This window comes from Pelmatolapia mariae, linkage group LG6, assembly GCF_036321145.2.
Source record: "Pelmatolapia mariae isolate MD_Pm_ZW linkage group LG6, Pm_UMD_F_2, whole genome shotgun sequence".
In the NCBI taxonomy this organism is placed as follows: domain Eukaryota; kingdom Metazoa; phylum Chordata; class Actinopteri; order Cichliformes; family Cichlidae; genus Pelmatolapia; species Pelmatolapia mariae.
Genome location: NC_086232.1, coordinates 25,754,550 through 25,824,843, shown reverse-complemented (window position 1 = coordinate 25,824,843; position 70,294 = coordinate 25,754,550). Strand labels below are relative to the sequence as shown.

Below are 70,294 nucleotides of genomic sequence, written 5' to 3'. Positions count from 1 at the left end.
GGACAAGTTAAAACATATCACACCAGTAATATTAGACAACGGAAATGACAGGACATTATTGAATGTTATTCCCAAGTCGCTCCAATATCTCTATCGAATAAAGACACAGGTGTCAATAAGATAACATATTCATTTTTAATTAGCAAGGAAAAATCTTTGACTTGATACATTGTGCTCACTTTCAGGAGATTAGGATATTACTATTATTTCAGTTTGCACACATAAGGGAAAATACCCTCATTGAAAAAATAATCCCAGATTCCACTGTAGGTCTTGCTGGAGATCTTGGGATTTAAGATGATGTAAATTCAACTTCAGCCTCCATAGTTTAAACCCATCTTCTTTTCCAACTCATTAAAAAAAAATCACACTTTTTTGCAGTTAGATCTATGAGTATTTGTGTGGTTACTTACGTGTTTTTTTTTTGTAATTTTGCCTCCGTATGCTACTACAGTTTATTTTAAATCAACTAGATCATCAATATTCAACTATAATTAAAGGCTTTTTACAAAAAAGGTATAGCATTATTAACTGTTTGGGAATTACTGCCATTTCTGTATATACCCTGTATGCTTGTTCAGAGTCTCTCCCATCTGCCATTAGGCAAGAGTCAGTGACAGATGGATGGACAGGCCACCAGTCCATCACAGGGCCACCTTTACACCTACAGACATTTTAGAATCACCATATCACTAAAATGCCTGTCTCTGGAGTGACGGATGGAGCTGGAATACCGAGTTAACCCACACTGTGACAACAGAGACACAGGAAGGCCCCAGCCAGCTTGCAGGTTTGAACTCATAACCTTTTTGCATCTGAGAAAACAGTGCTAACCAACCTTGTGCCACCATAATTAGTATGACTGCTTTGTTTCTCCAAACGCTTGCTTGGTGCTGTAACATTTTCTAGCATTCTTGCACTCTCAAGCACTGCTTACTAATTGGTGACAGGAAATTTAGCTATGGAAGCAATGTACTTACTGACCCTGGACTGCTGGATGTACTGGATGTGGAGATATGGAGTTATATTTACATTTTTTTTTAAATAAAGGATCCATCTGTTATCACTGACTAATTTGAGAGTAAGAGCTGATGATGATGAAAATGACTTTGACTGAGCATCTAAGAAGGAGGAGTGTTTGCAGTACATCTTTTGAATGTTCTCAAGACATGTTTGGTCATGCAGGGGATACACAGAAAAGACCACAGGCTTTCAGATGATTCAACTACAACTAAACTATACCTGGGTGCATGCACAAAGTTTGAAATATGTGTAGACATTCTTGTTGTTGCATTAACAAAGATATGGTCTATCAATCTCAATCATGGTAAATATGTAAATTTTTTGCCACATTTTCACTTTTTCATATCTTATCCACCTAGAAGTTGTAAATATTCCCTTAATTCAGAGTACTCCGAAGCTGTGTGTTTGGCTTTGTTGGCAACCCAATATTCAGTCTTCGTGAATAATACGTCTTGCCTGGCTTGGATGGTCGCTAACATTACTATGATCTCACCCTCAGAAAAACATCGCCTTTCTCTTTCGATTCACGGGGATCCCTGACTAAACCCTTATTTGTTCTCTTATATGAGGAGAAATCACAGGGAGGTACCAATTTAAGTAGATCATATGTGCTTAATTCTTTGACTTCTCAGCACCTTTTTTGAAGTCAGCGCTACTGGAAATTGCTTTAACTCCAAGTTCAAGTATATATTTTTTATCAATATTTTCATAAATGCAGTCCCTGGCTTTTGGACCTTGATTTGGAGATTACATGGGGGCAGGACTTTGAAGTAGGTTTAAGCGATCTCTGCAGTCTGAGGTCATGTCATGTTTTAAGTGTAACAGAATGACAGCCACTTAGCATAGCAGAGAATCTTCCCTTGTATCATTTTTCAGAAGTTCAGTGATTTTTGTGCTATTTTGACAGGACTTGACACAAAGAAAACCAGTTGCAGAAAGCCTGATATTTTACATGAAATCAGCTTTGGTTTTGAGCATACTGTGAGTTTAATAGTGTTAATGATTTGTAAACATTTGCTCAAAATAACAATGAACAATCAGACAAATCTCAGCAAGATGCCTATTGCCTCAGCTGCACTTATCTTGGTTGGTAACTCCTTAATGTGACATAAAGTATGGTTCTTGGATAAGGTTGCATATGATTTCACTGAAATCACTTACTACTTGACTATAATCCCTGTGACTTAATTATCGAGAACATGATCATTAGTATTATGTTCCTTCAGAGAACTCTTAAAAAATAAAGCACACCCGTTAAAAAGAAAATGTTTATTAATATTTACTGCATCTGTGAACTGAGTTTAATCAGAAGATGACTCTCATCATTCATCATGTCACATCATGTGCGTATACGGTATATATGCTTACGGTATATACAGTAAGCATATATACATAATACAATAAGCAGTAGCGGTGGAACAAATATCTGATCCTATGTCAAGTGGCTGGTAATAACTGTTGGAAAAGGAAAATAGCCAGCATGGTTTAGAAATGCAATTTAGAGACTGAAGTATTTCTACTTTTGACAGTGTTGTGACCATATGCTCATTAAATCACCACTAATATAAGTTATTGAAAAGAAATGAACAGAATTCACTGGAAGTAGGGAAATAAACAAACAACAAATATACAAAAAAAACATTTTATTTTTATTTTGCAGCCACAGGCAGCACCAAAATGTGGAAACAACACTGACTGCAGAATGAGGCATTTCATTTAACTACACCAATACAGAAACCTTGTAAACAATGTGACATTCCTCCTATTAAGATGCAGCACTCAATTATTCACCTTTGGTATGTGATGTACTTCCCCAAATGCTAAAACGAAACTTGATTTAGTTGGAAATAAGACAATGAATATGTCACAAAGTGATGCAAAATACACACAACATGCAAGCAGACATGATAAAAGCTCGACAGAATGATGCTCTTATTAGGCCGACAGTGTGTGCCTGTCTCAGCAGGATTCTTTTCAGTATCTCGGCACACTTCATGGAACTGAATCTCATTGTGGGAGATTCAAGGTATAGATCTTGATATATCCATCCATCCATCCATCCATCCGTCCACCTAACTGTTTTTGCAGTTCAGGACTGTGAGGGGCTGGAGCTTATCTGGTTGACTGGATAGGTCACCATTTATCACTGGGTGACCTTGATTGACCCAATCAAAAGGTACCTTACCTTAATGAACCGAGTATAGCAGGCATACAATAACAATATTAACTGCTGAAATCAACCACCCTTAACACTTATCCATACACATGTGCCCACAAAAGCACACGTTGTCCTCAAAACGCACACTGATAAATTGTCTATGGAGAAAGGAGGAGAGAGAAAATCCTATGTGTGTGTATTCATCCTCCTTACTCCCAACATCCCCGCACCTGACCTTCAGTGTTATTAGGGAGCCTTCTTTATTCCTGACACTCTCACAGATCTTCCCTGAAGAAAGCAATTCATCCATTTTCCAATAACTTACCACCCAAGGCAATTATGTCTGTTTTTCTGCCACCTCTCCGCTTCTCAATAAAGTGCTCATAAATGGGGAGGGCAAAGATGTGAATCAAGGAAGTGATTTTGAAAAGATTGCTCTGTGTGTGAGGAAATGAGACAGTGTGAGTGTGTGTGTGTGTGTGTGTGTGTGTGTGTGTGTGTGTGTGTGTGTGTGTGTGTGTGTGTGTGTGTGTGTGTGTGTAGGAGAGAGGGTGAGAGAGAGTGTTCTGTTAAGAGATGTGTGAGGATAGGAAAAGTGAAAGTGATATTAAAAAGCAGAAGTTAAAAGGAGAGAATGATTGAAGGGTTGGGTGGCAGAAGTTGTGAATTTGATATGTCTGAAGTACAGAGTTTGTGTTCAGCTCAGCTGGGTTCAGGCATCGCTTCAAGGCAATGCAGTCACATGAAAACAAAAACTTTGGGGAAAAGGGAAAAAAAGCTGCACAGAAATTTTATTGGTTTCCTATTAAGAGTAAAGTGTGTTTTTATTTAAGTAGTACTCAGAAACAAGTAAAGAATTTTCTTTAGACAAATATCCAATAACATACTGTTCAAGTTTCAGTTTAATTTCGATATAGATTTACTTGTCAGTGTCTTAAAATATAGAAGCATTTCGCATGCAGTGACTTCCACCACGCAATCCTGTGTGTTTTTAATGCCGTGCAGCATGAAAGCCTGATGATCATGGCTGTACAAAAGGGGTTTTCTGTCTTGTCTCTTGTGTACAGAGGTTATTCCAGATTCCCACAATCTTTAAATGATATTATGTAATACAGATGATGAAACTCCCAAATTCATTGCAACTTGAGGCTGAGAAGAGTTATTATTAAATTATTAAAGCATTTGCAGTTTCTCACACAGTGCTGAAAAACTCCCTGTTTTTACTTCTGAGAAACTCTGCCAGTCTATGATGCTCCTGTTATATCCTATTATGTTACTCCATACAGAAAATGTGTACATCTGTGTGTCCTTGAAATATTTTCAGTTACATCTATGCTTTAATGATTTACCTTTGTCTTACTTTTGTTTTGTATGGCTTATTTTATATTTGAAATATTGGGTTGTAGCTGTGTGCTGATAAGCGTGTTTACTGATCTAAAAACATTATTCAGTTAGGGTCAATAGCACAAACCAAATACTGGGTCTACATTAAAAGATAATAAAAATCCAAAAGAATAACTGTGTGTTATTCTAAACAGTTAAACAACAGTGTTAAACAACATAATGAAGAAATTAAATACATCTTATTCATCCGTGATTTCCCAAATTGTACTTTTGAAGCTGTTATGATGGCCTGTGGGTACATTTTAAAGTCACTATTGGTTGTCTAAACAGATAGGTAGAACTAGGCATCCCAAAATCCTTGCTGTAACTCAGCTGCGTTGCTACTTTAAACGCTGTGTGTAACCATGTGTGTATACACTATATGCACACACGAGAAACCCCATTTTCTCATTCTTTAAAGGTGAAAAAAAAAAAAAAACCCAAAATGCAACTTGTTTATTTCCAATATTTAGTTGAATGCAAGACAGCTTATCAAATCATTAAACTGATCATTTTATCCTTTTAAAAATAGAAACTCTGTTTAGATTTGATGCCAGCAAAACGTTCCAAAACGATGGTGCAGGGGCATGTTTACCAGAGCGTTACATCACTTGTGTAAGTGTTTGGGAACCAAGCAGATGAATTGCCACGGCTTTGAAAGTGAAATGTTTTCCCATTCTTGCTTGACATAGGATTTCAACTGACCACTAGTGTGGGGCCTTGTTTATGCTGTGTGTGCTTCAAAGAAGGACCAAATACAGAACATGAAGAAACAAAACAGCTAACTATAATACACAAGAATAAAGTAAAAAGCAAATTATCTGAAAAAGTCATCTGAAGGAAAGGTGCAAAGAGGAGATGAGAAGGAACTAACACAAGAATGCAGGTAAAAGAATAACAGGACAAAAGAATTTAGTAAAAGAAAGGGGAAAAACAGAGAGGCAAATACTCAAAAGTCATTAGGAAAGGTTCAAGGTTATTGTTAGTGTCCCACTTGGTGATAGTTGATCTGCAGCAAGAGTTTGCATAACAGAAGACTATAGACACAGGGGCAACATTATCAACAACAGCAACAATAAATCAGACAACTAATGCAAGAAAAGTAGATAAGAGCAAAAGTGCAAGTGTGAAACCATTAAGTGCAGCACTGAGACGTGCCCTGAAAACATGACCTGAGGGCAACAGCTCACACTCACTATAGGGTGGATGATTCAAGCACCCTCATATGTCAATAGTCATCCTAAGCACTGTCTGATATTAATGGACTTATAATTTCATAATTATCAAGCAAAATAATGATATGAAATCTTAAAACAGATATTCTGTGAAGCAGTAGAGACATTCATAATTATTACATAAAAAATGAACTGCTTGACTTCTCAAATGTAGCATCAGCATGGGACTGAACAATACCCAACGTTGCTCATTTTTATGTTGTCTTTATTATTTTAATGTCAATGTCAAAACCTTTGGTAACAGTTTGTAGCAGTCTTGGTAATTTTTAGATCTTTTTTGATACTTTTTTGATAGATGGAGGAAAGACTGCTTTCACCAAACCACTAAGCCATCTGTCATATATATGCATAGATCGAGATATGGTTAGATGCTTAAGCATACACAGCTGTGAGCGTATAAATGAATATTTACTGGATCATCTTCTGAATGATCTACAGCTGCATGTGCTCAGCCCCGCAGAGGCTTCAGCGGGGAGAGATGAAGGGGAGAGTGGGTGGAGTTAGGAACTCTGGACAGAGGCAATCATCATCTCACGATGACTCTTAAATCTAACCCAGAATCAAAGATAGCTTGATCCTTTGCATTCAGCCTCCGAGGCCAGAGCACCAACTTCTTTGAGGACCGCATTCATTATGCAACAGCATGAACTTTGTTTCTATAACTACCTATCAGATAAACTAAATCTCATTGCTTTGCTCAGGCTGCAATTTATATTTTTATAGTATGTAAATAACTTTAGGTACTACTCAGTCAGTATTTTTAGAAATGTTCCAGTAATGACTCTGACTACGAATGAGCAGAGAGTGTGTTGAATTATTTATTTGTCTATTTTGCAGTTGACCAAATGAATAGCCCCATTTGTAATGTGAGGCTGCCGCTCACAGTGACAACCTCACAGATACAGTAATTATCACCAGCTCAGTGTTTCACCTGCTCCTTTCACTGCTTCTTTTTTTAGCCTCCTTAAGCTAATTGTTTAGCCCACCAATGCTTATCAACCTTGTTTCAAGCAGCAGCAAGCACTTGTCTTCGCACACACACAAAAACACACACGCAGGCACACGCAAAGGTTTGATAAAGCCATGTATACTACTTGCGAGGAGACAAGATGTTAGCAACCACTTAGGAGAGCATCGAGGGTAATGACACGTATAGTATTTATTTTTTCTCAGTTGTGGGTGGAAACAGATAAAAGGAGAATGACTGTTGGACCCACATTTACCAGGTGGATGGAAAATATCTCCAAATGTCTTTAAATTGTACATTTAGTATATGTTATAGTCATTTTATGCTCTTAGCAAAAATTATTAACGAGCACACAGAAAGCTACTTTTGGCTGCTTTCTTATTCACAAGGGGTCACCACAGCAGGTAGCGCCGCATGTTTTGATATGGCAGTTTTTACACTGACACAACCCCAAAGGGACTGTGTCAGGAAGGGATCTAATGCTTGTAAAGCAAATGTGTAAACCACTAAACTAAAGAGCCACTCTTAAGCATAAAACAAATAGCGAGGTATTGTTTAGAAAATGAATCTGCCTATTCTACTCTTTTTATACTGTTTTCTTTAACCTTAATATCACAACTAAACAGTGTGTTAAGATGCTCTGTTTGCCTCATTTGCGAAGGGAAAATATGTGATGTATTGTATGAGATTATACTTCATTATTCAATTGGTTTTCCATTTTGGTCTGGGAAACACTTATAAAAAGGGAAGAGGATTATGAGAGAGGCTGGGAAAGTAATGTGTGCCAGCTGATATCCAGGGAATTCCTGAATAAATTAAGCACACAATCTCTCTTTCTCTCACAGACATACGGGCACAGAAACACATGCGAGCACACACACAATCACAAATACACAAATGGCTGACCCTTAGTGTTCCCACGACATCTGTTACAACAGAGTTCAGCTAGTTGTTGTAGAAAAGCCAAAGTGACCCACCCCAGAACATAAGAGGACTTCACAAAAATATTGTAGTGGTTTGGCACACAACAGAAATAGATGAGTGGATATGAGAGGCTTTAGTGGGACTGGGCCATTTTTGTCATTTTATTAGCAAGTGATTAGCAGTACTTTTAGTGTACTAATACCATGGATGACTCAGGCACTCTTAGCTTATAAAATACCAATTTCTCTCATTTAAAATATGAAAACAGGGTGGGTCTTCTCTATTCACATCAGTTCATCATAACATTAAAACAGCCTTTCCAATATTGTGGAGGTCACCTTCCACTAATACCTCTGGCCTGTCAGGGCATGAACATGGGACCTCTGACACAGGGAAATTGGCAACAGATCTTTGAGGTCTTGTGGATGTTTGACCTGTGATCTGGGGTGTTATGGAGGCCGGGTCACCTTAGGCTCATTGTCATGTTCTTCAAGCTGTTCCCGAGATGCACACGATCCTAATGGGGGAAGCCCTGATGTCTGAGCGTGCTGTTGCCACGTGAAGCATAAATGTGTATGTGTGTGGTCTCTAGCAATGTTTACATGGATGGTCCGTGTCAAAGTAACATCCAGATGAGTGCCAGGTCTTTCCCAGCAGAGCATTGCAGTGTAACACAACGATCAATGTCATTCACTTTAACTGTCAGTGGTTTTAATATTGCAGCTGCTTCGTGTCCTTTACTCTATAATCAATAAATCCAATAAAAACCAAAAGCCAACTTCACTACCCAGTTTTTGGCACTCAGCACCAAGCACATTAGTTGATGTAATGAAGATGTACAGTACATCTTTAAAACTGCACATCACAGATAGCAGCCAGCTTTTGTCAGGAAGCTTTTGGGGGGGGGCTTGGGTATTTTTTTTTTTTTTCACTTTAGTTGAATATTGGGTGAACAAGCACATTTTAGGTGCAGGTAAGGTTAACCTAAAAGTGACAACTGAATGATAACATCTGGACCAAGCCAGACATGCAGACACAAGTTGTCAATTAGGAAACGTTTTTATTGTAATTACACTCAAGTTAGATCCGAGGAAGATTAGATGGCTCTTTGGAGCGTGAATAAGCACAGCAGTAGGCTCAGCTGGCAGAGCTTGCAGGTGGACTGATTTGGTAGCTGATGGCAAGCAGGTAAATAGAGCTGTACACAAATGAAGAAGTTAAGACTAGGAAGCAGGCAGACAGATGAAGAGAAGTTGCAGCTTGGCTGGGCTGGGAGTCGAGGAGGTGGAGTAGTCCAAGTACAAGAAAATAAAATTACTTCTAAGCAGAAAACACAAAACAGACACACCTGAATAAGAGTGACTGGAGGCCTAGCAATAGATATACTGCTGGTTTGATCGGCAACAGTTGTGCATGTTAATTGGAGCAGAGCTGTGGGAAGGTGAAGGGTTTGCTACACCTATGACATTCAAACAGACAAGACAGACAAGTAAAGAAAACAAGAGTCATGAGGAAAGGGAAAGCAAATGGTGAGAGGAGAAGGTATGCAACCACAGCTGTGACACATGAATGGACCACCTATCCAGTGTATCTGTGTAGATAATGTTATCTCATAAAATTCAAAATGACACACCACCCAACCATAAAGAAACCCCAATGATCATCATCGCTAACGGGTTATATATATCATCGTGATAATTACAGTTCTATTTTTCATCATATCACTTGTAAAATGTAGCCCAACTTAAGTTTGACAAGCTTTAGTTGCTATAATAAAAGCACATGTCAAACTGGATCATCTCGTCAGCGGGAAGAGAAAATAGAGAAACTATGCTTGTCCACTTTGTATAAATTACACAAAACGACACAGTAAGAACACGCAGGGCAAACCGCTAAGATGTGATTTTTTGTAGTCCATCTTTGAAACATTATTTTTCCACAGCAGCCCCACGTAAACAACATCTGCTGTTGCATAATTAAGTAGTCTAGTGCAAGTGCAGTTGGATTTCTCTGTGCACCACAGGCTTTTTTTTCCATCAGTCCATCTGAATTCTCCTTCACATCTTTCTGTGACCTTATGGTGTTTTCCATGGAGGTTAAGAAAAAGTGTTTAGGAAAAGGTAGAAAGGTACTTTTAACTATTTGACCACAACCTCTCATTTCTGTTAGTGCCACAGTGTTGTCTCCCATAACTCTGTGACATCGAAGCAGCCTACAGAGTCTAACAGCCCTGAAACTGAAGCAGCTCAATACAATTAAGAAAGTCTTAGTGGGTGGTGCAGTGGTTAGCACTAAGATCACAAAGAAAAATGTTGTGGGTTTGAGCGACAAATAGTATAACAATGAACACAACTTCCAGATCAGTAAAATCAAACCAACCCAGAAGCTGTTAAACTTGAAATAAATCATCATTTTAAACATGTAATAATAAGAGTAATAATGTAGAATCAAGTCAATAAGGTCCCACTCCCACAGGCCTAGAGAGCAGTCTGCAACCATCTGGTAGCTGTTGGTTATGAGGGGAAAAAATGCATATTCTTAAACCAGATGTGAGTGGTTGTTGGAGTCCCAGTCCCACAGGCCAACCACTGGTGGCTAGGAAGAAGCATGCATTTCTCAACTGGTTGGCAAATACCTCCTTGGGATTGCTTTGATTGGTAACATATTGCTAAAAAAGAGTGACAAAGTTGATTGGTGTGTGATTTTGGACCAACTTGCTCAGGATTATGGTCAAGCTTAAAAACTGTCTGGAATGTTCCCTGATGGTTTACCTTCACTGACTGAATGCCAAAAAGTGAGGGAGAAGCAGTGGGAAAACACCAGGAAAAAGGGAAATCTATCAAAAAAACAAACCAAACAGCTTGCACATCAACATTTCTCCTCAGTCTGCATCTGAGATCCAAATGAGCGCTCCTCAAAACATGGATCACGTATAAGTCAATTCATTCAAAAGGGTAGATTCTACTGAGAGACGTTTGCATACAGAAACTACATCGCAGTTTGAATGGAAGTGAAGACCTTGTCAGAGAAAATGTCCAGCTATTCTCTGTAGAGTCGCAAAACAGTGAAAAGTCCAGTGCAGACAGGAAATGGAGACCATTTGCCTTCAAAGTAAAGTTGCGCCTTGTGAAACATGCTGGCTGCAGCTCTGAGGCACAACTTTTACTCGGAAGGCTAAACTTCTCTGTTTACAAATTGTGACATGCCTCTCTGAAGTTGTTCAACTGCTTGGCTAGTATTTGCTGAAAAACAACACGCAAGTGTGGCAATCTGCTACCAACCAAAGTAATCACTAGGAAGTTTTTTGGTGCTGCATGAGCCAGCAAATTCCAGGAACCCCTGCCAGCCAGTCAGAGAATACACATATTTCCCTAGCAACCAGTGATGGTATCATTTCAAGCAAACACTCTCTAAACATACAGGTTTTTTTTTTAAGCAAGATGGCAGTGACCCCACAACTCGGAAATGGATAAGTGGAAGATGATGGATGGATGGATGGATGTTGTTTTTTTTTTAAACCAAGCTGGCGATGGCCCTACAACCCTGAATTGGATAAGTAGAAGAGGATGGATGGATGGCAGTGGTGAAAACCAACGGATGATGTCGCAGTAGCAATGGCCATCTTTTACACCATCTATTTTCTGAACCTGCTAGATGGGTGGGGTCTTTCTGTGTTTTCAAAGCTTAATCTGAGTTCCTCCGACAGTCAAGCGTCATGCACGTTAGGTTAATTGGTGATTCTTAACTGGTGATTCCAAATTAGCCATAGATCTGACTGTCTCTCTGTGTTACCCCTGTAACTGAATGACAACCTCTCTAGGGTGTACCCTGCCACTTACATAAAGTCAGCTGGGATAGGTTCAGTCGATAGCTCAGCGACTCTGAACAGGATAAACAGTTAAGAAAATGGATGGAAGAAGGTTTTCTTTAATCACTTACATCTATTTACAGCTTTTCTGACTGTGACATGTAAAAATGACTCTGGCACAAAGGAAGAAGATATAGCACAAAAAAAGGTTTCAACTTTATATGTTTGCAAACGTTGCCGGGATCAGTTTGTTATAGTTTATTTTAAATTTGTTAATTTATTACAAATATAGATCATCACCAGCCTTATCCTTTAACAGTTCCACCATTGGAATATTACAAGTGAAACATAGTCCATTTGCTTTCCACCTGCACTTATAAACCATTAGTACCATATTAGGTTATGTAACATTATAACTCTGAAGGCATTTTACTCCCTTGGTAAAGCCTAAAAGTTTTAGCCTCTTTTATACTAATGCAGCAATTGCCTGAGGTGGAACTTTTGTTGCTGTAATAATTACAGTATTGTGTCGTTGTGGGAATTCAAAGGGTAAGGCAGCCCGTCGTGTTATGATTGTCATGGAAACAGTTTTATAAACTGCACTTTGGCTTTATTTGTGCAGCCCCCTACCATCAGTGCCACTGCCAGTCACAGTCTCACACAGAGTTTGACTCTAAAAGCTGTAAATATGAACCTTTTATCAGGATGTCCCATACATGGCATGTGCCGTAGAAGCATTAGAGACATTTGAATTGTTTTCTTTTTTATCTAATGTTTTCCAAATTGTACAAATTGTTTTGTTTTGCAAAAACCCACCTCAGGTCCTGCTCAGTTTGAGACGCTGACAATTTTGTGAAAGCTGTATTTTAGTGTGGTAGCTAATGGAAAAATCAATCTTGTATTATACCTGTAATTCTGGACAGCTTAATGATTGTAACGACTCTTTCTCTTTCTCTCTCTCGCACAGGCAAAAATAAGGGGAAGGAAAAAAAATGAAAAAAAGCAACGAAGAGCAAAGAAGGAACGTGTCAACCAGTATTTGCTTGCAGTTTTTCATTGTTTGTCTCTCAACACTCCCAGATGGCGAAATTGGTATGCTGCTGAGAAGTCCAAGTCAAACATTAGTATTGTAAAGCAAAGTTTGACACATACATTTTCTGTTTCTTATTGGCAGTGATGGTCAGCAATTCTCAAGAAAGCTCTGCAGCTCTGTTAATTATTATTTTTTTCTTTCTTTCCTTTTTTTAATGCAGCAAGAAATAAATGAGGACCAACTGGTGACAGACTGTAGGCGGACAATGCTAGCCCGGATCCACCAACATGAAGCGTTCATTTTTGTTTTTCACCCACATTAGTCACATGGGGAAGGCATACATCTTAATCAAAACATTAATGGGAATTCATGATGCTTTGCCAGGCTTGTGGATTGTTGAGTACCTGACGGTGTTTAATACTCCCCATGTATAAACTGAATTTTTCATAACAGCCTCACTTCTGCATCATAAAACATTGAAAAAAAAATCAGTTAGGGTGACACAGCACTGCAAGAAAAAGTCAATTCACTTGATAAAGTAAGTACTTGAAAGCCAGACAGAATATATTTTGACTTTTTTTTTTCTAACTTTAGGAGTGGCTCATGAATATAAATCAATGGTTAACTCTAAACCACCGGGGAAAGATATATGAAAATCTATTTGAAATGTTGTGGTAAGCAGATGTTGTTTTGAAGACTTTGTTTGTGAATTGCACTGTGCTGTGGACGATGGGTATTAAAGATGCAATAAGAGAATAGAGAATGGGCTGCAGAAGAAAGAGTTACACACAAGCGGAAAGCAAACATGTTCGCAGGCCTTTTTAGTCTGCAGACATGCGCAAACTTCAGTGGCAGTGATACGTTTGAAGGGCTTAATATTGGAGATTATCATGACACACACACACACAAACCCATAATGTGTGGGTACACATTATGGGTCCGCTCCTCAGGAGTTGGCCCTTCTGTGACATTTGGAAAGGGCAGGAAGAGCATTACTCACGCACACACACACACACACACACTGCTTTGACCTCCACGCCATCAGGTGTCAGCATGGCCCCCCCGTACAGAAGCTCAATACTCAGATTAACATCAGGAATCAGGATTAGCTTGCCCCTGCAGGGTTTGGACAGCACACACTCGTTTCACCTGGCTGTCCTATTGCTCTCAGGTGCCACCCACATAACCCCACATACACAAACACACACACACACACACACACACATACACATACACATGCACACGCATGGTAGTCGGACACGCAGATATATAGCATGTGCACATACACGGACAGATTAAGAGTTATTGTTTGACATTTGCCGATAAAGGTTAATATAAAAAACTGCTTTGGCAACATGGGAATAAATATAGTAATTTAGGGTCCTCACATTTATAGCAGTGGGCATGAGTTTCAACCTTTGATTCATATTCATCAAAATATAGCTTTTCCAGTTAATAAAAGCAGAAATAAATAATGCAATAACTCTTTTTATTTTCTGACATTCATAAGCCTATAAGACCCTTTGTGGAACATTATTTCTGCTACAGTGAACAGGCAGTTGAAAAACTGCCTCTAAAACACAACTCTGTCCCATCCTTGAATGTGCAGTCTTACATAACTATACCTCACCAGCCACCTCACAGCAAGTGAGCTTGTTCAAAATCGTTAAGGGGGCATCTCTTCCGCTTTTAAAATTGTCAGCTATAGCAAAGGATTGCCTAGCTTGACCAGTGCACTTCTCACAAGTCAGTCAAAATCAGATCATTGATTTCTTTGATGCAAGGTTTGAAGCAAGGGCAAGCTAAAAAGTGTCTGAACAAAGATATAGACCGCTGGCCTGGTTTAGAGCATGACAGCATGTCAGACCTCTACGTCTCCTCTATTAGAGATGCTTTGTCCCATGATCTCTTCTATTTATATTTAACAAGTAAATCTGGATGCCTCTGCAGCCACTGTGTGCTTTCCATTCTGAAAGGTTAGCAGATAAGATATTGCTCTGAGACTGGGGTCAATACAGCAGGTTTGGTTGTTTTTATCTCCTCTGTCTGTCGGAGAGGCTGCAGCTTCTCTCCTTCGATGAGTCACTCGCTCGACTGCAGAAGAAATGAATGCTGTTCTACTGCCACCTTGTGGTCACTCCAATCCCCCCCCCCCCCCCCCTCCACACACACACACACACACACACACACACACACACACACACACACACACACGTGTACACACAGTTCTGTCTGGTGCCACTTTAAAATAAATAAATAAATAAGTAAACACCAGTTAACATTACATGTAAACAAAATGTTGAATAGATAATTTATGCACAAAACGAACATTTAGTACCACACAGCAATAGCATTTACCTTTACCTAGAGAGAAATGTACTTTTACTGTTGTAATACAGTGTATGCTGTGTGGCTTTTTGTGCTTTTTTTGTCCCGTGCTGTTTTAAATGGTTTAAGCTTTAGGTCCTGTTGAGCTAAATCTTAATGCCACAGCATACAGTACTAAAAGCGGGGGACACAATCTGCTGCTTCAGCCATTTTTAACAGGATATGAGCATACATCCTGGTCCATAAAGAAATCATGTTCAGAGTTCAGAATGGAAGTCGCCCTTATCAGTTAAGGTAAGTAAGACCTCACTTAAGGGAAGCAAATCCCTTAAGTACATTTTACTACAGGTGGTAGCGAAGACGCTGACACTGAATGATTTTGGAAAGAGATTAGAAGAAGTTACTCATGGGTGGGGTTTGTATACATATTTATTCAGGTGTCAGAGTACTCTTGCCATTCTCAGTCAGGTCAGTATATAGTGCCTGCTCAGGTAGCTGCACACTTACTGAACCAGGACTGGAAATTAACTTAAGCTAGATGACACTGAGTATATTGACTGTGCCTATTAAAGTTCTTTTCTTATTCGCAAAGTAATATTTCTTTTTTCAATAGAGTCATTATTGGATAAACAAATAACTAAATCTGATATCATCCCTTGCTGTCACTGCTTCCTGAGTAAAGGCTGCAGGGTTCCATCTTGTTACATGCTGTATGTGTAGTTATAGTCACAGATGTTATACACCTACTTTACACATGTTTTGCAGTAGTACATGCCAGTTTGCACCTGCCTTTTCTTCTTTTGGTGTTTTAAGTGTCCAACAACAGTTCGACACAGACACCTGAGAATTCAGTGCAGACAAATGTGAGAAGGACACAGATAGATAGAAAAAGAAGATGAGAGAGAAACACAGTGTGTGTGTGTGTTCGTGTATGTGTGTGTGTGTGTGGGGGGGGGGGGGGGGGGGTGTACAAGAGCTACTTTCAATTCAGAAGCTGTGACATGGAACTGTCAGTGAAGCCTAGAAGTGCTGACAGGTAACACACACACACACACACACACACACACACACACACACACACACACACACACAAACTTTGTTCACACTGTTGTAATTGAAAGCTGTCACTTTGAGATTTTCTCCTCCACAGGGATTTGCACTTGGCTGCGGCTCTGGGACTTCACTCATCTCCTCTTTTTGCTATTACTCCTCACCTTTAGACCCACTCTCTCCCTCTTTCTGCCACTGTAGTACATAATACACAACCCCCTTTGCTGTTTCCTTCCCATATACACTCACTCAACCAAAATCTGCCAAAAACAAAAAACAAAAACAAAGAAGAAGCAAAAACAACTAACTACTGATCCTCTATAAAGAGAAAATATTGACTGACTGACTGCACATATTTGCCCAGGTTGTAGGCTGGAGAGCAACTGCAGTTGTTTGGTAATGGTGTGATTGAGTCATCTGAAGCAGAATAGTTTACACGTGTGACTTCACCATCCTTAATATTCCCAGACGTCTAAATCATATCCCTCGCATTTCCATTCTCTCTCTGCTACAACTACACGGCGTAATTCATTAATTATGGATTAGGGCCTAAATTAGGTTAGCGCATCTTTAATCATTTATGTGGACTCACTTCTTTGACTGGCCCACTAAATCATTAAGTAGGAGTTTCGGAGATGCTAATTTGTTCTATGATCGGCATTGGACAACTGAAAGTTTTGATGAGCTGATGTACGTGCAGATATTGTTTGTAAGGACCGAGAGGGGGGGGGGGGGGTAATGACACACCAAACCAAGGACTATGTTGAGATTTTGATATCAACAACTCAGGTTTTCAATATTATGCAGGAACAGATGGAGGATAAGATTTTTTTTACCCATAAATGTCCACCAACACAAAGTTCACATACACACATACAGTACACCTATTCATATTTCCCTATCTCCTTGTAGCTGCTAGTAATACACTTTTTATATCTTGTATTTTTTTCAGCATATTAAAGCATATTTTCTGTTAAAAGACATCAATCTGACAGAGCTGTTGATCCCTGCTTACTTTACGTGCATTCTGATAACAAACACATGAGATAACAATACAGCATGCAGTTTGCCAAGAGGAAGGCAAACCGAGTCTCAGTATTGTGCATTTTCTCTCACTCAGGGGTTAGAATACCAACAGTCAATAAGCTGTACAGTATGTCAGTGCAATACACAAATGAATAGGAATGGGTTCTTATTTTTTTAACCTTTTTAGTTGATTTTTATTTTTATTTTTCTCATATAGAAAATTCAGCATGACTTACAGGAAGACTTATGTATTAAATGGGCCTAAAGTCAGCGATTTATTGTAGATTGTAAATGTTAGAAAAAGGCTCAACAAGTATGGCTTGAAGTTGCAATGACCCAGCCAAAGTCCAGATATTAACCTGATGCAGGACCTCAAGGGAGCTTTGCATAAACAAAGTGCAAATGTCAATGAACTGAAACAATGATCCCAAGAAGAGTGGGCCAAAATCCTCCACAATGATGTGAGAGTTGTAAAGGAAACAATTACTTTAAGTTAGTGCTAATTCTACAAGCTACTGAATCATGGAGTGTACTTCCTTTTCCACAGGACTGCACAGAGTCTTATGAAAACGATACTTTTCCCCACAAGATCTCCTTTGAATGTAATCATCAGCTTTTAATCTAAGTGACTATATTTACTTCAGAATTGGTTAATTCACATGAGAGTTCGCTGCATTTCTTTCTTCTGGCTGTGTTTGTCTTTTAAAAGCATGTTTTAGTCGATTTAAACCAAACAACCCACACAGTCCCAATGCAGAGGATAAGCTGTGTTTTTTAACTTGATAAAATGTTGTAAGATCTGAAACCAGATCTTTATAGAGGCTTCAAGCTGACAGACAGTGTGAAACACAAGTGACACAGTAACGCTGTGGAACAAAGATCCCGATGCACTGTGCTGCACAAAGCAGCTGAACTTACAAAGAAAGCTCTCTGACACTATTTTCAAGCCAATCAAACTAAAAAAGAAAACTATGAAGTGCTTGATTTTAACATCCAAGGAACTTTTGGATTTAGACAAGCTCCTGCTTAACTCTTGAATAAAACAAGGAGGCAACCTTCTTTTGACATTGTGTCTATGTATAAAGCTAATGCATGTGAAGCAAATGAGCACAAACTCAGAAATACCATCTTTTATTCGATTGCTTCAGTTTGAGCTGAACACTGTGGCCCAGCTCTGTTTTATGGCTTCCACACTCTGCTGCTCCTGGGTGCTTAGCTCTCTCATTTTCTTTGGTGACTTGGTTGTACAGCATACTGCAGCCTTATCTCCCCTCTTCTCACAACTGATTACCCACTAGTGGAGTCCCCTTCCTTCCTCAGTCAGCAGTCTGGCTTCAGTCATATGAACTGATATACTGAGTTTTATTTAATAACAAAACCAACAAAAAAAGCAGGGGGGGACATGTGGCCTTTTTAAGTATGAACCGATTCAAATTTTCTCTCTAAATACAGTGAGTGGTGACAACTAAGGCCAAATCATATTTTATTCATCAGGGTGCAAGACAAATTATAGCTCAGTTGTGGCCACAGGCATAAAAAATAGTCAGCTTTGTTGCAATAACAATGGAGGTAAAGTGCTGCAAACAGTCATTTGTTTTTAACTCCTGGATTGTTTTTCTCTTTAAATTAATCCTTGGAAAACTAAAAGGCCACAGAATGTGTTTAAGCACAGCAGATGCCAGGATGTTTATCACTGCTGTTGGTCCACATGTGCACACTGGAGGTGTTACGATCATTCAATCTTTTATTGCATTCCAGTTTTTATGCACTTGGACATTTTGTCACTTGTCTTATGTTTTGGGTAACATTTTCTCCATACTGAATTAAAGAATTGTGATCAGAATATTTTATTTACACCAGGTGGAAACGGTTTTGTTACAGACATTCACTTAAAGTGTTATATTAAATTAAAGTTAAATACTCAGAAGTTAAAACAATGAATCATATAGTATATACAAGATAATGCAAGTGTAAATAATACAGGTGTCATAAGGAGGTGCCCTAAAGTTTGATGGTCACACGTAGGAATGACTTCCTGTGGTGTTCTGTGGTGCATTATGGTTGAACCTGTTCCTGTGATTCCCCAGCACAACAGAAGATGGTACAAAGTACGGTCTAATATTCACCATAACTCAGAAAGCATCTTCCTTTCTAAAACGTCTGTCACAGAGTCAGTTCTGGACCCACAATATCACTGGCCTTTTAAATCGGTTTATCGAGTCTGTTGTTATCTGTACCCCATCACACCACAGCACAGAGGATGGCCATGACGGGATCATAAAACATCCTCTGTAGCTTGTTTGTTTTAACATATAGGTAATGCCATTAAAAGGTAGGCAGCATTTTTATTTCGGTTTGATACTATTTTTCTTACTAATTACTTGAGTCATTCACACTGAATAAGTATAAAGGCAGTATCTTAAGTATGAGAAGCGGGAGTTTAAAACAACCTCTAAGTGGCGATGCTGAGCCAATAATCTCTTCCCAAAATAACAAGAAGTCCAATGATTTAAAAAATAAATAAATAAATAAATTACACAAAACACACTCAAAAATAAATTAAAGTAATAATATCCTGTTTTGCTGCTTTTTATTTTTTACTCAGAACTGAAGAACAGAAGAAGTAAAATGAAAGAAGACTTTAATTTGCCCATGTAAAACAAAAAAATTATTTGTGACACATACATTTAGATTTGGTGCATATTAGGCGATAGCGTATTGGTTATATGAACCCAATTCACGAATAGACTAGCAGCTTTATATGAAAGTTTATTTAACTCCCATTTTTATTGAACTATCAGGCAGTGGAATCTGTGAGCTAGAAATACTTTATGTTGATATATATTTTTATGGCTTGTCCTGTTTAGCGTTTCAGTAGTTGATAAGAATATGGATGTGACAATTAGTATAAATCCCGAGTAATACTACAGCAAAATAGCATGAAGGTGAGACCAAACTTTTGCATAAACAAAAATTACTGCGTGATCTTTTTTTCTTTTATATTTTTTCTTTTATAGTTTATTAAAAAACGTGTAAATTGATGTTATTTTGTGGTGGATTAAAAAAAACATTTAATCTGTCGAGAGGGACCCAAACAAATAGAAGTTGTATTTCGAAAATTTTTGTCATCAATATTTTCTAATCGTGCAGTTTTTTATTCATCGTAAATCATCGTTTTGGCGTACGTACGTAATGACGTCACACAGGCTTCGCTGTCAATACCGGAAAAATCGAACTAGAAACGGAAGTGCAGCATGAGTAAAATTGTGTATGAAGTTTACTTGTGTTGTCTCCGAAGGAACGACAAAAAACAGTGATTCGGTGGAGGACGCATTCTGTTTTACATCTACAGCATATAGTTAGTCCTCTTGGACTAACCCTCTTCTTTCTCTGAGTGAGAACAGGAACAAAGTGTCAGGTAATGTTGAATTAATCGGGATGCTAACGCTAGGTTAACTACTAAGCTTCTGGTACAGTGTTTCGCCACGTTTGTTTATTTATCCTGGTTTCCCCATAATACTCAGTAACGTTCGCTTATGAACATAACGTTAGTTGTAGTTATTATGGAATTTACATGATCACAAAGTCAATTTAAAGCCGTCTGTAATCGGAATTGAAAATAAACTAGCTATTGTTAGCTAGTTTAACTAGCTTTATATTTATGGCTCTGGGGCAATGACTGTTTTCCCTCTAACGCCATTTAATTCTAAAAAATGTAAGACCTATGGCTCGTCTCCGAACAGTATTTGGCTGTATGACTTTTCACCTTAGTTTTTTCTTTTTCTTTTAATATATCAGTTGTTTTGTTGGTATCGGGAAAAAAACAGTTTGTTGATGGCTTTATTACAAAAAGATAAAGCAGGTGACCGCTCATAAGTCCCTGAAGCTAAAGGCCACCAAAGGTTCTTGCTACTTACACGTATACTTACATATATTAAGAATGTGATTCTTTGAATCCATCAAAATGAGCTTTGTTGCTTTGCCTTTTGTTAAATGAATCTTCATTTTTTTTTTTTTTTTTAATCTTTCAAACAGGATGGATCCTGCTCTACTGAGAGAAAGGGAGCTTTTTAAGAAAAGGGCACTTTCCACCCCAACTGTAGAGAAGAGACAGGCTGCGTCAGACTCTGGATCACACAAAAAGAAGAAACCCAAAGTTGACAAGGAGAGCTCCTCTAGTTCCAAACTCAGTAGTGGTAGGTGAAGAATATTTTCTTGAAAAGGGTGATGTTTGTTGCTGTAAACCACTTATTCTTGTTTATTAGTGTTTTAATGTCTCTATAGGTTCACATTACCACTAGCCTTTTCAGCTAGTGATGCTGAAAAGGCTAGCATCTGTAAATATATGTTGGCAAGTAGGAAATGCATCGACTGACTGGCCAGGGACTGGATTCTGCAGATTTCCAGTGCTTAGCTCCGCCCAGTGACTGGCCAGTCAGTCTCCCATATAACGGATTGTATAGCGGTGTAGGCAAATATTCACATGCACTCTCACAGCCTGACATGGTGTTAGTGTGGAAGCTTCTCACTGTGAGTGAAGAGACAAAGTTCACCAAAGTACACTGTAGGGGTACCAGCGAGAAAACATTGATAAACAAGAAATCTAATTAGACATTTACATATGAAAAGGGAATGTGGCTAATGCTAAAGTTTCACAAAGGTCAGAGCCAGACAGAAATGAGCACCCTCAGTATGGCTCAAAGCAACTATGAGGGAAAATTATGGAGACGAGTGAATAAAAAAACAAAAAAAACCTAAAAACATTTTCTATTGATTATTTGAAGATCACCTTATTTTCCGTTGTTTCAGAAAATCCTGTAACTTAATACAGTTTGGGGAAATAAACATTAATAATTTCTTTAATGGAAAACATATTTTTAAATGAAGAAAAGTAGATTTTTGTTTTATCTGTGCCATTAATTATAGTTCTTTGAAAATCAAAATCTATTCGCAACATAAGAGGCTTATTCTGTACAATTGGATTGCTCATATTTGGACACCAAAACAATTTTCACACATCCAGCTGGTTAACATCTAATCAAAGGCCTAAATATGCACCAATGCTAGTTGCTTTAGTTTTGAATAAAATAATCTCATCTCATCAGTATATAGCTTTTTATATTACGAAAGTCTAACATCCAAGAGAAGTGAACCAAAAGACATTTTAGAGTGGATGAAGGAACTTTCAACTGGGTCGATACTCAAAATTAATCTGCCCTAAAGACTTGATAGTAAATTGAGGATCCATGTAATTAAAGTTGTGCATGTCAGTTTACTGTGATTCAACAAGACAACCAAGACACTGGAATAATACACTCTCCTGGTTGTTATTTCTAATAAGAAAGAACCTTACTTCACAGGTTAAATTGATCAGATGACGATCTTTTCTCATTCTAAATCCTTAGCTTAACCCAAAAAACTAGAATTCTTACTGCTCAGTCAAATTTAGTTAAAAGAGAATTGGATTACAAGTGATACTTATGACATTTTTGCATTTAAAATGTTCTTTCAGATGAATTAAAGCAACAGGCATAAATATATATACAACATAAGAATTGTGAGCAGTGGCCTCTTGGCATCCCTTCGAAATTGCAACGTCACTCCATATACTCTTAAAGAAAAAGCTACTTCTGTTAACAGAAAAGTGAGTCAGCTTTTATTAGGCATTTTGTGGTAAGGCATGAAATTATACATAGTGCTCAATATAACATTTTACCGTACATCACTGTGCAGCATGCGAACTTGTCATGAGATGTTGCAGTGCTAAACATGTTGACAACACTGGCTTACAATTTACTGAAGAACACCAGCTTTATCCTAAGCAATGATTTCATCTGACTAGGCTTGATCAACAGATATTGTTGTCATAAGATTTGGACGGCAATTTCAGAAACAGCATGTCTCGAAGAAGCTCACTGCATCCAGTAGGTCACAAAAAACTTAAAGCACTCACACAGTAGTTGTTTTTTCTGAACAGGTTTTTTTTAACATCCATATAGCAGGGTAAGAAAATGCTTTTTTTCCCCAACCTTTTTTTTAGTGTTTTTTTCCCATGCAACTTAATAATCAGTTTCCAAAATAATCAAACTAAGAAAATGCCCATTTAATGCAACACATTCTGCCACAGCCTATATTAAAGTCCCTATGTTATGCCCCTTAACAAGCCCATGAATGTATTTTAGTGGTGTACCAGGATAAGATTATTTACAGGGTTTCCTCCAGGAAAACTGTTCGACCCAAAGGCAGAGTGTTCATAACAATTAAGCATTACACTTTATTGATGTAGCACTAGCCACCCACTATATGACATGGATAAAAGAGCTGAGCTGGTTGTGCAGCATCGTACACCGGCAGGCAGAAGAGGCAGATTTGGAGACACGAGGAGTTTATTTCACGTGTATATCAGCAGAAAATAACTGAATAACAATTTGCCTCATTTATATATGATGAAGAGTAACCTTAAGAGATGCATCAGCTAACTATTGTCTTGGTGCTTAGGACTAGCTGGGGTCATCAGCTTAGACTTTGTGTGTCCCATGCTTGTAAAACACACGGACATGCATGTATTAGTTTTGTTATACTGTACACTGCTGCAGCACCTCTTTTACCCTTTGTTTTGCTCATGTCTCTTTCCATGTAATGTAAAGTAGAGCCGTAGTCTTTAGCTTGTTTTTGTCAGCCAGTGTTGCTTTTGTGAGGACCTAAGCTATGCAGAGGAGTGGGTAGAAAATGGCTTAAAAATAGTATACGGTTTATGGTAACAGGCTGTTTATGACTATTTTATCGAGATTATTTACTTACACCTGAAAAAGAATATTATGTAAATGAGAACTGCTTTATTGGAAATTCTGCAGTATTAGAATACAATTTCTGTGAGCAAGAGATGAGTGCAGAAGCTGTATTAGCACTAAACATAGGGGATTTTCTGTTGTTCTGGCAACATTCCCATAAAAATAAAGGCAATGTTTTCTCATAAATAAGTTATTTGAAATGGGCTTCGAACTGTAATTTAGCAAAGCTTTTACATCCACAAAATAGTAAAGTTGTAGGGAATAATTCAAAGGCCATAATATGGGCAATGTGTGTTTTTAAGCCATGTTATAAGTACTCAGGTGATCTTCTTTTCTTCTGGGAGTATTTCAGAAGTGAAATATGGCTTTTGGGGTCTGCGGTAGATGTGGGTACATTTATATCGTTCAGTCACCAGCTTTCACCTCTAATTGTGAACAACTGAATTACTTTGGGTGTTTTGGGGGTTTTTTGGGAGTTCATTTTTGCAAACATCTTAGTCAGTAGTGTGGTACTGTCCAAATGAGCAACGATATCCAAATTCCTATTATTCTTTTCTTCGTCCTTGCTGCCACTATACCACCTCAGTGTGGGATTCTGGCTCCTTGCACATGCTACTCATAAGCTTGCTGCAGCTTCCCGGCCCTTCCTCCTGTAGCTGGTGGTGTGTTTTCCCTTTGGCGCAGCACCCACAGTCCAGCAGCTCATAGAGCACAGCCAACGCTGCCAAGGACAGGACGGTGAGAATAAAAAGAAGAAGGATGATGAAACAGGCCACATTCCAGCCATCATGAAATGGGTAGACTTCCTGGACCTGAAAGGAGACGAGGGACAGAGGGACTCCCTCTTCTCGCAGTGGGAGATTGTTTGGATGAACAGTAGCTGTGATGTTGGTCATGATTTCTGGTTGGAAACAATAAGACACAAGGAAAAAAAGATTGTTAATGCTTATGACAGTGTTTGGGTCTTGGTTTTACTGCAGATCAAATTTCAAAATGAAAGCAGCGGTTGTTAAATTCGTGTTTTCATGGTGTGAGGCTGATTAAAAAATGACAGTAATGGGAGAATTTGTCTTCAGGGCATAACACATTGTGATGCAATGCTTTTAACCAGATGTGCCTGGCTCTATTCCAGGATTTTTTTGAAGCATTTGCTCCTGATTATTATGATAATTAAAAACAAAACTAAAATTAATTATCTTTGTGATACTGATATTGAAAAAGGAATTTGTTCCACTCGAGACAGCAGGCAGACATGGAAACTCAGTTACTCTCATAAAACTATCAAATACTCTTATAGGTAATTTGTTGTAATGAATGTAACGCTTCATTGTTATCAGTCAGAAAGGGGATCATGTTGTAAAAAGATAAATTGCTTTGTATGTATGTAAACAAAACCTAGTCTACATCTGTCATTACAGACATATTTTTTTGTGTGAAATGAGACGATGGTGTGTTATTAGAGCACAGGTTATATTGCAAAACACCAGAAACCCTACTGAGGCCATCTGCTCAGAACAAAAATAGCCTTAAAAGGCTGGTAATAAAGGATGGCTGTGTAGAGAACTGTGCCATCTATGCTTGGTGTGCAGCTCTTTGGCCACAATGCCTTATACAAATGTAGTAACGGAACTGTAATAAAATAATGAACTTAAGAGATCCTTCAAGTGCACATTTGCCTCACTTCAGCTGTTCTTTCCCATTTTCAGCCAACACCTACCATTTTAAAATCCTCGGGGCACACTGTGGAGTGTCTCTGCCCACACAGCCATGCACAAAAGTGCACATACATGCTCTTAACACACACTTGTATGCAGACAATCACAGACATTTGTGCATGAAATATTGAGGCGAAGGCAGATGACCCAGTTGTAGGAGAGGGGCGTAAGTGCATCTCTTTCCACCATCTCTTCCTTTAGAGATTTAATAAGGCTAAATGTGTGCACACACGTGCCATCATGCATAGACTTGTGTTGTTTTAATATGATTTGTTTGTGTGTTTATTTTAGTGGGTTTGTAACTTAAGTTTTAGGTGACCTGGGAACTTAAATGTGAAAAAGCTTAGTGGCTTGTCCTGGTGAGACATTTTCATTGGTTGCTTCATCTTAGTCTGAAATTCTCTTGACACCTGATGGAAGTGCATGGAAGAATAGAAATTGGACATTCAAAGTCCATGCAGTGTGCATCAGTGTGCAATTGAGAGTAGTCAAGGTAATTGTCATGTGAGATCACAGGCAGCACGTGACTGCTGGACAGGCGGTCTCCTTTATTATGCTCTACGTGTGAGGAAGGGCAGCTTTGAACATTGCCATCACCAGATTCTCCCCACTTTGTCTGGAAGTTGTGTGTACAGTATGGGTTTTGTGTTGTTTTCTTTTGCATTGAATCAACTATTTTGATCCTGTTGTTACAAACCCAGCTCCTAATATCAGTTTCACCTCAACTCATGGCTTGACAACAACCTCTGTTACTAATTTATACCCCCCTGTCACCCTCCTTTCTTTTGTCAGAGCAATTATACAGACAGGGACAGATTGGCTCCTGCATCTGTTATCACTCACCAAAACAGCCCCACCCCAGCCAAGCTCTGAAGGTGTTGTAGAACTGGAGGTTCCTCTCTACACAGTGGCTGTCTCACACACACATACACACACACACTCCTAATGCCCCTGGCTGGCTCCTCACAGCACTGAGTCCCTCATTGATTTGTCTTGAGTCATGCATTTAAACAAACACATACATGATATCCATAAGTACACACAGACAGTTTCTGATGCTTGGTATTCAAGTGGGTAGAAAGCAGACAGATCCATGTATATTTAATCCACTGTTCGCTAAATATGGGAATTTTTCCCCAAAGATTTTAGCTCCCTGTTGTTGTGGTATAAATTACATTTTCCCCAGATAAACACCACATGTACTGATTTGTAATTCCTACGCAAAAGGACCTGGCTTTGTAAATACATCCACTGCATTTAAAGATGCATGACTTCATCCTGCAAATATTAGAACGCTCTAAAAAAAAAAAAAAAAAAAACCCTCATATTCATATCTTCACAGTGAAAACCCAGTGCAGCCTGTAGCTTAAATTTATGTTGTGAATTATTATGATCTGTTGATGTCACGCACATTATTCAGAGGATGGTGTTCAGAAAAACATGCAGACTCACCTGTGTGTCTGGCTCAGTTTTTAGAAGATGTAAGCCGACAAATGTCTCTCCTCTTTTTGGTGCTCCACCTATCTCTTTCGTTTACACTCTTTCCCTCCTCCACATTCACTCTTCGACCTGCTTTCCTCCTCAGTGCTCTCGTGCACTTTCAGTCGCTCTCCTCCACCGCCACTCCTTGCAGCTCTTCATGTCTCAGCTGAACAGCACAGGATTGTCTACATCATTGGCTCCTTTCTATTAGCCCTGCCTCTGCACCATTCGTTAGCTGGTCTGTCACAGTTTCACCGTCCTGCCTACTGTGCAGCTCAAAGCAACAGAAGCTCCCGCCTACACAATGAATCATTCATGAATCAGTGTCTGTTTTCAGCTTTGATTGGTGAATGCCGAGTCCAGACCTCAGTCAGTCTCTGAGGGGAGCAGCATTATTGGACTCCAGCAGAGAATAGGACCAGCTGGCCGGACTTCAAATCAAACTAAATCAGATTGGCTTGATATATGACTTGTGTAGTATTTTAATGTTGCAAACACTTAAATCTGCTACATTTTTGCACTCCGTGACGTGTTTCTGTGTTACCTAAAATACATACTCTGCAGCTGTAAATACTCACTAGCTTCCTGGAGTGTTACTTTGTATCTGGAAGTAGTCCCCAGCATTAACTCTCGTATGAGTCAGGTTTGCTTAAAACCTGAATTAGCCTCAATGTCAATGTGTTCCTTTGACCTGTTTCAGATGATAGCATCTTCAATAGGAACAAATGAAGGCTGACAGGCAAAATAGAGAGTGGCAAACAAATGCATTGTTTGCTTCTGTCTTTTCACTGAATATTGACAATAAGAAAATGTCAAATAATGAATGCAATTAGGATTTTAATGACCTCATTAAACACTCGCTGCTCATTTGACAGGAGCTGACATGACAGTAGCCAATTATCTGAAATACATTTTCAGCAAAGTGTTCTTGCACAAATATGTCAGTCCATGTAGTTCTCAAATCTCACTGTGTACATTCAGTATTGCGATAATAAATTGGTTAAACTTAAATGTTGTTTTTTTTTCCACAGAATCTAATGGCAGCTTCAACATTAAGGCGAGCTCTGGGTACAAGTTCGGTTGCCTGGCCAAGATAGTAAATTACATGAAGGTAATGAGGATTTTGGGGGGGACATTAAAAACTTTTATTTTCAGCAGCACCATCACAAATATTAAGATTTTATCTTTTCACCAAACTGTTTAATAATAAAGCTTGACATTTGTCTATTGTAAAACATGAGTGAGTCATTTGTGCCCGCTGGGTTAACATTTGGTCCCCAGTCTTTCTTTTGGTATGTTAACAGCTTGTTTATCATGCTGTGGCTCTGCAAACAGGCAGCCAGGCCTTGTCACACTAGCTGTTTGACTCATTCCTCGGTGAAGAACTCACACTCAGATTGACAGATTTTCCTGTTAAATGTGTGCATTTTTTGTGCCACCTGTTGAATGCACAGTCCTAAATCCTGTAAAATTACTGTAGATGTTTGCCTAAAATCTTCTCCGTAGTGCAGAAAATAAGAGGGCTGTGAATATTTTTTTTGTGTGTGTGTTTACCTAATGTCTGCTTTTCTGTCCTTAATCTCTCAGACGAGGCATCAGAATGGGGACACGCACTTCCTGACCTTAGATGAGATTCTCGATGAGACCAAACTTCTTGACATAAGCATGAAGCAGAAACAGTGGCTCATGAATGAGGTGCTTTTGTGCTATTTTTAATGCCATACTTCTATCTTTTATTGTCAGTAGTACTAAGGTCAATTGCGTTTTTTCTGAGCAATTTCTTTTACGAGTCTCACCTTAAATCTACACAATACTTTTTTTTTTTTTCCCCACAAGCTAATTTGTAAGTTATTCTCATCCAAACATATTCAGTATGTTGCAAAAGAAAAAAGCCATTGAAAGTAAGTGATGAGAAATTAAGCTGATAATACATCGTATGCCATTAAGTCATCTTTTTACATTGGAAGGCTACACTTACCGAAGAAGAAAAAGCTACTGTACTATTTGTTTAGTCTTTTCAAGGTGTAAGTTTTTATTATATTTAGTTTTTTATTGGAGAGGGGTTATATATAATCTTGTGCTTTACTTTCGCCTGCCAATCTCAGGCCTTGGTCAGTAATCCAAAAATTGAAGTCCGGGATGGAACCTATGGCTTCAAGCCTAAATACAACCTGAAGGACAAGAAAGCCTTACTGAGGCTACTGGATAAACACGACCAACTGGGCCTGGGAGGAGTCTTACTAGAAGATGTAGAGGAAGGGCTACCCAATTCAGCCAAGGCCATCAAGGTATTAAATATTATTCAGTTTTTAGTGAAGCATGTATCACCACTAAGATGCCACTCGGTGATGAGCGAACACTGTGGCAACTAAACAATTAAAGCATGGAAAAGACTTCTCGTGTGATCGTTCACAGGCTTTGGGGGATCAGATCATCTTTGTCACAAGACCAGACAAGAAAAAGATCTTGTTCTACAACGACAAGCATTGCCAGTTTTTGGTAGATGAAGGTGAGTATTGGTATATCGGTATTGGTCTATCTGTAAATTGTACGGTGACATGGCTTCCTCTTTCTCTGTGTATCCGTCTTTGACCTAAACTGACTATTATGCATGCTATGCATACCCAGTTGGCCCTCACTCTGCATTTATTTCATGAAAGAATTTTCCCAAGTGTGAAATTATCACCATAGAGATAAAAAAAAAAAAATGGATGTAGCTTATAAGTCATAAGCTAGTGAATTGTCTGAAAACCTGCATTCTAACTGAATGCCACCAGATGGCAATAGCTGTGGTTGCAAAAAGACTGTCAGTCCTATAGAAGTCGAAGTGAAATCAGCTCAAACTCTGTGAACATTTTCTTGTTGTTTATGGATTCAGTCATACTATGACTAAATTTTAATCATATTAAATCAAAAAAGTATATTTTGTAAATCCTGGTCAAACTGTATTTCAAAACGGAGGATTATCCTTGGTACAAAACCTCACACTCATTGGCTAACCACTTGAGTGACCAACAACCAAAGTCCAGAAATTCTCAAGGCTACATGCTTCAAACCGGTGGGCAATCTCACAATAGCTACGTTTATGCTATCAATTTTGACTTGGGTAAATTGTTAGAATTAACATCAACATCAAGGAAGTCTTCGTCATACATTTTCGCGAGTTAGAACTGGAACATTCATAATGATCTGAATTTCTGTCCTCTGATGTTACTTGTGGTCCCTGTTGGGGGTACAGCATGCTTTATATTGCCTGTCTGCAAATTAGGCAATAACGTTTTTGCCAAATTTCAGTGCTATTTGGAGAGGTGGAGCATGTGCAAAGTGAAAACCAATTTGGCTTTGACGAAGATTGAGACAACTTTACTTCAACTGTGAAATGAAATGTTTGTTGTATTAGATCTATATCAGAAGTGTTTTGTAAAACTCATATTGTGCATTTCATTCAGGTCTGTGACTTGTTTGGTTAGTTAAGATTATGTGTCCGGCTCTTCAAGTGTAGCTGCTTTCAATGTCAGAATTTCAGAAGCTGTGGAGGAGTGTTCCAGTTGACTCTATAGATGAGGACAAGATTGAAGAGTACCTGAAGAAACAAGGCATTTCCTCCATGCAAGAAACGGGACCAAAGAAAGTGGTCAGTGTCTTTTTTATTCACATATATATATGTATGTGTGTGTGTGTGTGTGTGTGAGAGAGATTTGTTAGAAAGAAATAAGAAAGTCTTTAATATGCAGTTCTTACGGTTACACCTGTTCAAGGAAATGAATGAGAGCTGATTATCTTTCTGTGCTCTTCACAGTTACCAATTCAAAAGAGAAAGAAGCAAGCCGGACAGAGGAAGAGACACTTCAAGACGCACAACAACCATTTGGCTGGATTACTGGAGGATTACTCAGATGGCGTGCCTGTAAAGAAGTGAAATATATTCATTCAGTCCCATATGTAACACAAATGCATGGAGATGGTTATTCTAGACTGACTATAACATAAAAACTGCTGATGAATGTTATTTCAAAAAATTAGCTGTTTTTTTCCCCCCTTTCTTTGCATTCCTCTCAACAATCTCTGGTTTTACGTTACATGGAGTCAGTAGTTGCTGTGTTGTGGAAACCTTTTGAGTATAAATCAGTGAAGGACATGAATACTTGGATCATTAGGATAGCCGGCGCCCTCACCAATTAAAGGGGAAACCACAACTTCACTGTTAAAGTAAATAAGGTTGAATTGTGTAGCTTTCTTTCATATTGTTTGTGTGTTTGTATATATTTAGTATAGTGTGTGGAAGGTTTTTATTTGAATGGTTAGCAACAGTTATGCTTTTGTAATAACTGCAAAAAACAGCCTTGTGTTGTGCAGTGTATCGCATCACACTGAAAACTCATCCAGCAGGAAATGTCTTCAGCTTTGTGGAACTTAAAATATTTAAATGCATTTTACTTTGCAACACCGTGACATAGTGGTTTAAAAAATATTAGAACTTTTGAATCAACTTAAATAAATTACACTGCTACACAAAACTGCTTTGATTAGATCAATAAGTTGCCATTTTAAGTGTCAACATTATGTGTTTAAAAAAAGTCAACATTTGAATCCATATTTAAAATGTTTAATTTATTGTTAGTGTAAATTCTTTATCAGAACGGCAGAAATTACCTTCTACAACTTAATGATAAAAATAATGGTAACTGCCATCATAAGAAATGAGCAAATCTAGTACAACTTGTGTACCTTATAAGTTAATCGTAAAAAACAAAAGGTACATCGGCATAGCAGGAGAAAGATGAGAAGCTTAATCTTCCGTTGCAGATCAGAGTAGAAAATATTAATTGAAGAGCAAAAACAGGGTAGGTACATAAGTATATACATTCATGCTTTCTTCCAGCGGGATCTAGTTAAACATTGATGTTCTCTGCATTTCAGTTTCAAAAAGTAAAGTTTTAGCTAGCAGCATGGCTTGCTTTAACAGTTTTCTTCAAATGGTGGTAGTTTGGCAAGATCTTCATCAGAAAGTCGAGCTGAAGAGTCTGTGGCTGAAATGAGATTACAGACATGATGATGAGCACAATGCACAAAGGTTTTCTCTGCACACAAACTTTTAAACAAGTGGGCATGTATGAAAATCTTACATAAAAACATTAAATATGAAATATCACTTCAGTGTTTTCTTGGTGAATGTGACAGAAATGAGAGAAACTGAATATTTTACACATTTTCAGACATTCTGTTGATGCTGAGTTTTTGCCCGTGGTATTACTGCGTTTCTCAGCTCTAATGCTTAAAAAACAAATTACTTGCATCATAAATGTGACCCAAATCCATATGAAACACAAGTGTGGCTAATGTAGCATTTGTCTTGCACTTGTACGAAATGCACAGAGTTGTAAAATATTAAAAACTTTCTATATAGATCCCAGATACAAGTTAGAGGGAGAATTAGTTTTAAAAATCTGAATCTAATAAAACATCAGATTTTTAGTTTTATCAGGAAAACATACATGTGATTAGCCCACTTGGAAGCTCAAAATATAATGCTTTGATATTCAATTTGCAATGCTAATGCTACATCTAGGTTATTTGTCTACATCGACGATGTTTTCCAGTCACAGATCTCCATACCTGGGGTCTCTCGGTCTGCACCCTCCTCATACATCCAGATCCGTAGATGACCGTGTTCTCGGGTATGACCTCACAAGTGTTGACCTGACAGAAGGCTCCAATTATACAGCCACTGGTGAGGATTACATTCCTGCCAACATCCGCTAGTCAACAAAAAAAAAGATATTTGGTAATGTGAGTGACTTCATCGAAATTATACAGACTTGAACACTCACTGAAAGCCAAAGAAACGGAAGCAATATCCTACCTTTAGATTCAATCACATTGTTGTCTCCAATTTTCAAAGCTTGCGATACTGTTTGTTGTCAGTTGAGGCAAAACATGATTTTTTTTTACAAAGATTTATTATGTTACAATTTAAAAATCATATATGGAGCAGTACTGGCAAGATTAGACAAAAGGATACCACAGCCAACTTCAAAGACGTTGTTGATACCGATGGTCATTGTTTTTGGTTCCACCTCAGAATCAGGTGTAATATTTTCTGGGTAACTGTGGGAAAGATCACACAAGCTCGCATGTAAGAACACTGACAGATCACCAGAGATGCTCAACGATGGTTAACCTAGTGGAAAACATGGTACACTGAGGCCTTAGATAACCTGTTAATGATCAGAGCTTGCTCTTCAATCAAGTTTCCTTCTCCGATGACAATGGGTCCTGCCTCAGCAATGATGCGAGCTTTTGGGTGGACCACGGTCCTGGCGCCTAGAGAAACAGAGGTGCACCAAGTAATCAAGCAAAGTGATGACAGCCATTCAACTCCTGCCTTGGGACTGATCTGCTGTGAGAGAAAAGCAAGTTTTCTGAACTCTGTTCCGATTACTGGGCATAGTCTTACCTATGGTAACGTCTCCTCGGATTTCGCTTTCAACACAAACCACGGCTCCAGCTGCTATCTTGACACTGCAACAGAAACGAGAAATGTTTTTGTACATGCTAGCTAACGCTGCTAGCTAGCTACTTCATTGAGCTGTCTTAACTGGCCACATCAGCATCTTCAGCTCGCTGTAACTAATTTTTCTTTACTTCTATTATTTATTCTAATGGATTGTATGCTTAGCTACGCCGCTAAAAGTCATCTACGCAATAATGTACACATTACCTCTTCTGAGCATTTTGTTTGTCTGCCATTGTGAACGATGAAGTCCGATGGGAGGCACCGTTGATCCACTCGGTCATCGATTTACAGTCCTTGACGTTTCAGCGTACGTACATGCGTAAAGGGGGAAAAACAACAACAAAACCCAAACTTATTTATGTGTAATTTTTTATATAGCTTATTTTTTCTCTCTGTTGAAAGTGTTTCCTGACTTATGGAGTTTTCAGATTGTGGAAATGTGTACAGATCTTCATATATTTAGACAGACAATATCTAATTTTCATATTTAAACATAAAATGTAGGAACAATTTCAATGTTTCTTGTTACAGCTTTACTTTTCTTTTTTCACACAATTGAATGATTTGATCACATTTTATTCACATTTATTACAAAAAAACCCCACTGAAAACAAATGTTTAAACTGAGACATTGTGATAAGATCAGGAATTATATACTCATTTCTGATCTTGTCCATCTTGGTAATTCCCAACGAAAATCTCAGCATCTTTAGCTCTTCCACCTCCATCTCAGCCTCCTGTATTTTTGCCAGTGCCACCGACCATGCTACCTGCTCACATAGATCACAATATCATCTCCAAACACAATAGTCCACAGAAACTCCAGCCTGGCCTCATCTATCAGCCCATCACCACTGCAAACAAAAAGGGGTTCAGAGCCGATCCTTAATGTAGTCCCACCCCCACCTGGAAGCCACCTGTCATTCCTACGGCATACCTCACCACTATCTCGCTGTCCTCATACATGTCCTGCACCACCCTCACATATTTCTCTCTGGCACGCCTTACTTCCTAATGCAGTACCTAATACTTCCTAATGCATTTTATCTGTTGTCAAGCTCTGTTTTGTTATTTTAACTTATTTTATGACTACTGTTCCTTTTATTAATTTTGTTTTTTGTAAGGTGACCTTGGGTTTCTGAAAGGCACCCTCAAATAAAATGCATTATTATTATTATTCATTATTATTACCACAGTTTTATTGGGAATACTGTGTCTCATTCGACTTTAGTGCCGATCACAAACATGAATCTGTGCAATAACCATTCCATTACCTAACAATTATTGGGGTAGTAGAACAGGTATGGTACTTTGGCCCTTCTCGCTCCCACTAGAGTGCCAAAACAAGGACACGGATCGGAAGTAACCTATGTCATGGCAAAAAGGAAGCTTAAGAAAAACAATACATATCACTCGTCTTCAGTAGCATCGGTGATACCAAAGAGCCAGAAAGAAATGGCACAAACGGAGAAAAGTGCCACTTTTGCCCTTGCTGCTGTTGCTTTGGTCGTGGCTGTTTGCGTGGCACCACTAGCAGCTGAAATATCTTCGTGTAAGTATCCTGAACTGAAAAAAGTACAAGCAGGAGACTACTGCTACCAGGTTAGCAAGCTAGCGAGCAAGCTAATGTTTAACAGTGTTTTACACCAACTCCTGTATTTGTTGAAATTATATTACAGCAGCAGTGGTTATGGGTTTTTTGACGATATCTGAAGGTTTACTCCAACAAACACGCGGTTTAAATGTTTAATTATTAACCTGCTATCGAGCGGCATCAAACGGTATCAACCGAGAACAGCTGATAATGGAAAAGTGAGCTTCAGCGGTTTGAACTTCCCTCTCGGTGGTAAATTAGGGATTAATGCAGCATGTGACCACTGGCTCTATCACATGCTTTCTCCCTCCAGACGCTAGCTTTAGCTTTCTGGCTGTAGCTTGCTGTCAAACTGGGCTTCTTCGCTACCGCACACTGGTATGGAGTAGGTTTGTGGTCCTTAGCATCGGCTGTGGTCGATAGATTTGAGACAAATTACAGAAAGATGGCTTCTTGTGTCGCTTATCAAAACGAAAAGCATCACGATCACCCGTTATTAGTTCTCTGACTTGTTTGATAACATTTGTGTAGCCGGGAAAGATGAGATTATTTTGAGCATGTGCATTTTGATCGAATAATAACCAGCGTAATGGAATGCACACTGTTATGGTTTTCTGATGATTTTAATTACATGAACAGCGGCTTGGATGGGGTCACCAATAGAAAACCGTAGACTGTAGCATCGTCTGCACATTGTACCTTCATATGCAGAAAATTGATGTGTTGCTGGGTTTCAACTGATCTGCACAATGCCTCCTTTCTTACTCACTCTAGCTGATATACATCATCATAAGCGCCTGTCCCTGAAGATGGATGAGGCACAGCTGACGGTCAACAATGAGTTGTCATATGAGGTGCAGGTGTCTTGGATGTCACAGCGCTGCTACCAGGTGGGCTTACACGTGCCAGATATTTCCCCTTATTTGATTCTGTTTCTGTGTGGTTTAAGTTCAATAATTTTCTAATCTTGGCTTCTGCTCTCTCGCCTGTTAGTGTTTGTACCAGCAGCTAGGGGTGGTACCTGCAGGGCTTGGCCCTGGTCAGCCCAGTTCAGTAAACTTTGTTGTAAGCACACAGCATGAAATAACACTGCAGATCAACAGCACACCTATCGAGCTGGAGCTCTGCAAGTACGTTTACGAATACGGTCGTGTTTCCAACTTACAAAAGAACGACACTGTGGCTATATAAAATTAAGGATCAGTGTTTGGCTTATTTGTTGATGACATATTTTCTTTTTAAATTCACAGAATTCCTTTCCACTTTGGCGAGCATGGTAACTACTCTCTGTGGGTGAAAACCCTGAACGCATCTTTTGGAGTCAACTGCTCTGTAGTTACTGATAAGGACCCTGTGAATAGCTACATACGTGAGTGTCTCATACAGAGAAAAATATTTTATTTTAACTAATAATTAATATACATTTAATTAATATCTCTCCGCACAGCGATCTTGGTTGCTTTTCTTATCTATGCTCTCCTGGCCTTGGTGTTTGCCATTGGAAAAAAGGTTTGGGGGTAAGCCTGATTTTTGTTTTGATGCTCATTCAGTAAATTTCAATATAAAGAAGTGGATATTTGAATGATTTGAAAATGTTGAGAATAAGCACTGCAGATGCATCAGAAAGAGATGCTCTGTGCCTTTGTGGAAGTATCCTCTGGAAAGAGGAGGAAGTCAGTAGAAGCGAGACAGAAAACGTGTGTTTCCCATTGTTGAGCCATTACGAGCAGAGATAGTGAAGGTAGATGAGTTTAAATATCTGGAATCAACCATCTAGCAATTAGAAACTGCATAAGAGAGGTGAAGAAGAGAGTACAGACAGGGTGGAGTGGGCGGAGACAAGTGTCAGGAAGGATTGCTAACTGAAACATAGCAACAAGAGTGAAAGGGAAGATTTACTAGATGACAGTTAGACCTGCTATGATGTATGGTGTGGAGAGGGTGACAGTGACAAAAAGACAGAGTTGAAGATGAACAGATTTTCCGTGGAAGCGACCGCAATGGACACGATGATTAGAAATGATTAAATCAGAGGGAAAGCTCAGGCTGAGTGTTTTATAAACAAAATTAGAGAGGCAAGGCTGAGAGTGTTTGTGCAGATGAGGAATTGTGGATATTTGTGATGCTAAATGATGCTTCCAGGCAAGAAGAGAAGGTTCATGGATGTAGTGAAAGAGGAGATGCAGAGGAGGATGCTAGGAACAGGGTGAGATGGAGGCAGATGATCCATTGTGGCGACCTTTAAAGGGAGCAGCTGAAAGGAAGAAGAACATTTTTCCAGTCTTGTGTCTCTCTCTGAAGCACACAGTCTCGAGAGTCAACTGAGCTTGTTTGTACTCCAAAAAAACCCTCAATCAAGATCTTGATTGTTTCTTGTCCAGGCTTGATGCGGTAAGAGGTCTGGTCCTCCGACTTGGGAGTTCCATGGAAACAGAGAGACTCATCAATTCTGTGAGTGTTCTGCAATCGTTTGGCCTTGTTTAATTATGAGTTATTTAGTGACAATGAAATGAGAACCCAGATAGTTTTAATATGATCTTATTACTATAGCAGATTTACAGTTACTGATCTGCTTCTATCCTGTGTGTTTTTGTCTTAATAATAAATCAGGTGATAAATCTATACTTCCAGTAGAATTATGTTAATATCCAGCTTTGATTTCATCATCCAGGAACTGGGCCCCACTCGGGTAGTGCCGCCAGTCACTGATAACATCCTCCCTCCCCCGCTAACAAGCAGCAAGAGGCTTCGATCTTTGGATACATTCAGAGGGTAACTTCCTGACCCCACCCTCACTCTTGTGCCTCCAGCTTAGTGTCCTCATTGTCTTATTTATCATTATACTGTATCATATGTTTGTTTTTTTTAATTATTTTTATTACAGTGTAGTAGGTGACACTGAATTTGTCCCTTATTAATCAACCACCACCGGCAGTATTAAATCTAGATCCAGTGCTTTGATGTTTTCATATTTTTGCCTATTTTTATTCATCAATTAATAGAAATAAACATTTACTCCTAGCTTGATGCATTTCAGTAAATGTGGCATTTTCTGTGTTTCTGTCAGTATCTCCTTAGTCATTATGGTGTTTGTGAACTATGGAGGGGGACGATACTGGTTCTTCAGACATGAAAGCTGGAATGGTAAGCCCAGTGTGGTTTCTTTGTTTAGTGTTTTTTGAGCCATGTTGCAGTTTCCTCATTATTCACAGATCTTTGCAACTCTCCTTGGTATTTGCAATGTTGTTGATTTTAAACTAGGCCTTCCCCATTTCTCATCTTGCAGGCCTTACTGTTGCCGACCTAGTCTTCCCTTGGTAAGCTTAATTTAAAGATTCTTATAAAAAGTTGTCTTATATGCAGTTGGATTGTCTTTATTTGTACTCACACATTAATATAAATGTGCAGTATTTATATTAATGTGTATTTTTATTTTGTAATAGTGACAGAATTATCTTCAGAAGGATTACAGGGACCATTAACAAATTCTGGTCCAGTTACATAGTGGAATGTGCACAAGAAATAAAGGGTGTTTTCTTTAAAGTGGTCACTGGACTAAAAGGTGCTTAAAAATTGTATAAAAAAGGAAAATCAAACAGAATGAATGAATAAAAAAAATAGAAATAATAAAATTCCATTTGTTCCCTCAGCAAAGCTTTTAAGTGTAGAACCAGCACTCATTTTGTCCCTTCTTCCACCAGGTTTGTGTTCATAATGGGCACGTCCATCGCACTCTCCATCAATGCCTTGCTGCGTGCAGGCGCGACCCGTTGCTCATTGCTCAGAAAAGCTGTGTGGCGGAGCTTGCAGCTCTTCATCATTGGTGTCCTAGTCATCAACCCAAACTATTGCCAGGGAGCGTGTAAGTATGAACTCCGTCTTTACAGCAGTATTCCAAGATCTTTAGGTGGATGATTAAACCATATACTATAATACTGTTTCAAACTTTGAACTTATGTGGTTATTTATTTTCATTTGCATTTTTATTGTGTATTTACATCTTCTCTACAGTGGCTTGGGAAAACTTGCGGATCCCGGGTGTGTTGCAGCGCCTCGCCTGGTCATATCTGGTCGTAGCTTGCTTGGATTTATTGGTGGCCAGAGGACAACTTGACGTCCTCACAGTGGTCAGCCTTCTTGTTTTTTTTGTTTTTTTTAATCTGCATTATTTAACAGTCTGTGTTGTTTTATACTAAATATATTTATGTTAAATTTGTGTTTAAGGAAAGGAGATGTGTTTAATGGAGTGGGTTTTATTTTCCAGGATGCGTGGTGGTCCCCAGCTATTGATTTCTTGCTGTATTGGCCAGCCTGGCTGTGTGTGATTCTTCTAGAAGTACTCTGGCTCTTCCTCACATTTCAACTTCCTGTGCCAGACTGCCCAACGTAAGTCAAAGACAGTGAGGTGTAGTGCTTCATTATGTTGTGTACGTTTTTGCAATAATTGAACTTCTAGCAGTAAGCACTAATAAAATGGAATTTCTAACCTTCCTCTTGGTGCAGTGCTACATTAGCAACACTGACTACACCCGTTTCTTTGGTACAGAGGTTATCTGGGTCCAGGTGGGATTGGGGACATGGGGCTGTATGTGAACTGCACCGGTGGAGCAGCTGGTTTCATTGACCGCTTGCTTCTGGGAGAAAAGCACATGTACCAGAATCCATCATCAAGGGTTTGTAACCACCAAAACATCCCAAATATAGCTTCATGATAGTCTTTTGTAACTTGAAGTGTTAAGGTTATTTTTATGTGTCAGATTTCTCTCCAATGGCCACGTACACACTTGCTAACCCCAATAATGCAACCACTGATAGATTGCATCTGATATTGATAAAAATCAATCGGTTTACATTTTATTTCAGGTGATTTATGCAACTCGTATACCGTATGATCCAGAAGGTGTTCTTGGCAGCATCAACTCTATCCTCATGGCCTTTCTGGGATTACAGGTTTGTAATTTATATTTGTCTGGGTTGGCCTCCTTTTGTTTCTTGCTTATTCAAATAAAGATATAAAACTGTTGGAAAAGTTAAAGGAAGTAAATGGTTGGCTTTCATTCTTTTTGTATTTTAATTGTCCTCAGGCAGGGAAAATAATCTTGCACTACAGAGAACGCCCCAAAAGTATTATGTCGAGGTTCCTCATATGGGGTCTGTTACTGGTAAGCACATTGTTTTGATTGATTGATTGAATCTTTATTTTGAACATGTTGGAAAAAGTACAGCAACATAGAATTAAAAAGAGACAAACAAACAAAGCAAAACAAAAGGAAAACGAGCAACCACAACTACAAATAACTGTCATGTGCAAAAAGGAGCAGGAAGAAGCATAAGCTTATTTAATCCCACCCCACTATCTAGTAATCAATAGACTGCAGAAATGCCTCCTTGCAATTACATTATATGTTACGTGTATTTTTTTTATTTATTAATTAGATAGATACATACATACACATATACACATACACGCATACACCTTTTCAACAACCCCAGTAACACCTAAAAGGATACACAACCTACAGATATATATACCCATACCAAACATGAAAATATCAAATCTCTACCTCCTCCCTGTACCCTGCAAGAACCATATCCTTAAACTGCTTTTTAAACTGCGCCATGCTCGGACATTGCTTCATATCTTAGTCTGTTCCACAGCTTCACTCCACACACAGAGATGCAAAAACCTTTTAATGTTGTACGAATACAAGGATGTTTTAAATTTAATTCCCCCCTCAAATTGTATCCCCGTTCCCTTTTAGAAAACAGTTTTAGAATATTGTCAGGAAGCAGGTCGTTTATTGCTTTATACATAATTTGTGCCGTGAGAAAATGAACCAGATCTGTGAATTTTAGAATTTTTGATTTTAAGAATAGTGGATTTGTATGATCTTTGTAACCAGTTTTATGGATTATCCTTATGGCCCTTTTTTGTAATATAAAGATTGATGATAGCGAACATTTGTAAGTATTGCCCCAAACCTTTGCACAGTAATGCAAATACGGTGCAATCAGGGAACTGTTACTTGTTACTTTTATATTATGGGAACTGAGCATACATCAGTTTATTATTGCTGATTGTATTAAAAATGAGTCATTGCATTGCAAAGTCAAAATAATTTGGCTTTCCTCAAGCATCTATTTATATTTATATATATATATATATATATATATATATATATATATATATATGGTCATTTTTGCCTCCATGATTGAATGATAAAATGTCTTCTGTCATTCAGGGTGTCATATCAGCATTTCTAACCAAATGTTCCACAGACCAGGGTTTCATTCCTGTCAACAAGAACTTGTGGTAAGGGCCATGTTTTATTTATATCTACAGTTAGAACTACATTTACTCAAGCAATGGGCACTTTTTTCTAATTGAATATTTTGGAAACTGCTGCAAAATAAGCAGCACTAGTAATATTTTTAAGTTTGGCAAACGTTAGATTTTATAGTCTTTTCTCACTTAAAATGCGTAAAATATTTTATACAGATATAATAGAATACCTAATGCCACATAATTTGTGTTATGACTAGGTTTTCCACATTTGCTCTCCACTCCAGCATCTTACGTTCTCACAACTTTGTGGCCACAGGATTGTGAAATCAGACAAAAGAGAAGTTGTAGAATATCTCATAAAAATGGAAACCAATCAAATATACAGCCATACCCTTGGCAAATATTTAAAGTGGTCTATCAAGCCAATATAGAGTTTATTTATATAGCCCAAAATCACCTTAGACATAACGGGCTGTACCAGTAAAACTCATGCAAAAATGGTTATAAACATCGAGATTACACACTCTCTGACATGCATAGTTACATTAGAGAGTTAAACATTAAAGGTATTAAAGGTATCCAGGAGTGCATAAACTGAATGAAAAACGGCAGGTTTTTAGATGTGATTTTAAGTTCGAAAAGTTGGCAGACCTTCAGCTGGTGCAGTGCTGATAAATATCCTTTTTTTTCCCCCTTTTTTTTAAGTCCTGTCCTGTCTGGCCGATTTTGCAATCAGAATTATGATCTGAATCCACTGTTGCGCCAAGAACATTTTGTTTTTCCCAGATCAGCTCTATAAATCATCTACAGGATCCTCTTGTTCAGGGTTTATCTGTTTATTTCTTCATTTGTATTCGTGTTATTATTTTATTACATTATATGTGGTATACAGTATGACAATGACTAAGGCTGGACAGGCAGGTGGGAGACATAATTAAAGGATGGAGTACAAATAGTCTTTGTCATAAAATGAGGGTGGAAAGCTGCAATAATGACCCCCAGGAGCCAGAGGCAGACAGAGATGGACATTGACATTGACACAAGCACCCCGATGCTGAACAGCAGTGCATATAAATGTTTTTTTAAAAAATGTCTTAATGTTTCACTTCTAGGTCTCTTTCTTACGTGACAACACTGGCCTGCTTTGCCTTTGTGCTCCTAATGCTGATCTACTACATAGTGGATGTAAATAAGTGGTGGTCAGGGGCACCTTTCTACTATCCTGGTGAGCATTAGAATCACACAAAAGCTTAATGGACAGTTTTTGCCAAAGACAGCTTTTGATTGCACAGCTACAGTTGTACTTTTGGGGTTTGATGTGAATGTGGAAGTCTGCTCTGTCACAGTGTGAATTAGTATGGTCCGTCTTGTAATTGGAAATATAATCTGCCAAATATTTATTCTCCTTGTGAATTTCTGTGTAGTCATTGTGTCCTCTACTTCACTCTCTCTTGTGTGTTTCATTGAGGTATGAACTCCATACTTGTGTACGTGGGCCACGAAGTGTTTGAAGACTACTTTCCCTTCCACTGGCGCATGTCCAACAGCCAATCCCATGCTGAGCATCTCATTCAGAACCTTGTGGCCACTTCCTGTTGGGTCATCATCTCCTATTTGCTTTACAAAAAGAAGATTTTCTGGAAAATTTAAACACAGGATCAGCAAAAGCACAGGACATTGTTTACATCATAGATGCTGGAGACACAACAAGAATGCATTTGGTTGGACACAGAATGCAGATTAATTATGTCAATGTTATATCATAACTATATGAATCTCTGTCTCTGATCATGTATGGGGTTTCTTTCATCACATAGCTATTCTGTTAGGTTATTTCCCCTTTCTTTCTTTTTACATTTTTTTTTTAATTTCTGTTATGACCTTATGGGACAATAAACAGTTTGTTCAGTTATGCACCAGGAAAGTTATCCTTAGTGACTCAGGAAAAAAATATTTGAAGAATAGTTTGGATTGTAAATACACCATCTTTAATGTGTAGTAGTTTACACATTCACCTACAAAGCAAAAGATCCCTGGTTGAATCCTGGCAGGAGACACAAGTATAATGGGGGTTGCATAAGGAAGGGCATCCAGTGTAAAAATGTGCCAAATCAAATATGCGGAGCGACCACTATGGTAACCTCTTGTGAATAAGGAAGCAGCCCAAAGTAACTTTAAATAAACTATTTTTGTTATACCAGCGCATCTTAAATGGCAGAGTATTTAAGCAGGGTGTTGCAGTATTTCTTTAATAGGCCCTATTGACTTCTCTGTTGTCATGTGAAGTGCTGTGGTGTTACCCTGAAGGCTGACGTTAGGTTTTTGGGGTTTTTTGCTTTTTATCAGGTGGACGCTAAAGGCAAAACATTTACCAACAATTCACTGTAATCTTTAAATATTTTTTTCCCGCTCTACATTTTAAGATGGAATTGGTGTTCAAATGAGGGGGATATCATAAGTAGATGTTTCCTATATCCCTTACCCCCACCCAGCATGTAGTGTCTGTGCTGCTCAGAGCGTAGCACTATAGCTAAAATGGAAATGCTCATGTTCATCGCTCCATTCTGTTTTGCGAGTATAATGAATGACTGCTGGCTTCACTGTGCTCCCATTTTATGTACATCTCACAATCGATGTGGGTAACTGAGCAACCAAACATAAGAAAGACACGAGAAAACAAACCTCCAAACCTGTTCTCTCTGATTTCCATTTCTCTATTACATTTAAGATGACCTGTCAGATTAAATAAGCTCCAAATGTTCAGGGGAGTTAAAGGAGGGGATGTTAGCAATGTTATGCATTTGGTTTCATGTGGAAGCAGCACAGGTTTTGTTTTTTTGTTTTTTTTATGGTCTTCAAAAAACAGAAGTCACAGTGCTGCTATTTTTTGTGTGTTAGTGTTACATATGCATTTTTTCTCAACTTTAGTTTAATACCCCAATTTTTTGCTGCTGTTTTGCCAAATGTGTTTTTTTTCCTTACACAGTAATCTGAAAAAGCACCATAAATATATTTGATGGAGTCTTATCATAAGACTGTTCCCATTACTCCCACTGTATTGGGTAAATGTGCTCGCTGTTATGATTGGCAGTTGATAAAACATTTACCACCTGTTTTTGCAGAATCATCATGTTCAGTCTATAGAATATCCAGATGCTGTGGATATTATTTTTTGGGGGGGACTGCTCATGTAGTACGTTCACCATTTCTATTTCATGACATTTACTTTGTTAAACTTTTATCTAATTTTTTATATATACACTATTTGAAAATACATTTATATAATAAAATCTATATTTTAAAAAATAGTTTGAGATTGATTTCCTATAATGTGGTAATTTCTGTTCTATATGTGAAAGAATTCTAAACAAAAAAATGTCATATGGGGGATTTGTGTAGCAACACAGTGACATGTGACAAAGGAAAAACCAACATTGGGTATCCAGCACATGCCACTAGAGCAGCTTTAATGCTACAGGTCCTAAAACTCTACTTGAGGGCCATTCTTCCAAAAGATATTCCCTTATTTGGTGTTACAGTGGTGATGAGGAGGAGATGAAATTCCTCTCAGATGGTCATTTTTACCCCTCAGCTGTAAAAGGCTGATGTCATTGGGCAAGCAGGCAGGTGACATGGACAGCCAAGTTTCTGAATGCAACAACTCAATAACCAGGTGAACGTAGGACTTTTAAACAGATTAAATCTTGCACAGGTTTGAATCCCAGTGACATTGACCTCAAATTCAGAGGTCATCTTTTTTGAAAATCATTTGGGATTTTCAAATTTATACCACATGTGCCTCTAATAGGAGGATGAGGGTGCCAGCATTTGTTTTAATACCTGATTCTCTTTATTTCAATAGTGGTAAAAAGTCAAGTAATTGGTACAATGATGTATTTATTTGAAGTGTGCCCTCTTTCTAAGAGAAGAAGTAGACCTAAACAAGGGCAGTAACAGTGTAACGGAGCCAACAGATGTTGTCATTGAATGGGTTCAGCAATGAGGCCTGTGTGGTTGTCTTGATCTATGAAACACATAGATAATAAATTGGACTGGGTTAAAACACCACTGCACTCTACAGAAAGCGCCAGAGTCTTCTCTATTTTCTGAGGTGGCTGAGGTCTTTTAATATCTGTCGGGCAATGCTCGGGATTTTCTATGAGTCTGTTGTGGCCAGTGCCATCCTCTATGCTGTTGCATACTGGGGCAGCAGGTTGAGGGTCGCAGATGCTAACAGACTCAATAAACTGATCCACAAGGCCAGTAATGTTTCCATGATGGAGCTGTATTCCCTTAAGGTGGTGTCAGAGAGGCAGATGTTGTCCAAGATAAGGACAACATCATGAGGACCTCCCACCCAGGCCATGATGTGCTGGGCAGTCACAAGAGCACGTTCAGTGAGAGACTGAGATTACCCAAATGCACCACTGCATGACAAATCATTCCTCCCTGTACAACCTGCACAGTACACACTGCAATAGTTACAACCTTTTACATATCCTCTACAGTGAAAATAACAAGGTTTTACACTTTACAGTTTAGAGTAAAATGTCAATCATCTATATTTTATCTGTGTAATATTCTGGATATTTATTATTGAGCTCTTTGTATATATTAGAGCTATTTCTTATATTTTGTAACTTTGTAATATATTGCATTATTTAATTTAGTTCAGTCTGTTACTGTTCTTGTTGTCTTCCTTAGGGGTTAATACAGTATCCTGATTCTTAAATGCATTTGCTCTCCTTTTTCCACATCCACCACTGATCTCCCACATGTGAACTCATCTTTTGTAATGATGCACTGCCAATCTACTAAAATCTATATTATTCTATTAATGATCCTGCATTGAGATGTAACTGAGGAAGAGCTACTCTTCTGTTTTTCCTGACACTTTACACATTGTGCCTGAGAATCATAATTTAAATGTGGTGATGTATCCCATATATCTAAATCCAGCTGCCTTACTCGCTATTACAACACAAGCCGGTTAAGCAATCTTTGACCCTCCTTCTAGACTACGTTATTGTAGATATTCCCTCTAGGCCTCTTTTACTTGTAACAGGCTCTGTGGAAGCATCTGCATTCACTGTGTTTCTCCACTCTTCCCATTTAAGGTCTGTGCTTTAATCTTCCACTTTCCCATATATTTCCAGTGCTGTAGTTCATATAACACATATCTATCCCGTGGCCGTGTTTCTAGCTCCTCAGCACAGAAAGGTGCAGCCTGCTTCGTTGCTCAATAAGCGTGGGAATCGAGTTTCAGCGCGCGCGCCCTGTGGGAAAAAAAAACAGCGAGTTGTGAAGGCGCTAGATCTCGCGATAAAACTACCCTTCCTTCATGCGTGTCTATTGTGAGAGTTTTTCCGTTCTCGCGCGACGTTGCAACTTTCCCACGCCTGTTGTTGTGGCGTCTGCCCTCTGCCCGTCGCCCCTCCCTCGCCCTCTTCTCACCCCCTTTTGCCCCGTCACGCTCCCCTCCCTTCCTTCCCTCCCTCTTTCTTTCCCTTCTTTTCCTTCCAGTCTGCTTCTTCTTCTGTTGTGCCGTTGGCTTTGGTGAGGGAACTGGGGGGAGGGATCTCGCGATTGTTGGGACTTTTTTTTTTTTTTTTTTTTTTCCGGGGGGGAGAGTTATTCGGAAGATGGCGCCCGTTGTAACGGGGTAAGTGCAGAAATTTAAAGCTGTATGTTTTCAAAAACCTGACTGTTTTTATGAGGGGAAAATATTGGCAGTTGGTAATACTTTTTTGGTGGGGGAGGGATGTTTTTCGGTGTTGTTAGTAGGCATATCACACATAATAGTACTACCTTGTGGCTCGGTGCGGGCTCAGTTGTGCAAAACTATTCTTCGAAGTATCGCCTACTTTCTATACAGTTTATTGAACTGCCCTATCCAAGAAAGTTTCAAACCATTTCATTAACTTTTTTTTGCCAGTTTAAGTTTTTTTTTATTTTGGCTTAATATTTTTTAAGTTGACTACATCAGCATAACACCCTCAGAGAAAACTGCAACTTTGTCAGATACTGAAGAAAGAAATAAAATTTGGCTTAGCTAATTAAAACAAACGAATCCCATATTGTTCAAAGGCTGTCTTTCTTTAGCATTTTGCCTTATTTTCTTCTAATCCAAAAAATGTTTAAAGAAAATCACATCGCCTCTGTTAAATCGGTTTTCTTACATACTGTCTCTCAAGCTTATTTTATGTTTCTGCTGCACTAACCCCAGCACTAAAACCACGTGTAAAAGACTTTTGCCCTGATGTTTTTGTTTTGCAGGAAGTTTGGTGAGCGACCTCAGCCACAGCGATTAACAAGGTGGAGTGTGAGAAACACAGCCAGCTGTTCCCGTGCAATCTTAGACTTTATTAAAAAGTGCTCTAAAAGGTTTAATGCGTTTCTCCACATTGCAGGGAAGCCATGAGGAACTACTTGAAGGACAAAGATGATCAAACGGTGCTCATTCTACACGCAAAAGTCGCACAAAAGTCATATGGCAATGAAAAAAGGTTTGTGTGGCACTGCTAAGTTTCATTGTGTTTAAAGAAAAATGTCTCACTTTACTTCTTCTTGTGCCACTTAGGTTTTTCTGTCCTCCACCGTGTGTGTATCTGATGGGCACCGGATGGCAAAAGAAGTTGGAAAAAATGGAGAAGGAGGGCTGTACTGAGCAGGAGGCCCAGCCATGTGCCTTCATTGGAATTGGCAACAGTGAGCAGGAGATGCAGCAGCTCAATCTGGAGGGCAAGGTGGGTAGTTATAATGGCACTACAGATGCAGTGATTTAGAGGCCAAACATCAGTGTCAGATAGTTGCTTTGTTGACTGCTATCAGGAGTTTGCTTTTTCTGAGATAAGATGACTTCCATCGATGGCAGTGCCTGATGTTTGTCTGCTGTCTTATTAATTTTCCTGTGTGGGATCCAGTTCCAATTTGTATGATTAAATTTGTGTTCAGTTTGTGATAAGAGGCTGACAGATGTTAAATTGGTTCTTTTAAGTGAAGATTTATTGTCTCCCTGACAACACTCTTCATGTTGGATGTTTAAGCTAGAGAAGAAAGAGATGTTATCTCTTTAGATCAGCTTTTGATTATTTTCTCAACCGATGAATAAGCAGGTTGCTTGCTTTTTCTCAGTGCTCCATAAGTGCTATGCTAAGCAAAGTAACAGAAGTAACCACAGGGGTCAGATATACAGATGCTTTGCTGTGCAATTTCCCCTGTTTACTGCTGCAGAAACCATGAAAACCAGAAACCAACCTTATTAACCATGTTAACGCTGTAGCTGATATTACTGCACATCGGCATGTTTTCGCTTTGGACAGATGCTGCTAATGAGCCTGTCCTCCAGTAGGAGATATGAGAGAAGCAAAAAGCAAAGCAAAAAGTCCCCTAACCTTTGTCTTCTGCCCGGGTAGCACTTCTGCACAGCTAAGACGCTGTATATCAGTGACTCAGATAAAAGGAAGCACTTCATGCTATCTGTAAAGATGTTGTATGGAAACAGCGCCAACATTGGAGTCTTCTTCAGCAAGAGGATCAAGGTCATCTCCAAGCCCTCCAAGAAGAAACAGTCCTTGAAAAATGCTGATTGTGAGTTGCTGGACACACATAAATCAAAGAGTGCTGAATGGTTTCACAACAGCTTGATGCTTAAGTTGGATTTGAAAATGATTTTCTTTTTCTGGTTTCACTTTCTTTTTTTATTCCCCTCCAGTATGTATAGCATCTGGGACAAAGGTGGCCTTGTTTAACCGCCTGCGTTCCCAGACGGTCAGTACCAGGTATCTCCATGTGGAGGGGGGAAACTTTCATGCCAGCTCTCAACAGTGGGGTGCCTTCTACATTCACCTCTGTGAGCTACACTTTTTTCTTTTGTATCATGTAAGATTTTAAATAAGAGACATTTAATCTTTTTTTTTTAATTGTTATTTTCTTTTATTTAGTGGACGATGATGAGTCTGAAGGGGAGGAGTTTGCTGTAAGAGATGGCTATATTCACTATGGCCAGACAGTCAAATTGGTTTGTTCTGTGACTGGCATGGCCCTGCCAAGACTGGTATGTGGCACTTTTTATTTCTGTTGTCTGTTTGTGAGAAAATGAGCTGCTTGTGGTGGCGTCCAGGTGTCACTGTATCATGCAAATGAGTGATTTCTATAAAAGAAAACACACAAAAAAGGGTATTCCCTGTAGCCTTGCTATAAATTACAAAATTAAATATAGAATCCAAAACTGTAAACAAATTTAATTTTGCTGGACAGCTGGCCAAAATCACATCGGAGTCTGTTGACTCACCTGTAGCGCAAGCCTCAAGTGGCCAGTCAAGGAACTGCATTTCTATATTGGCAGAATAACGGTGGGGATTTGAGATTGATTGGCTTGGGGGGGAAAGAGAGCAAGGAGACCAGAGATAAAATGAAGAATGATGCAAGTTTGACAGCGTGGGAAAGCAGAAATGACAAAGAGATTAATAATAGCAGTAAAAGCCCACACAGTCTAAATCAAGGTTTCCTAACATAGTCTGACATTCATGTGTGTGGATGATTTGAAGTATGCAATGTTTCCAAATGTCTTTGTGATCCTTTATACACGTGACCAGTATTTATTTCTGCGTACTTACGATAAATGTGTTATGATCCCCAGATCATTCGAAAAGTGGACAAGCAAGCAGCTTTACTGGATGCTGATGACCCGGTGTCCCAGCTTCACAAGTGTGCCTTTTACCTGAAAGATACAGACAGGATGTATCTCTGTCTATCCCAGGAGAGGATCATCCAGTTCCAGGTGTGCAAAGTCTGACACACACAGATATGTATATATTTAATTATTTCAACTTTGTTTTTGTGAAATCAAGTTATATTAGATTTTTTGTGATGAGCAGGTATCAAAACAGTAATAAATTGCTGCTGTTGCTAAGGAGAGGAAACCTGCCAGTAGTGCCATTTGGAGTATTTTCTTGTTGAAGGGTGACTATGGAAGACTCAAAATCCAGACTGATCCAGAATTTCTATTTAAACAGGTTTGAAGTATGTCTAAAGCAGAAATAAACATAGTTTTTGAGTTTGTATCACTAAAGAAAAATGCATTAACCACATGAATTATTCAGCTGGTAAATGCAGCTAGTAAATTTGAATTATTAAAAAAAAGAGAAGTGCACAAAATTAGGTCTTGATATTAAAATTAGGATTGGAAATCAAGAGGAAATCATCAGCATTCTGTGCTCTGAAATGTTTAAGGCATATCTGTAGTGCTGACTTGCAGCTCTCATGTTAGTTCCACTGGAGTGCGCAATGCTACTAACATTAACATAAAATCCCAATTTATGCTTAATAATTCCTAGTTATAGTTTTATTGATGTTCTTAAGGAACAGTTACTATGGGCTGAATTGCCAACTGCAGTCTGTATTCTGTGACCAGTAGTGCTGATGTCGGTGGGTCAGGATTAGAGCTGGGCGATATATCGAGTTTTTTAAAAATATCGATATATTTACATACGAGATATAAGATGTGACAATATCGTTTATATCGATATAGTCTATGTTACGTTATAATTATACTTGTGGAGCCGCAAGTTTGCCTCTCTTTCGTCCATTTTTGTCTCTACGCTGCGTTACTGGGCCTCGCCTCTCTCCTTCACTGAACACAACTCCCCCTATCCCCCTACCCCATAGCTTCACCTGCAGGCAACGACAAGATGAACACGGCAAATCTCCGTTAACGAGTTACCGCGGATCGCCCCGTGCGTGGGGCTGGACGGCGTCAATGTGTTAGCGAGCTAACCGCGCTAACGACATGCAGCCCTAAAATCCTTTCATTTTCTCAAAAATCGACAGTGCGCCTTATGTATGAATTCTGGTTGTGCTTACTGACCGCGAACCGTTTTTATGTGGTACACGGCGCTCAGCAATCTGTCAAAAAATGTTTTAGTACGAATTTGGTAAGCTACGGAGCCGCACCGCTTGATGGATTGTCGGAGCATTACGGTTACCGTAGTAGAGCCTCGCGGAGTGATACGTACTGTGCTTCAACGTAATATTACCGTATTGTGTGTGTATAAGAACCATAAATGGCACCTGTTAAGAGACACGGTTACAAAGAGGATTTCAAACTCAAGGCTGTCAGTCATGCAGTAGAACTTGGGAATAGAGCAGCTGTGAAATCTGTCTCTTTGTTATTATGCTCAGCGTCTTTTAGTTTACATTTTGACTGCACAATTGTAAGCTTTTTGTTATGCACAAAAACAACATTGTGTTCTTTTATTTATGGAGCATTATTATTTAGTAAATGCTGATAATTTATTTTTGAGTAATTTCTTCATGTACATCTACGCTGTATGTTAATAAAAGTGCCTGTGTGACATCTGGGACACAGCTTTGACTAAACTCTCTTTTTGTTCTTACCTTATGGCTTTAAAAAAAAAAAAATCGAGATATATATCGTATATCGCCATCCAGCTAAAAAATATTGAGATATGAATTTTGGGTCGTATCGCCCAGCTCTAGTCAGGATGATTCATTCCTCAGAGAAAGTTAGCCATGCGTCCTAGCCTATTTCAATAAATATAAAGTTTTCTGGTGTAAAATGATAACTGCAAAGGTTGGTGTTGGTGTTGATCATCAGGTCTTTGTCAGTGTGGATCTCCTTAAAATAAATCCCTTCTTTAGTTCTTCATTCTTAGGAAGTTTAAAAAAGGAGGCTGGACTATTTTGCAAATTCTGCAATCCAAGGAAGAGCTGCTGCATTAAAGATTTTGAAAGCTGAAGGTGTAGCAATTTCAGATACAGGAAGACTACTGATTATGTCGCGACATAAAGCAGAGTTGTAACATACTGTATGAAGGCATTAGGAAAAGCACAACCTATGACCGAATTTCTATAATGTAATGTTGAACTTACATGACCTTTTTGACCAGGACCGTAAATACCAAATGTTGTCAAACATTTTGACAAATGTTTTAATGACTGTGTGAATAATATTTAACTGCCACGTTTTCCTTCATATATTTTGTATACAGCAGGTAAAATAAGAACTGAACACGTCATCAGTTTTCAAAGTAAATCTATTTCTAAAAGTGCTGTTGACATGATATTTTCACCAGATGTTGGTAACAACCCATCCAGTCTGACACATGCGGAGAAATCAAACCATAGATGACCTGCTGTGTGTTATATGTGGCTGTTCCTACTTTTTTTTTAATGTATCTATATACTAGTCAAAGAATCAGTATATAGTTCAGTTAAAAATATAGGTAGTTATTACTGAAGGTTTTTTTTCTTTACAGGTAAGAGTTTGACATTTTTATTTTCTTATCCAGACAAATTGTAATTTAAAAATAAAAACTATGTATGATTTTATTTGGCATGGGGCTACCTAAGAGTTTGTTATTAGAAACAATTTGGTTTTGGGTTTTTTTTTAGTTTTTTTTGCAAAGACAGATTTGGTCATATAAATATAAACAGTGTTGGTGTGTTTGAAACAAACAAAACCATCTGTTTGTCACAGATAAATATTAACCCTTTAAGACCTACCATAGAACCAAGTCTGCCAGAGCTTATATTATATTTTTACATGCTGTAGTGCCAATTTTGGGAGCATTTCAAGTTGCTATACATCAATACAACCATTATAGCCCAAATTTTAATAATATGTATGCATTAAGTGCATAGTAATTACATAAGTTGCAAAAAAGTGCAATAAACTCAACTCAAAAACGATTTTCAAAATAGTTTTTGTTTTTTTAACATATATTTCTAGTTAGAGAAATTTAAGAGGCTTATCCCTCAAAACTGCAAATACAAAAAAGTTGCACAAAATAGTTTCCCACCACAGGAAATTTATTTTGAGTGTCTTCATAGTTTTATTTTTGAAATACACCAATTTTTATATACTGCAGGAAAAACGAAAATAAATATTATAATGCAGATTTGCAAAAAACAGCATATGCATCAAAATAAATTATTTCCAGCAGTGCAATTTGAGTTCTAAGCATCCCAGAAACTATTCAGAAAGTCATAAAGTCAAACATAACTTTTAAAAACACCAGTTTAGGCCGATGAGGCCCTGAAGGTAAAAAACTACATTTCCGCGAAAATGACGTCACTTCCGGTTTCGGGCAGGTAATGGCGGACATGTGATAGTTTGCGCTGATGATCTATTTCAACGTAGGAAGTGTTACGAACAGCTGATCGGATCGGCAAAGTGTGTATCTGGAATATTATGTTTTTGTTGCTGCAAGTGGTTTTTATGCAATTTTTGCAAAGCTATATTTGGAAGAAAACCGTGACCTAGGACAATCTGATGGCATAAGATGTAAGTACAACTCCTCCGGTTTCATATGCAAAAAAAATTATTGCGCTAGCTTACGTGGTTGCAGTGCTACAGGGATTTAAAAATAGTTACGCAAAACGGAGCGTGCCCACTCCGACCGGCTTTAAAGGGTTAATAGAGCTGTTTTAGAGCAGTACTTACAGCAGTCATTTGTATGATTTGAGCACCAGTTTCTAGAGTTAAACAAAACAGTCTGAGCCTCTATCAGCTTGCTTGAGATTTTTTTTCTTGTTTTTTTGTGCCTGGTTGGACATAACTGTACGGAATTAAAATTAATTGTGTTTCTTTTCTTTTGTTTTGTTTTTCAGGCTACACCGTGCTCCAAAGAGACCAACAAGGAGATGATTAACGATGGTGCTTCATGGACTATCATTAGTACTGACAAGGCAGAGTACACCTTTTATGAGGGCATGGGCCCCGTGCCCACACCAGTAACACCTGTCCCTGTGGTTGAAAGCCTGCAGGTACACATACAGCCTTTTCCGGTGAAGATATGCTCTAGTTTTCTCTTTACCAGCAAACACGAGTGACACTCTGATTCCCAAGTATACATCTCTTTTGTTTTTATTCAACTATTAGGAATCTTCTAAGACTTGATTGATTTTATGTTTGTCTCTGTCAAGTTAAATGGTGGAGGAGATGTTGCTATGTTGGAGCTGACAGGACAGAACTTCACCCCTAACCTCAGAGTTTGGTTTGGAGATGTGGAGGCAGACACCATGTACAGGTAAATATGTCTGCGAGTGTTAACTATGTGCCTGTGTGTTTTCATTTCATTTTTTTTTTTAAGCCTTGTCCCATCCGCTTGCTTCCTTAGATGTGGGGAGAGCATCCTTTGCGTGGTGCCAGACATCTCTGCCTTTAGGGAGGGTTGGCGCTGGGTGAGACAGCCAGTTCAGGTCCCTGTCACGCTGGTTCGCAGTGATGGAATCATCTACGCCACTGCCTTGACCTTCACATATACCCCCGAACCAGGGCCAAGACCTCACTGCAGTGCTGCTGGGGCTATTCTGCGGTCACACAGCACCTCTTCATCATCACCCGCATCTTCATCCTCACCTTCATCTTTGATGGGTGGGCTCGGGGATGGCCACGGAGCCTACAGCAGTAGTGACTCGGGCATGTCGTCTGGAACTTCAGCTATGTCAGTGCTGTCATAGTAAAACGTGTTTTGTGATTGTGCTCTCAGTGACTGAGTGAGAAAATGTGAGCATGTTCTCCAAAGAGGCTCATGGACCTGTGAAGAATTGCAAAGAAGTGAAGAAGTTCTTTGTTAGAGGAACTGTGAAACTATGAGGAGGGAAAAAAAGACAACTTCAAAAGCAAGAGTTGTGATTTCTGACTGTACTGTATCACCCTCTTGTGGATTGTTGTGGACATATCATAAGCTCCACTCAGAGTAACGTGATATCCATGCTCTTCATCTAAAAGAAGGTGAACTATCTAACTCCCATAGCAACATCATTTGTAAAATAACCTTTTTGTTTTGTTTTTATATACTTGGCAGGTTTGGAAGCTACTTTAACTGCTTTCTTACTACCAGCATTATGTTTGCAGATGAACACAAACTTGTAATTGCAGTGAGCAAGGGAAAATTTGTAAGAATAACATAGTTTTATGGACCAAGGAATATTATTATATTATTTTATTCATATTGTATTTTATAAGTTTTTTCTGAGGTACATTTTTTGTATGATACACTGCATAGTAAGACCAGTTTGTTACCAAGATAGTTTTTCATATTGTTGCCTCCCATTCCTGTTTTCTCTCAGTTGAGTCAAGATGGAAATGGCTTTTCATGTGTGTAATAGTCAGACAACAGCTTCTCACCTTTTTCTTTTTTTTTTTTTTTTAAAGCTTACTCGCTGTCGTTAACAGTTCAGTGTGTTGCAATGAAAAAGAGTCAGTCAGTCTTTGGAAGCACTTTAGAAAATGAAGATATCTCTATGTCTGCTTGCCGTTATTGGCTTGGCTGTTTTATGTTTTCCAGGCCACTGAACAGTTTTGGTTTCTCTTTTATATCAAAGATGAAATTTTTAATGAATGTAGTGTGTGTGTGTGTGTGTGTGTCTGTGTGTCTGTGTGTGTGTGTGTGTGTGTGTGTGTGTGTGAGAGAGGGAGAGATCAGCCTGTAATACACTGTCAGAGTGTTCTCTCTTTAATGATTTTGCTCTTTTTGTACTCTCTGTACTGGGTCTCAAATCTAAACAAGCAGTTCCTCCTGTTACCATAGCAATGCATACAGCAGCAGTCGTTTTTTCTCCCACATATAAGTGAAGCCTTTTATAAAAAGTGTCTTATCTCTTGCATATTTTCAGAGAAAGTCAAGAAGCAAAGGAGGAATGTCAAAAATGTCTTGCCCTCTTGAAGAGCTGATCTTTAGTTTGAGCTGAGATTTAAAGGGTTTTAAAGTGAGCTCATGTACTGGGGGAAAGAAATACTATCTCTGTAGCTTCATCGTTGCCCAGTAAACCAATTTATCATTAGTGTCATACTGCTGCTGACTTTTTGTTGAATTTAGTTTTTTCAAACAATGCCTGAACAAAGGTTCAGCAGAGCTAATAGTCGTCTTTGGCTGCCCTTTGGGTCATTAAGTGATGAGGTACAGGATAAAAGTTTGAACAATCATAGCAAGGTGGTAACATCCTAGTCCTACAGGATCTGACTTGCTTAATTTTGTACAAGCTGACAAGATTTTGCATTATGCTGTTATGAGGTATAAGTTGTGAATGTGTTTTCATGGCAATAATAACTAGTTTAGTGCCAGTTATACCAAGAATAAGAGATAAGAGGAGGTATGGGTAGGAGAAGAATTCCCAGTGTGAATTATTTGTTTCAAGCCCTGCGTGAACAGTCTTGAGTCAAACCTTCCTGAGACTGTTCTATGTGGGCTTTCCTTGTTCTGTCTGTATATGCATGATTCTTTTTTTACTTGGTGCTCTGTTTCAAAGACATGTTAGCTTAAATTGAATCATTACTTATTTCAAAATAGCTGTTGATATGACAAAAGGTGCTTCTAGTAAAGGGCTAGACTGTAAAAACAAAGTGTAAATGTCCCTTCTGTGACCATCCTCTAAACATACAACCACTGGACTCATCCGGTATGTAAAATAGGTGAATCATCTCTTAATTTCTTTCTTTCTTTTTCTTTTCTTTTCTTTTTTTTTTTAACACTAATGATGAAATCAGAAGCTCCAACTTTAATTGCCCAATAAAACTGATGTCTTTGATCCTTGTCTTGGTCTGCAGGAGCAGGGGTATTTGAAATATTTGGAAATTTACCTACCTGATGAAATATTTAATTGTGAATTACTGCATCACCAAGTCACAATATCCTGACTCGGTTTTCCTCCGGTGTCCATTGATGTCTTAGTGAATTGATAATATCAGTGTCTGTGCATAATGTTGATGAATATGTATGCACTCTTTTCCTGTTTCTGTCTATCATGTAAACCAAACATGCTGTATACTCACATCCTGCTGGGGCCTGCTTAGACACTACCCACTGAAGCATGCTACCCGGGATAGAGGTCAAATCTGTCTGACTTATTTTTAAACTGGGAGCCGTATTGCTGGAATGAAACCTGACACTTTGTTGCTGTTAATGTTTGTGTGTTTGGTGTGTATGCCTGTGTATCCGTGTGGTCTGCTTTAGTCCAGCTCTCTTTATGCTTCTAGCAATACTTTTACTTTAACAAGAGTGTGCATCTGAGCGTTCCTGTAAGCATGTAATAAATGGCATAGCTACATATAGACATCATTAATGAACAGGTGTGCAAACATTGGCAAAGCCCTTTCACATAGCTTGAAGAATTCCAATCACAGATACGACTCCCTCACCCAGACAGTCAGGTGATGATATCAGGACAGCCAATCATTAGCTGATCTCAGGAAATACTTCCAATAGTGAGATCTATGGGATTTAATTGATCATCTATCCGAACATCAAGGGTTACACTCGACAGTGTATTATAGCGGTTGTCCCTACTTTAACGAAAAGGAAACTAACTCTGAAAATTAAAAGCTGCGTATCGGGGTTAGTCATATGGAAGTTTTGACCCCCGTTTGTATGGCTGGGAAATATGTTAGGAAAACTAATTAAGAGGCCCCCATGCTGCAAATGGAGTGAGGGGGTGGAGTTCTGAGGAGGAACATGACATCTCTGGGAAAGGGCTGCAGGGAGAGAGAGGCCAGGGAACCTTTTGTACGACTAGTTGGATTATAAAAATCAGAAAACAGATCAACCACCAGTTAAACTGCTGTGCCTTTAAGTTGTAACTGGATTGTTTTTTAAAAAAACTTTTGTCCATGGATCTCACGCAGAACCATTTTTCAGATGATTATATCACACTGAATATGGATTTATTATATCAGAATCAGATGTTTTGATGTTGTTTTTGTCTTCTTCCTGGAATATCATGCGCAATTTTTTTCTGTTTGAATTACGCTTTGTTTAAAACTTTTTATATATCATTTTTACCCACCTAAACTTTACGTTTCAATCTGCACACCAGTGCCACTGCCAGATTTCTCAAGTGAACATCAGCAGCCTATCACATCTCCCTTCTGGATGTACCCATAATAGCAACGCAGATCGCTTAACACTTTTTCGCAGACTGTCGCTGGTGCCTCCGAAACGGGGGTTTGGTTATGTATATGTTCTTTATTCGTTTATTTTGAGAACTCTCTCAGCTTTGGACGACAACATTGCCATCCGTGTGAAATGTTCCCTCCGTCCCCGCTTCTGCTCGTTTTCCCCGCTGCGCTCTTCTGGGCCGCACAAGTTGCCGGGGACCTCGAGGGTGTTACCATCACCGGTGAGAGCGCAAGTTTCGACCCGGCACGTATGTACTGAATGATGCATGGCGCCAACAAAAGAGAAAACACGAAAGAAAGTAAAGCATGACTAAAATCTGCACTATCACTGTTGATGTTGCGCCGATTATAGCGGTGATAGTCGGCGGTTTGACACTTAAACTTAAGGAAAGACTCATTTTTTCAAATTTAACCTTTATCATTTATTTGTTTGTTTATTTTAAAAGAAAACCTTCAGGTTATTAGAGCATCTGTTGGTAGAATTCCGTTTTGGGGTGTTTGTGCAACCTGCACATGCTGCCAAAAAATATTTTTAGGAAACAGGAACTTTTTGTTTGTTGTTTTTGTTTATCTGTTAAAAACAAACAGACACGTGCCCATTAATCGGTCACAAACTTGTTACGGGGGTTAATAATAGCGTTCTGACAATTTAATCTAAATATACATGTGCCACAATGTGCTCCACTCTCACAGGATTCCAGCAGCTTCCGCTCACCTGTGGAAAGTTTATATGTGGAGGTCCTACAGGGACATCGTTAAACCCACACAATCCCCTGCGCACAAACTCACAGTTGTGTTTCCTATCGCTACAGAGGACATTTACGTCGTCCTACAGTTATTTCCTGGAGTCCTTTTCTACTTGTTGCTGCCCCAACCTTAACCCTGGCATTAATTAATTAATTAATTTTAATTGTTGTCCCTAAATATAAGTGATTCCTAACAGCACCACACATCAATTCTCACACAAAGTGAGCAGTAAAGGCTCAAACACTGTTTTAGGTCCCTTTGTTTACATCACCTTGTGAGGCAGAAGAAGCTTCATCATCGAAGCAGCTTCTCATTATTCTGGACTTCAAGTTTCATCAGCAAACGAGGGATAAATATCTTTGCTTTTAAAAAATATATTGTTACTGTAGATTCTCCTGCCTGTGGTGATGATAAGAAAAAAACATATAGCCTTTAACTGTCATAGATTTCTGTTTTGACAGCAGCAAGTGAAACATCAGGTTACCAAATGTTCTGCTATTCCATTTTTAGTGAGTTTTCCCTCCTACTTATCACGAAAAGAGCAGATCACTTGTGTCGAGTAAGAGATGCCTACATCATTCAAACAGTTAATAATCTGAAATCATTTTACTCCTACTTTCTGCTGTTGTTCCTTACTTGAGAAACCTTCTGAAAACACACCCTGTGTTTATGTATCTGTGTATGTCTTAAGATAATCTTGCACATGAAGAAAACATATGGCTCATGTGGTTGTAATTGTCTAAAGATGCAAAAATTCCCAGAGGATTTGCTTCATATGAAAAAACAAAACAAGAACCTTCAGCGATAAATGCCAATATTTTTGTAAGTACATTAAGGGCAGGATGCAGCGAAATGGGAATCCTCTGTTTGTTTGTTTTTTTTCCATAGAAGTCTCTCTCCCTCTTGCTCCCCCCCCCCCCCCCCCCCCCCTCTCTTTACCCATGGATTATTTCTTCATTACATTTTTGGCACAGAGTGGTAAGCATCACTGGAGGTGGCTCACAGTGGGCTCTCAGCCTCTTGCCCCTTGAAACACTCAGACTTGAGAGTCACGGAGACGAAAATGGGCTGTGACTCAGCAGACTGACAGATGACGGAAAGCTATGCGTCATCATCAGTGTAGTCGTACTCAAGCCAGGAACTCACTGTACGATTTAAACCAAATTACAATGGTTGATTTGATTATAATGACTCCACTGAGTCGTCATTATGATTCAATGAAATGTATTTCCTGCACATTTTCTCATAGTGTGTTGCTTCATGGAGTGAAGACTTGATCCTAAAACCTTATTTGTTTGCTAAAATTTGTTAAAGCTGTTTTAAACCCATTTAACTCTGATAAATTCATTCAGAAAACTGGAACTTTAGACTTTGGGTAGTTTCCTAATGTCATAAAAAAGTACTAAAAGTACCAAAAAAGAATTTGAGTACAGTATTTATTAGATTATTTATATTAGAAACATTGTATAACAATTAAATTAAATTATTCTTGACATTGAATGCAGCCAGTGACAAAACCACCTCTGCAGTCTGTTTAGCTAATAAGTAGATTTTAAAGGGAAACTGTTAACTCTCAGCTAATGTATTGTACTGACTGGGTACTTGGTTTAATTTCCATTTTGTTTTCCATTTTATTCTAATTTATCTGGGTTGAAATGGTGTTGCTTTTACTTTGGTTTTATTTTAATAGGTTGATAGGGTTGTATTTTAAGTATATTGATAGGAAAAAAGGGATACATACACAAAACAAAGCAAACATTAAGAGTGAAAAGGATGCAAGTAATGTACCTCTCCAAAATCAGACAGAGGACACTGAGATTTATTGTACTTTACCTCGGGACTCTTAGCCATTTTTAAACAGAACAGTGTAATTCCCAGCAGATGAACATGCAATTTAGAATTGCTATTACATGGGATGTTTTTTTTTTTTTTGAGATATAGTGATAACTACCAAATGCACAAAGGAGACAGTAAGATATCCCAGGCTTTCCATGTTGATCTTGTGGACATTATAAATGATGCTATGTGAGCCAAAATAATGAAAAGCTCTTATAGATCAGCTTAAATAATGATGTAAAGTTGACAAATTAAAGTTATTTTGGAATAAACTGAGCAAAATAATGAGATGTATTATTATTGCCTTTCCCTCTCATGCAGACCCCTGCGCCATAGTGTCTCCACCATGCATGAGCGAGGCTGATCGCTTCAGCTTGGAGGCCCTTCGGAGCATCCATCAGATGATGGATGATGACCAAGATGGGGGGATTGAGGTGGAAGAGAGTGTGGAGGTAGACACCTTGCTCTTCATGAAATATGTAACCCATTTTCTTATTTTATTTATCTTGTATGTTTTTGCATGATTGATGCACACAGTGTTTAGCAGTGCAACAACAGGTGTCATCACTGCTGCTAGAGTCAAATGCTCCTTCAAGGATAGCAGTATAACTTTGCCTTTGGCTTAGTGACAAAAATTGGTTTGCACAAATAGAAAACCGTTACACTGGTGACCTTTGTAGTCATTCGTAACAGTAAGCAGTGTGTCGTGACAATTTTTTTCCCCTCAGATTTCTTTGAATGGTAAACTACCTCAACATTAATATGCTGCTATACTGTTTGTATGTGTGTCAGGTAATAAACCTAGACTTCTCTAATGCCTTTGCCTTCCAGAATGCAGCTCAGGGATACAGTATCCAGGGGCTCAGGTTGCAGTTACCATAGAGATGTCAGAGGAGGGGTCTGGGCTCATCAAAGTCCCAAAATTCCTCTAGCCATCATATGAAGCCTTCATTTAGAGCCAAGCACACATTCCAAGACAGCACCAACACACACACACACACAATCCCTGAAGTTTGCAACACACACTTGTGGTTCTGCAACCATTCTAAATAAATGCAAACTAAAAACAACCGCTCCTTATTCCTAGATTGAAATCTAAGCACATGACAGACACCAGCACTCACTCAATTTTTCCTGGACATAAAGTTCAAACAATATGATGTCCTTGTGACACTTATCTTCGCATTTTAGTGTTGTACCTCATAATAAAATTTTAAAAAGTCCTATTTTCACTCTGTTGTACTGTTTTTCTCCAATGTCGCAGTTCATTATTGAAGACATGAAGCAGCAACAGACTAACAAACACAGCAACCTGCACAGAGAAGACCAGCACATCACAGTTGAGGAGCTCTGGAGAAGCTGGAAGTCATCCGAAGGTATCCGGGTGTAACACAGTGTGTGTTTGTTTGTGTCCAGTATCATGTTTTATCTGAAACTTTATCTTGTTTTGTTTTAGTACATAATTGGACTCAGGATGACGTGCTCCGCTGGCTGAAGGATTTTGTTGAATTGCCACAGTATGAGAGAAATTTTAAAGAGTTTAAGGTCAATGGAAACACACTCCCCAGGTGAGAATAACTGAAGGTGGTGTACAGGCAATTCACCACATAAACAAGTTGGTCTTCTAGAAACTATATTCTCAGATTAAGTTTTGAAGGAACCACATTCTCTCCTGTTTGTTTGATTCACAGTGATATCTGTAGTCAACATGTATCGCCATTGTTCTTCTTCTTTTGCTACTGTTAACTCTCTTCTGGCAACCATACATATGTTATACAAGGCAGGGCTCGTCACCCTGGAAACCCTAAAAACACACATGTATGCATATTTTAGTAATCCCAAATAAGCCATTAAAATAAAAACCATAAAATCCATTTGTAGGATTGCAGCTAATGAGCCTTCATTCCTGAGTGGCCAGCTAAGAGTTCAGGACCAGAGAGACAAACAGAAGCTCACCATCAAAGCTCTGGATGTTGTTCTGTTCGGACCACCTACACGTAAGAAGAAATCCTCACTTTATTCCCTCAGACAGTATCTTTGATGTCTTTGAAGCAGGAAAGATACATTCATGTCCTGTTGCCATTCTTTACATAGCATAACTACTTTTTTATTACTTTTCCTCTTAACCTTTAATCTAAAATCAGCATTAAATGATGGCTCAGGCAGCAAAGTTGCTAAATCGGTTTCTAAGGCCTTTCGTTTCAACTTACTTAATGTTCATATCGTTATTTCAAAACGCAGCTGCACGTCTCTTAACTGGTACTACAAATTATGCCCACATCACTCCAGTTTTAGCCAACCTACATTGGCTCCCTGTTGAATATCGCATCAATTTCAAAATTCTCTTGCTTACCTTTAAAATTTTTAACAATTTGGCTCCCAGCTATCTATGCGAACTCCTCCATTTGTATATCCCTAATAAGGCACTTAGATCTTCCAATCAAATGGTCCTGACGCAATCGAGGTCTCATCTGAAGTCCAGAGGTGATCAGGCCTTTCCTGTCGTAGCTCCCAGACTCTGGAATAACCTCCTCCTTATATTCGTTCCTCAGAGTCCAGTCGTTTAAATTGCGTCTTAAAACTTATTATTTTAGTCTGGCTTTTTATTCAAACTAGTATGCTATTTTGTGGCTAGCTATGTGTTGTTGTTTTTTTACCCATAATGTTCATATTGTATCCTGCCCTCCTTTTGACTGTTTCTTTTAATCTGTCTTATGCTATTGCTCTGACCGACTGTGAAGCACTTTGCTCAACTTTGTTGTATTATTATGTGCTATAGAAATACATTTTGATTTGATTAATATTTAAAGCGATCTGATGTCCATTCAATCATAGGGCCCCCTCATAACTACATGAAGGACCTGCTGCTCATTGTGTCAGTTGTGATGGGAGTCGGTGGCTGCTGGTTTGCCCAGGCTCAGAACAAAGCCAGCAAAGTCCACATATCCAAAATGATGAAAGATTTAGAAAGTCTCCAGAGGGCTGAACAGAGCCTCATAGAACTACAAGAACAGTACGAACTGTGATTTTTTCCCCCTTCTCTCTGTCAGTCTCTTAGCTACTGTAAGTTACCAGATTGCCTTTGCTTTGTGTGATTGAACTAAACACGCTTTGATTTACTCAGACTGGAGCGAGCCCAGGAAGAAAAGCGTAATGTGGCAGAAGAAAAACAGAGCCTAGAGGAGAAGATGAGAGATGAGATCATGGGGGCACAGGAAGAGGCTCACCGTCTGCATGAGCTGAGGCAGGGAGCTGTCAGTGAGCTGAGCCGCCTCAGATATGCAGAGGAGGAGCTGGAACAGGTAGAAATGCTGCAGCGAGAGCAAGCAGCTTCACAAATGCAAGACACTCATCATCCTAGTTTGGCAGGCCTGAAGGATTTACTCTAAATTATTTTCTGCTTACTGATGATTTTTAACATTTGCCACCTCTTCAGGTCCGTGGAGCGCTGAAGCAGGCCGAGAAGGACATGCAAGCCAGCTGGACTGTCACAGAGGTGCTTCAGCAGTGGCTGCAGCTGACACATGAGGTAGAGGTGCAGTACTACAATGTTAAAAAGCAGAGTGCAGAACTACAGCTTGCCACTGCCAAGGAGGAGGTAATGCATAGCAACATAAGAGTAATAATGTTTATAGTGACTATCCTTCATATATAAGTGCCCAGACTCATATGTATGCTTTTTTCTAGGCAGAGAGGATTAAGAAGAAGAGAAGCTCTGTGCTGGGGACACTCCACGTGGCCCACAGCTCCTCTCTAGACCAAGTAGACCACAAGATTTTGGAGGCCAAGTGAGTCACAAAGTTACCTCTGTGCAGGTATTTGTGTCTGTCAATATAAAGATTCAACATTTCATCACAAAGCTTTTTGGATCTCTTAAAGGAATGCCTTGTCTGAAGTAACAGCCTGCCTGCGGGAGCGTCTTCATCGCTGGCAACATATTGAGCTCCTCTGTGGCTTTCCCATCATCAGGAATCCGGGTTTAGCAAAACTCACTGCTCAACTCTACTCCGACTCAATTGCCCTGGGGTTGCCTAGAGTGTGCCAGTCATCTTGTTCGTGCCACAGCTCCATTCATGGCTCCATAGAGGATCTTTTAGATGAGCCTACCTCTCCTATTTTACCTCAGATACCAGGTAAGAAACAGGAACGAGGAGCTTTTAAGGCTTTAGTTGAGTCCTTGTTATTGTCAGTGTCACACAGTGTTAGGTTTGACTGGAATCTGGAACGTGATATGTGATTTGCACACTTCCAATCAATGCATTCAGAAATATGCAAATAGGTGTTGAATTTAATATTTTGCATTAAGTTATATGGTTTGTATTGCCTGCAAATATGAGTTTAATGACAACCTGATATATGACAAAACTATTCTCTGTCTCAAAAAATATTCCAATATTAAATGGATCCCAGTTACAGCACATTTAAAAATTTTTATAATGAAAGAGCTCAGATTCCTTCCTTAATAACGCTTCACAAATAACAGAAATACTATAGAGGTAAAAGAAATTATTAACTATATTGTGAATGGGTGTCATTAGTATACGTATACATATATGTATATATCATCCTTGTTCCTACATCACCAAACTTCTCTAACCATACGTTTACTGCAGCAGACAAAGTTTAATTAGCAGTGTTCTGGAATGAAAATTAGGGTACATATTAATTTCTGCTCTTACAGCATCTGCTCTGCATAGATTCTTCATTTTTAATAATTGTTTCTCACCAGTTGCAGTTGCACCACTTAAACGGTCTCCTCGAGCACGGGTATCCAGATGTCGGTCACGCCGCTCCGGGATCATTCCTCAACCATCAGCCGCCATGATCTCCCCAGACCCTGACCTTCTTATCCCCATCCGAACTCCCTACTCTTCCTATGACGAGGAAGAGGAACATTTCCGAAAAACACTAAAAAAACAGTATGTCTGCCTGTTCCCAACTTTTAAAAATGCACTTGCTGTGCATTTTTAAACCACTTTCTTACCCTACCTTTATACCAGCCTTAGCTGTCCTTTGATTTTTTTTCCTTTCCTGTTTTCTTTGCTTATGCTTCTTTCCCTTTCTCTCACTAATAGAGATTCCCAAGAAAGGTTCTCAGATTCAGAGTATATGACTTCTCCTCCTCTCAGCAAACTGTTCCCTAGTTCTGCTGTTGACATCTCCTCTCGAAAGCTCTATCACGATGACACTGAGCTGCTTGCTGAGAGCCCTGTTACAAAAACTTTAACTAAAGAAGTAGAGGCTCTTGTTGAATCGCCAGCTCACAAAATGTCCGTGGAAGACCTTGAAACTTCTGTTGATATTGCCTGTAGCAAGATGGTTAGAGACAAAACCTTGGATACTTCGTTGGAAACATCTTCTTTAAAAATGTCTGCAGAAGAGTCATGTATAGATTCAACATCAAGGAAGATGTCACGCAACAGGACTGGACTTTCCACTGATGTTGCGCTTAAAAAGGGAATTTCAAATGAGACAGATGCAGAGTTTTCACCCAGGAAAGTAGAGAAGGACACAGTGGGGGATTTGACAGAAGTTCCCTCAAAGAATACATTCAGAGAAAGAAGTGATTTGGGAATAGATGTGAGGAAGATGATATGGGATGAAGTAGAAGCATCAGCGGATCTAGCAAAAAGGAAGATATCAAAAGATATGATGGGCGCTTCAATTGACACTTCCTCAGGAAAGATGACAAGGGATGATCCTGAACATCTATTTGACTCCAGAAGGATTACCAGAGATTCAGTGGGAGTTTCCCAAGACACAGGTTCCAGGAAACATGCGTTCCATAAAGGGGAAAATCAACTTGATTCCTCTGTGAGGGGATCAGCAAAAGACAAAATAGTTGAGACAACCAGAATACCAACAAGAAAAATATCTAGAGATGAGCTGGAGTACTATACAGATGTTGCTTCAATGAAGATACTGCCCAGAGAGAGACTCGAAGCACTTGTGGACGCCTCATCCTCTACAGAGATGCAAGAGTTTTGTTTAGAGCCATCGACAAGTAAAGGTTTACTGAGAAATGAACTTGAAATGTCTGCTGGTTCTCTCAGAAGGAGAATGCCAAGAATGCCAAGAGAGGATGCTGAAAGCACCATAGACACACCTACTGGAAAAATCTCTTGGGATAGAGTTGATATCCCAAGGGAAATGCCTAAACAATTCATCTTGAGGGAAGAGTTATCAGAATTAAGTTCATTGGCAGCTCACAATGTGCAGCCTGATCTCATGTTAACATCCCAGGTGCCATGGAAGTCTTCATCAGACTTTTTCACTGTTGGGCCGCTGAGCCAGCTTGTTTATGATGGAATCCTTGAAAAATCATGCAGCTCCATGTCTTCAGCAACAAACCTCTCTGCTGGCAGGCTGCGAGCAGAGATGGAGCCACCTCTGCCAAAACCAAGGGTTGTCCTCCCTGCTCCCTCATTGCCTTCGGAGGCCGCAGATGACAGGAACAAGGAAAAGGAAAAGAGCAAGAAACCTTTAAAGCTCAAAAATCTCTTTAAAAAGAAAAATGAGTCGAGTCCAGAGAAGCTTTAAAGTGCTCTTCGGAAACTCTGGCAATCAGTAGATTTTTTTCTTTCTTTCTTTTGAACAATTTATAGAAATTGCGTTTCGAATTGTCTTTGATGACATTCAGTAGTCAAAGTGCACAGTTTTACAAACCTTTTAGCTCAAGGGGTTCAACTATAGTATTGCATTAGTTGTTAAGGAACTGGAGGCATTATATTATTATACACGCTATCCTAATTTTAGGGCTAATCAAAAATAGTTAAGGTTAAAGTTAAGATTAAGATAAGGGCTGTCTTTAATCCTTGGATGAAAGTCATTTTTAGTTAATGACTTGCAATGAAATGTAAAACACATGGATTTCACCAAATTTTACATTCAATCTTTTGAGATGCTCTGCCAAGCATTTACAACCACCTTAGGTTTCTGCTTGTTTATATATATATATATACATATATATTAGGGGTGCAACGATACTCGTATCGATATTGAACCGTTCGATACAGTGCTTTCGGTTCGGTACGCATATGTATCGAACAATACAACATTTTTTATTTATTTTATCAACTTTTCTTCTGACAATGCTGTCTGTGTTGAGCGCTCAGTGGATCTGCATTCGACTACTCCGCCTAGGCTGCACTGTCGAGTGCAGATCCACTGAGCGCAGCGCAAGCTAGCAAGACAGAAGCTAAGCTCGTTGCAACATGGCAACTGCCTCAACGCTACCCGAAATTGAACCTCTCCCACCCTCATTCAGATCTGGCGTTTGGAACTATCTTGGTTTTCATGTGAAGCATGCCCTGAAGGTAAGCGCGTCATGGACAAAAGTAAAACAGTATGTCGGATGTGCCACACAATGCTCAATTTGTGGGAACTAGTGCTTTAGTGCAGTTAGCTTGTTAACGTGTTGACGCCGTCCAGCCCCACGCACGGGGTGATCCGCGGTAACTTGTTAACGGAGATTTGCCGCGTTATGGCGTTAATGTCATTTTAACGAGATTAACGCTGACAGCACTAGTGGGAACACAACGAATATGACTGCACATTTACGCCGACATTATCGTAGTGCAAAGACAAGTGGAAGCAGACAAAAACAACAAGCACGCATGCTACAAACTTTAACCGAGTCATTTAGACAGCCGTTAGCACATGATTCTCCTTATGGGGACCTGATATGTTTAATATGCTGCTGAGAATATACCCCAGAAGAAGCGTATAGTATAGCTTTTATTTTGGAAAGAGACATTTCTCTGTAATAAACTCTCTTTTCCAAAGATGAGTGATTTCTCGATCAGATAGATTTATTTTTTTATTACTTTGTTGTTTCAGCAACATTAAATTTAAAAACTGTACTTTTGAGTTAAAATATATATTTATAATTTTAATAAATGATAAATTAAAAAGGCATGAACATTTTTTTGTATCGAAAAAATATCGAACCGTGACACCAAAGTATCGAACTGAACCGAACCGTGAATTTTGTGTATCGTTGCACCCCTAATATGTATGTATATATACATATATATATATATATATATATGTATGTATATATATATATATATATATACATATATACCAGAACTGTTTAAGCTCTTTTAGATGTTTTCTGAAGCTGTATATCGGACATGTGTCCAGTTACTTTTGACCATCTTGTTTATAGAATAGCTGTTATTCCTTAAAAGAAGACTCAAAGCCAACCCCATCTTCTTTTATCTAAACTCCTCTGTGGTGGTATACAGAGTCAAAATGACAAAAAAACAAACAAACTAGTAATTGGTTTTACTTTCTATACTAAGTCTTATAGACACATGGTTGATATAGTAGTTTAGATTTTTTTTTATAGTTATCTGTGGTTGAAGGATTAAATGTTTTAACAGATGCTGCTTTCCAGTATGACAGTGGCAATTCTTAAATTCATTTTAAACATTAGAAACTCAATCAAAACTGTTTAATATAGTGCTAAAGTTAATGCATTCATGTGCAAAAGAAACTGAATTAAACTTTGTGATGTCTGAATTAAATTTACCTTCCTAAACTTATCCAAATTTACTAGTTAGACATTTTTGGGAAATTTTCAGTACAGCTGCATAATGCACATATCAACATTAAAGGACAATTTAAAGGAACTGGAATTGAATTTTGTGTGGGGTTTAGGGGATTAGGGTTAAACTCCATGCTTTTAAATTAACATTAAAATAGGGACAGTTTTTATTTACTTATTTATTTTTAAATTTTTTTTTAAATTTTAATTACCACAGCAATTGTTAGAGTCCTTAAACACGTTTGACAGCTGAATAGCTCTGGACTAAAAATATGCAGCACAATAAAGAATAATTTATTATACAACAAATGTTTTTAATAGTTTCATAATATATTTTTTCGTTGATGGTTCAGTATTATTTTCTTTAGCCTCTTTGCAATTAAATGGCATTTACAGTCACCATCAGCACTTTTGATGTGTGGTTAAACAACGGCCTTCAGATAGATTTAAACAAAGTAGACAAAACGATTCCCTGATGCACTGTCGCAAATGAAAGTGCTGACTGTTTGCACTTCTAATATGGAGGATTTTTGACTACTTCTGTGTTAGGCAGAAAAAATTAAGTAGACAAGTGAGTAGCAAGATTTGAAATGGATCAGGATTCACAAAGTAGATAATCATAGTTTTTATTCTTTAAGAATTGTCCCTATGTTTTTTTTTTTTGCTTTGATTAGCTTACAAGCATAGAGATTAGTTTATTTTTTGTAAAACAACAAATGTAAAAAAAATTATTATAGCTGTCTTAGTTTCTGAAATTAATGTATTAAGAATCACATATTTAATTTCTAAATTGTTTATGTTATTGAATGATTAAAGCTCATTAATTGTTTTCAGGCATTAAATCATTTTCTTGTTTTAACTTAGTTTTTTTATTTAAGCTCTTCAGATATGAAGATTTTTCTTCAATAATTACATATTT

General features: G+C 38.6%; 6 protein-coding genes across 7 annotated transcripts; 4 read left to right on the top strand and 2 right to left on the bottom strand.

The window, feature by feature from the left end:
- Positions 1-20,170: 20,170 nt before the first annotated feature.
- gtf2e2 (general transcription factor IIE, polypeptide 2, beta) lies at positions 20,171-31,154 on the top strand. Its single transcript, XM_063476364.1, has 8 exons — positions 20,171-20,353; positions 20,971-21,131; positions 27,955-28,034; positions 28,511-28,618; positions 29,029-29,211; positions 29,339-29,432; positions 30,442-30,557; positions 30,723-31,154. The coding sequence occupies exons 2-8, from the start codon at positions 20,972-20,974 to the stop codon at positions 30,840-30,842; spliced, it is 861 nt and encodes a 286-aa protein (XP_063332434.1). The 5' UTR covers positions 20,171-20,353; position 20,971; the 3' UTR covers positions 30,843-31,154.
- smim18 (small integral membrane protein 18) lies at positions 22,503-27,155 on the bottom strand. The gene is made up of 2 exons (XM_063476367.1): positions 26,894-27,155; positions 22,503-24,627 (listed from the first exon to the last, which is right to left on the bottom strand). Exon 2 carries the CDS (start codon positions 24,620-24,622, stop codon positions 24,299-24,301), a length of 324 nt encoding a protein of 107 aa, XP_063332437.1. The 5' UTR covers positions 24,623-24,627; positions 26,894-27,155; the 3' UTR covers positions 22,503-24,298.
- A 365-nt stretch (positions 31,155-31,519) lies between the features above and the next one.
- On the bottom strand, positions 31,520-33,745 carry LOC134629228 (dynactin subunit 6-like). The gene is made up of 7 exons (XM_063476366.1): positions 33,645-33,745; positions 33,381-33,445; positions 33,142-33,247; positions 32,946-33,031; positions 32,787-32,834; positions 32,540-32,682; positions 31,520-31,953 (listed from the first exon to the last, which is right to left on the bottom strand). The coding sequence occupies exons 1-7, from the start codon at positions 33,719-33,721 to the stop codon at positions 31,861-31,863; spliced, it is 618 nt and encodes a 205-aa protein (XP_063332436.1). The 5' UTR covers positions 33,722-33,745; the 3' UTR covers positions 31,520-31,860.
- Positions 33,746-34,784: 1,039 nt separating this feature from the next.
- On the top strand, positions 34,785-44,591 carry hgsnat (heparan-alpha-glucosaminide N-acetyltransferase). Of its 2 annotated transcripts, none has more exons than XM_063476362.1 (18): positions 34,785-34,992; positions 35,809-35,924; positions 36,028-36,164; positions 36,285-36,403; positions 36,482-36,551; positions 37,416-37,485; positions 37,706-37,806; positions 38,102-38,178; positions 38,321-38,351; positions 38,736-38,896; positions 39,046-39,161; positions 39,299-39,420; positions 39,581-39,707; positions 39,898-39,984; positions 40,119-40,196; positions 41,277-41,347; positions 42,433-42,545; positions 42,789-44,591. In XM_063476362.1, the coding sequence occupies exons 1-18, from the start codon at positions 34,815-34,817 to the stop codon at positions 42,968-42,970; spliced, it is 1,956 nt and encodes a 651-aa protein (XP_063332432.1). In that variant the 5' UTR covers positions 34,785-34,814; the 3' UTR covers positions 42,971-44,591. The 2 variants fall into 2 exon arrangements, with proteins under 2 accessions (XP_063332432.1, XP_063332433.1); XM_063476363.1 differs by lacking the exon at positions 34,785-34,992 and adding an exon at positions 35,318-35,412.
- A 2,365-nt stretch (positions 44,592-46,956) lies between these two features.
- Positions 46,957-57,618, top strand: rbpja (recombination signal binding protein for immunoglobulin kappa J region a). Its single transcript, XM_063476361.1, has 11 exons — positions 46,957-46,982; positions 47,597-47,635; positions 47,731-47,826; positions 47,901-48,066; positions 48,736-48,910; positions 49,035-49,172; positions 49,264-49,376; positions 49,962-50,102; positions 53,954-54,109; positions 54,269-54,372; positions 54,463-57,618. The coding sequence occupies exons 1-11, from the start codon at positions 46,963-46,965 to the stop codon at positions 54,803-54,805; spliced, it is 1,491 nt and encodes a 496-aa protein (XP_063332431.1). The 5' UTR covers positions 46,957-46,962; the 3' UTR covers positions 54,806-57,618.
- A 750-nt stretch (positions 57,619-58,368) lies between these two features.
- stim2a (tromal interaction molecule 2a) lies at positions 58,369-67,364 on the top strand. Its single transcript, XM_063476360.1, has 12 exons — positions 58,369-58,462; positions 61,146-61,276; positions 62,089-62,200; positions 62,281-62,392; positions 62,706-62,821; positions 63,660-63,837; positions 63,949-64,126; positions 64,261-64,422; positions 64,512-64,612; positions 64,704-64,957; positions 65,554-65,743; positions 65,900-67,364. The coding sequence occupies exons 1-12, from the start codon at positions 58,369-58,371 to the stop codon at positions 67,362-67,364; spliced, it is 3,093 nt and encodes a 1,030-aa protein (XP_063332430.1).
- The last annotated feature ends 2,930 nt before the right edge of the window (positions 67,365-70,294 follow it).

Excerpts from the sequence above, each read along its gene's own strand:
- smim18 (XM_063476367.1), bottom strand. The coding sequence starts at position 24,622 with ATGACCAACATCACAGCTACTGTTCATCCAAACAATCTCCCACTGCGA.
- hgsnat (XM_063476362.1), top strand. The coding sequence starts at position 34,815 with ATGGCAAAAAGGAAGCTTAAGAAAAACAATACATATCACTCGTCTTCA. Across the intron at positions 36,404-36,481 it reads CCCTGTGAATAGCTACATAC|CGATCTTGGTTGCTTTTCTT; the intron begins GTGAGTGTCTCA and ends CTCTCCGCACAG. Across the intron at positions 39,421-39,580 it reads CCTGTGCCAGACTGCCCAAC|AGGTTATCTGGGTCCAGGTG; the intron begins GTAAGTCAAAGA and ends TCTTTGGTACAG.
- LOC134629228 (XM_063476366.1), bottom strand. The coding sequence starts at position 33,721 with ATGACCGAGTGGATCAACGGTGCCTCCCATCGGACTTCATCGTTCACA. Across the intron at positions 33,446-33,644 it reads AAACAAAATGCTCAGAAGAG|TGTCAAGATAGCAGCTGGAG; the intron begins GTAATGTGTACA and ends TTTCTGTTGCAG. Across the intron at positions 33,248-33,380 it reads CCGAGGAGACGTTACCATAG|GCGCCAGGACCGTGGTCCAC; the intron begins GTAAGACTATGC and ends CTGTTTCTCTAG.
- stim2a (XM_063476360.1), top strand. The coding sequence starts at position 58,369 with ATGTTCCCTCCGTCCCCGCTTCTGCTCGTTTTCCCCGCTGCGCTCTTC. Across the intron at positions 63,838-63,948 it reads CTCATAGAACTACAAGAACA|ACTGGAGCGAGCCCAGGAAG; the intron begins GTACGAACTGTG and ends TGATTTACTCAG. Across the intron at positions 64,613-64,703 it reads CACAAGATTTTGGAGGCCAA|GAATGCCTTGTCTGAAGTAA; the intron begins GTGAGTCACAAA and ends GATCTCTTAAAG.
- gtf2e2 (XM_063476364.1), top strand. The coding sequence starts at position 20,972 with ATGGATCCTGCTCTACTGAGAGAAAGGGAGCTTTTTAAGAAAAGGGCA. Across the intron at positions 28,619-29,028 it reads AACAGTGGCTCATGAATGAG|GCCTTGGTCAGTAATCCAAA; the intron begins GTGCTTTTGTGC and ends TGCCAATCTCAG. Across the intron at positions 29,433-30,441 it reads CCAGTTTTTGGTAGATGAAG|AATTTCAGAAGCTGTGGAGG; the intron begins GTGAGTATTGGT and ends TTTCAATGTCAG.
- rbpja (XM_063476361.1), top strand. The coding sequence starts at position 46,963 with ATGGCGCCCGTTGTAACGGG. Across the intron at positions 46,983-47,596 it reads ATGGCGCCCGTTGTAACGGG|GAAGTTTGGTGAGCGACCTC; the intron begins GTAAGTGCAGAA and ends TTTGTTTTGCAG. Across the intron at positions 48,911-49,034 it reads GTCCTTGAAAAATGCTGATT|TATGTATAGCATCTGGGACA; the intron begins GTGAGTTGCTGG and ends ATTCCCCTCCAG.